Raw genomic sequence first — 72,089 nt, 5'->3', positions numbered from 1 at the left:
TATTGTATGCATTGGAATTTAGGTTTAGAAAATATAGAATTTTACTCTTTTAAAATATTGAAAAATAATGTTCCAATTCTATAATAGATTTGGCTGGGTGTTAAATAGAGTAACTCTAATGTAAAGGCAAGCAAGCTGAACTTTTGATAGACGTAGTTGTTTTCATCTTTATATTTGTTTTTATCGACTGTATTATTTTTACAGAGGTTATAACGCCAAATCATTTACAAACAATTACAGACAAATTATTTATATATATTGTTACATTCACTAAGAAATAGTTAGATATTGTGTATATCGTAAAATTAATTGATTGTTCATTCTGTTAGGAATATAAAAAATCAGACAAAAAGAATGAACAATACACATTAAAAATATATTGTTAAAATTAATTAGAGTCATATGCTGAGAGTTCTTTTTATTGTCCAAAGAGTGTGGACAGCCATGTTTTTTTTATTACATTTTCACCCCAAACAAGGCACATTGCCACTTTGGTGTAGAAGCTACTATCAGGGAAAACATCTACTGGGTACTATGTGGGGATTAGGGCAGCGAGATGTGGCACTTGAACTTATGCATGACAGTACAGTTGGGGAAGCAGTGCCCTGGAATGGAATTCCAAAGTTTAGCAGTTCTGGGGAAGAAACTATTGGAGTAGAAAGATCTTTTACATCTAGGGATCTCTACAGTGTGGGGTGGGATTTTGCAGCTTGTCGGGTCTGTCGATGGTGTTCACGTCGTGGGGGCACAAGTGCTTGCAGTTCTTCAGCACATTCACCATTAAAATACTTGTAGAACAGGCAGAGGGATGCAACGTTTCGACGTAGCTTAGATGCCAGTTTAGGGACTATCAGATTTGCGACTCTCTTTTGAACCCTGTCAAGGAGCGAGAGACTAGTAGCCGATGCACCAGCCAAAATATGACAGCAATACTCCATACATGGGCGAATGGTGGCCTTATAGAGGTGCAGGATACTTTCGGGTGTTAGCAGTTTTCTAGCACGGTAGAGAGAGGCCACCTTCCTCGCAGCGGCCCTGGCAATGCCCTCGATGTAATTGTTCCAACTCATGTTTCCTGTGAACGTTAGGCCAAGGAGCTTGAGAGACGTACTCTCAGATAAAGAGTCGTTGGCCATTGCTATAGGTGGTAGAGAAGGTTTCTTGTAATTATTGAATGAAACCAGTTTTGTCTTGGCGGCATTGAACGTGACCATCCATTTTTGTCCCCATTCCACTACTGATTGGAGGTCATCCTCTAGTGTTTCTGCCATTACTTTAGATATATGTTCATTTGTTTTCCTGTCGTGCCTGCTATAGAGTGTGGTGTCATCAGCATATATACCCATCTCAGAGGCAATTTTGTCGGGGAGGTCATTTATGAATATCAGGAACAGCAGACGTCCAAGGATAGATCCCTGGGGCACTCCCGCATTTATATCATATTGTTTAGATGTACGACCGTCGAGAACAACCTGGATTTTTCTCTTATCTAAGAAGGATTTTATTATGTTAAGTATTCTACCAGTGATACCGTAAGATCTAATCTTCCTGAGGAGACCCTCATGCCATACCCTGTCAAAAGCCTTAGATATATCTAGAGCTACCGCTCTGCCCTCTCCAGCTTTGTCCAGTGAATGGTATATGCGTTCAGAGATTACAGTGAGGATGTCTGCCGTGGAACGGGCTTGTCTAAATCCATATTGTTGGTCGGTCAGAAGTTTAGTATATGTAAGGTGCTGGACTAGAGCATGGTTAATTAAGGTCTAAAATATTTTGGCAAAAAGTGGGAGGAGGCTAATAGAGCGATAATTTAATGGGTCAGTTCTTTCGCCAGAATTTTTGAATACTGGTACACCACAAGCAGTTTTCCAACAGCCCGGAAAGCAAGATTCATTAAGGCATTTGTTGTAGAGTTTGGAGAGAACTGTAGCTACTTTGGCCGAGCACTTTTTTAATAGCACAGCTGGGATGAGGTCGGGTCCACTTGCTTTGGAAGTGTCAAGGATTTTTATGATATCATGCACCTGAGCAGGGGTGATTATCAGATCGTCTAGCGTGGCGTCTGTCCGCATAGGAAATTGAGGTAGGGGGTTGTTTAGAGGGTCCAGTGTGGAGTTTGAGGCAAAACGACTGGCAAGCATGTTAGCCTTCTCGGTTGCTGAGCAAAGAACCTCGTGATTGTTGGTTATTGGTCACGTTTGGAAACACACAATTCTGACGTCATAACAAAGGGGGATTCTCAATATAAAAGGTAAGAATTAGTTAGCAGAAAAGTCAGTAAGAGAGAGAAAGAGAGAGTTGAGAGTCAGTCAGTTGGCAGTCAATGGTAAGCTGAACCTTTGAAAGCTATTGATAGAAGATTAACCATGTAGATCCAAATGTGAATTCCTGACGTCATCAGCATTCGGCCGCTCTCATGAATAAAGAATCCTCATTTTCTTTTTGTTAATGTTGTCATGTATCATCTTTCGACACTCACAATATAATTGGTATTATCCTTATCTTAAATGATCATTGTGTACCATTTCGCGGATTATGCATCTCCCCTCCTCTTTGTTTAGAACTTGTATTTCTCTAATCAGTATATGTATGAAGTCCCAAGAATCCCCGAACTGTAATATGTATAAATGTCTATCCTCCTCTTATCATTGTTATATATGTGCCTCCGCCGTTTCTCTTTAATATGTACCCCTATCTAACAGCTAGAGTTTGATAAAAATATCGCTCGAAAGAAAAAACAACTATCAAAATAAATAAAAGGGAAAAACAATATGAGTAGACTCCCTAAAAGAAAATAATGATAAATGGGGCTTAACTCCGTAAATATCTCTATTGTAAACTTGTCATTTTCTTTTTTTTACTAAGAGTTTGGTTATCTTTTCATGTTAACAATATATGCTGAAACCTCTCCAAACTACCATTTTCTTTCAGCGACAGACACCTGATTGCTAAACAAATCTATCTATCCATATGATATGTATTTTATACAAAGCACAAGCGTATAGACCGTGTGTAAGTCGAGAGGAGAAGATAATTGTTATTTCCATTTAAAATGATATTTTGATATAAAAAGTCAATTAAATACGGACTGGCGCGTAGAATCCTAGAGTCCTTCCACGTAAATTTATTTTTTTTAATTAATTCATCATGATCGGATAATAAAGCTAAACTCAGAATGGGCACGTCACATGGGAACCTCGTCCGGGAAATGAGATTTTATTAAATGAATAAATAAAAATCAAAAGGATCCTTAATTTTCTCGGAAAAGTAAAATTATACGGACGCCATTTACCGGGAACTTTCAAAAATATTTTTCAACATATAGACAGCGAGACTATTCGAGGGTCAATTCTGGAAAAGCTAGAAATCATGAAAAAGTATCTTGCTGGAAATCGGAGATAAGCTAAAATTAGACACCAAAAAACATTGAGAAAAGGAAAAAATAATCCGATTAATATCTGAGCACACGGTGAACGAGTAAATCTTCAATCCAGAGGTGCTAAACCGACTTCCGGGCGAAACGATCAATCTCACAACGGAGTAAATAGAATTAGAAAATACAAGCTAAAGACGAGGCTAGAACTTGAGAAGGCCAAGATAGAGCAAGAGATAACTCTAAGGGAACTTAGTCTGTCGAAACGGGTACGAGAACCGAACCAGTGTATGATCGACTTAACGAAACATGTCCAATTAGTTCCGAAATTCGTGGAAGCAAATATAGACGAGTATTTTCCGCAGTTCGAAAATACGGCAACCAACATAAATTGTCCGAAAGACCAGTGGGCGCTACTTGTACAGATCGCACTCGTCGGAAAATCACAAAAAGCTTTTACCACACATTCAGCGGAACAAAATAAAGACTACGATGTAGTTAAAAAGACAATATTGAAGAGCTTCGAACTTGTACATGGGGCATACAAGCAAAGGTTCAGAGCGAAAGGAAGATTGATGTTCAGTCGTTCAAGGAGTTTGTCAACGAGTAGGAAATTTCGATGAACAAATGGTTCAGGGCAAAAAGAGGGGAAGACGACGCTGAAAAAAAACAGCTTACATTGGTGGAAGAGATATTAAATTGGTTATCAGAGGAAATGCGGAAAATCAACTTTCGTAGCGAATTAGCAATATAAGTCGATGAATATATAACAACCCGTAAGAGAGGCAAGAAAAGAACCATTTAAACAGATCGGGCAAATAATCCGAGAGAACCGACTGTAAAGAGAAACAGTAAAGTGGGAGGTTGTACGACACTGACAAAGAAGCTGAACTGCACTATATGCTATAGATGCGGACAGCTTGGGCATATAGCTATTAACTGCAGGTTAGATCGTGGAACTGAGATGAAAGAAAAACAGGAGTTATGTCGTCGGCGCATCACTATATGATTTACCAAACGTTCACAAGGAAAGGAAAACTTATAGATAAAACAGGAAATTGCACCCTCGTGACCATATTTAGAGACATAAGCGTTGCACAATCCTTGATTCTGAAAGGAAAAGTATCATGCAATCGGACGGTAGACTTCGTAACAATACAAGCAGTGGGAGGAAAACCGATGGGAATTCCCCTGAAAGAAGTGAAACACATAACAGGGAAAATAAGAAAATAATAGTCGGAGCAGTAAAGCCATTTTTATAAAGAATATAGATATTTTATTGGGAAATGAAGCTCAGATTCAACTATCTTAGATAGATGCGGGAGGCGGGTATACATATAATCTGCGAAGTAAGAAACAAAATATACATGAAAAGATTCCGGTGCTAAATAGACCATGTAAGGAGCTGAAAAAAGCACAGAGGTGTAAAAAAAACTTTAAAAGTTATAAAGGCAAATGGGTAAACCGACACATAGGAGACGCACTCATCAATATTACATGGAAGATGGAATATTGAAGAAGAGCTATCAGGCGGTGAAGCTTAAAGAACAATGAGATAACCTAGTAAAGTCACCTCAACCAGTAACGAAGTATGTCGAAAGCTGAGGAAAAAACTTAAACAATAGCAGGACAATGGCAGAAAACTACCTGAGCAAGTCCTAGAATAAGATGCGACGCCTCAATGATAAAAGGTTTTAGGTCAGTCAAATCGATGGGGGCGAAAAAGTTATGGTTTTCCTTCTAACGAGAAAGTCCCCATTCTCCGCCAAATTCCAAGGCACTTATACAATAACGAAGAAGATTGATGACCTGAATTATAAAGTGAATATCGCAAATAGACGGGATAAGATAAAATTAGGCCATATATATCGGATCATGGGATATGTGGAACCAACAACCGAATTGAATTATCCGTGGGGTAAGTCGAAGCAGTCCGGAACAAAGACACACTGGTGCATGACAGCCTTATGATCAAGGACATCCCAATAAAATTATGTAACTTCGAAATGGTAGCAAACTTAGAAGAAAACTGGGTCTCATATCAGAAAGGGAATGAAATGTGTTATTCGATGTCATAAGGCAATTCTCAGGAATATTCTCGGATATTAATAGAAGAACAACTGCAACATTTCACACCATCAAATTAGCAAAGGATCAACCCATTAAGCAATACCCATATCACGTGAACCCCAGAAAAAGGCCGGTAATACGTAGGGAAATCGAATAAAGGTTAGAAAACAGAATAATCGAACCCAGCCAATGCCGTGGGTATCTCTTGCGTATTGGTGGACAAGCCAGACGGGCCGGTTCGATTCTGCACAGATGACAGAAAACTGAACGACGTCACCAAAGAAGACTCCTATCTAATCACACGAATGGAAGATTGCATAGATCAAATTGGAAAGGCGAAATTTATTACTAAGTGCGATCTTCTGAAAGGATACTGGTCAGTGCCTCTGAGAGACCAAGCTAAAGTTAAATCCGCATTTGTCGTTCCGGGCGGAACATATCACTATAATGCTATGCTCTTTAGAATGAAAAATTCCCAAACAACCTTTAAGCGTCTAATGAATAAGTGTTTAGCTGGCACCCCAATTGTTGGTGTTTATATAGATGTTATTATCATCTGTAATGAAACGTGGGAAGCACATCTGAAGAGTATAAGACAAATCTTTAATCGGTTTTAGAAAGCAAACCTAACTATCAACCTGGAGAAAAGTGAATTTGGGAAAACAGAAGTGCATAACTTGGGGCACATTGTAGGATGGGGACACGTTAATCCTAGTAAAGTATAAACAAAAATATGAGGGAATATCCAAGGCCAGGAAACGTAAAGGGAGTGGAGAATTCTTAGGAATGGCGGGATATTATCGAAAATTCTGTCGAAATGTTAACCCCATTGACGACACTTTTAAAGAAAGGAATACGATTCCAATGGACACCGGAATGTCAGAAATCTTTGCAGTTGATAAAAGACGTGTAGACTACCGAACCTATGCTATTATCACCAGACTTCGAGAAACCGTTTAGCCTACACACGGATGCTAGCGAAAATGGAATCGGCGCCGTATTATCTCAATATGACCAAGATGGACAGTGCGCCCCGTCAGTTATTTCTTTAAGAAACTAAATAAATATAAAAAAGCCTATGCAACAAGAGAAAAAGAAACATTGAGCGCATATGCTGACAGTATCAAATTTTGCAATTTACATAACAGCAGGAAAAAGTCCCACACAAGTACATACTGGTCATAATCCAATAGTTTTCTTGGACAGAATGAGGAACAAGCACATACTGTTACAGAACTGGTGTCTCAGTCTACAAGAATAACTCTTGGAGATAAACTACACGAGAGGAAACGAGAACCATGTAGCAGATTTCCTATCTAGATGCCATGTAAGCGATTCGAGGAAATTGAAAAATCCCCGGGGTGGTCAACAAAAAGTAAACATTGAATCGAGTGGGAGGTTTTGAACTCACGAGACTGGAGTAAAAAAAAGAATATTATTTTTATTTTTCTTTATATTGGTGAGGATGCTGCGATATTGAAATATGTCAATGTCATATTAAAAAAAATAAATAAATTGAATGGTTAAAAGTCTGAGACGCGAAGGAATTAAAACCACCAAGTGAACCCTTACCATGACAATAACGGCGACAGCAACGAAAACAAAAAAAGAAAGAAACAAAAACGTTTATATATTTAAAATTCAGAAAAATGATATCAGCGTTTCTTTCGAAGAATTAACTGTTAAGAATGTGAAAGTGAGGTGCAGAAGGGATTCCAGGGAGAGAAGACGTCTAACTAAGCAACTCCGCTGATAAACTCAACACCACGAGAAATATGAAAAGAAAAAATAGGTTGGTTTATCTTTTACGCTTTTCATTTATCAATTATAAAAATATATATTATATTGGCTCATTTTAAGAGAACTATTAAATAACGAAAACTCAGAACTCTTGCTAGAGTTTGATAAAAAAATATCGCCCGAATGAAAAAAAAACTCACAAAATAAATAAAAGGGTAAAGCAACAACAGTAGCCCCCCATAAACATAAAAGGAAATAATGATGAATGGGGCACATCTCTGTAAAATATCTCTGTTGTAAACTTGCCTTTTCTTTTTTTCACTGAGAGTTTTGTATGTGAGATATATATCTATACATATACGTATACAAAAAAGGAGAAAGGAATGAAGAAAAGAGAATAAAGACGTATGACCTTATATATGTATTATCGACGTGAAATGTGTATATATTACCTATTTGTGCTTTGCTTCTGTTCTTAAAAATAACAAAAATGAATATATATATATATATATATTGATTATATTTTCATGTTAAAAATATATGCTGACAATTCTCTGACCTACCAATTCTTACAGCGACACACAACCAATTACTAAATCAATCTATCTATTGATGTGATATATATTTCATACAACACACAAACCTATGGACTGTGTTTAAGGTGAGAAGGGCAGATAATTGTTATTCCCATTTAAAATGCTCTTTTTGATAGAGGTGCGTTGGATCCTAGCGTTCTTCCACGCAAATTGAAGAGATTATCTTTTTTTAAATTAATACATCATGATCGGATTATAAAGCTCACCTCATCAGGTGCACGTCACACTAAGTATAAAATACTTTATATTATAGATAAATGTGTTGCTTATCTTTGTAATCATATATGTTGGTGTATCCCTTATTAAATACCTAAGTAATATTGGTTGTAAGTCAGTATAAACAATAATACCTAATAGCAATATTTTTATTAAACTTGAATGCAATTTTGATGATAATTATTATTAAAATAGAATTGATCCAGTACCTACATTTGCATTATGCATCACTGTCCGAAGTGTATTTTTTCCAAATTCAGTTTTTTTTTAAATGTGTTTTAGGGTTCTTTAACAAAAGTGCGGAATTTAAAAATAATAAATGAATACATATTATATAAGATTACTCCGAGGAAATGTACGCATTTTAGATGTTTGTATTTCTTAATATAATTGTAATTAATTAGATATTTTACGAACACGGATTACTTTAAAGATGACATTTTGAATCAAAACACCAACGCGGTTTGTTGAACTACACAAAAAGAAAAACAAAAAAAATCACTATTCGGTCAAACATAATTCTATACTCTTTCACTATTTGCTTGTTCTTTTAAATGTCTATTTCAATAAATTCACCTAATTACTTTTGCGGAAATTTCAAACTTTTTCATCACTTAACGTTACACAAATATGGCCAATATATTTCAATTCGTTGTATCGCAATTTACTCCGGAGTAAAACATAAACTGATCAGAACACAAAAAATAAGAAATTAAATAAAAGAGGGATGAGTTGGAAGAAAAAAATGGTTAAAAATTCAATTTCTTGATTGATGCAATCAGAAAACATTAGATTTTACCATTTTGATACAGGAAGAGAACATCTAAAATATGAGTTAAGTAATTGATTTAATCTAAGTGCATGAAATATAATTAAAGCATTTCCGTAACAGTTATATGCAAATAATTATATATATATATATATATATATATATATTATGTGTGTGCGTGTGCGCGGGTGCGTGTGTGTGCGCGCATGTGTGTGTGTTTGGGTGGGGGTGTTTTGTTTTGCATGTATGTGCATGATTGATTTTGTGTATTCAAAGTAAGATGCCAATGCAGTTTCTGCCTGAGTTACATCTGTTCTCTTCGTTTTAAAGTGATTTCACTTTGAACTTTATTTGCTACATTCAAGATGTTTTGCTTCTTTTCTTTTTTTAAATTTGGTTAATGACGGTATGATTATTCGACGAAGAAAGCGAAACTTTATCGATTAATATTAAACCATAATTTACATATTTGTTTTGTATATCAATAAAAAAGAAGGAAATAAGCTGGAAATGCTATAAGCTGGAAATGCTATAATTTTTCACAACAGTTTGCTTAAATGCTAACTAAAGGCAAAAATATGTTATCTGTTTCTGTCTCTGTCTTCTCTAACTTTATATACATGTATATATACATATGTATATATATATATAAAGACATAACAATAATTTCTACAATATTCATCATATATTTATATAAAGTGGCCCCATAATTTTCCAGACTAATTGATATAGGCACTTTTATTGACATTACATAGATGAAATTCCCTCGAAATAATATCATCCGCCTCCAATGCACTTGTTGCAAGAACTTATCCAACCTCCATTAAAATTCTCTTATGTGAGCATTTCAATAACCGTCGTATAAGCCTCTTTTTGTCCTCAATTGTCTCAGAACGACATCCCTTAAGATTGTCAATAAGCTTAAGGAATAACCAAAAGTCACAATTACACAGATTTGGACTACAGAAAAATATGAGTAACTATCTTAATCCCCTACTTTGTCAAAATTACTGTTACAAGAATAGAGTTGTAGACTGGTTGATGCTCCTTGTGCAAATGCCTTTGACCCGATTTGAACAATGCTGGCCGTTTTCCGATAGAACATCTTCCTGAACACCCTTAAACCTCAACATAGTGTTCTATTTTGACTGTCTGTCTAGTGGACACTCAAGACATGTAAATTATGACGATGCTTTCAAAAAAAGGTATCATAATAATTTATATTTATTTTTTTTTTGCTGGCTATGTGGGGGTCGTGTAGCACCAACGCTCTTCCACTGGGAACTCTGTCTATTCGTCTCTGCCATAACAGCATTCATCGCAAGTTACCTGTGCATCATTTACTGCAGGATCTAAATGTATTATCTCAGTCATCTCTCTTCTTTCATGGCAACGTTTTTCTATTTGATCTTATCTGAGCACCTTTAGCACAAACTTCTCGCAAATCTTCCGCTTCTTTGGTTCCTCGCAAATAATTGTGTGTATAGTTCTCACATTGACATTTAATTGTGCATATATTGTCTCTATAGACACACGAAGGTCCTTATCCATGTCATTATTTATTTGGCCAAAAAACCTCTGATATTCTGACTTCTTTTATCTTCCACACATGTCATCATCCCTCACAGACTTCCACACTTCGTTGCACATCATATGACACAAAAGCTGATATTCGGTAAATGCAAGATGGCCCAAAAGCCAAAGAAGTTCATACGTTTCTGCGGCAACTTTTTTCCATGGTTAAAAATGAATTTAATTACATATAGTTCTTCTAATATGTTCTGACATACGGACTGTAGTTTTAACGTTTAACAGATGTGATAATCAGGCTGGGATAGGGTGTATTCCAATTCTAACTGTACGAGAAGCGGAGCAAATACACCGAGCTGGCCAGAGAGTTAACAATTTATAGAAGATGAAAATGGTAAGGAAATACCACTAATAAAAGTGACGCTAAGAACAATACCGAAAAGCTTTGAAAGGAGAAAGTGGGGATCAGGATTAGAGCGATGTTTGATAAGAATGGAAATCGCCAAAAATTGGAATATTTTTTGCGTAAGGGTGTCATCAAAAACTGAAAGAACACCAAAGCAATCAAGGAGGATGGAAAGACAGAGGAGAGAAAACACTACCGAGACTTCCGCTAAGGAAGTGCAACGAGGACTTGGACCTTTGAGAGGCTTGTTACCACCCGAATTCCAATGAAACCAATAGCCACCGCCAACGAGAAATCAATGGTAAGCAGCTGCTATGATAATGCAAATCTCTCTGCAATTACTATCGACAAAGGTAGAGAGTATTGAAAATCTGTGGAGAGTTATTATGATTAGATTCCAGAGAATGTCACAAGGTATTTTCAGGGAGAAATCTTCGATTATGGCTTGTATGATGTCTCCTAGTAAGTAAATAATAATGATAACGATTTCACAAACAAGTTTTTGTAAGTTGCATAAGCAAGAACTGGAGGCAAAAAAAAAGATATGGACCTACTTATTATTCTCCATTATACTACCTAGTTTTTATAATAAATAACAGCCAGAGAAATGGACGGGTCAGCATGAATTTTACTGGCGATTATATAATAAAGGGATTATTAGAAAGAAAAATTTCGCAGAACAGTGCGATACTTATTGTAAAAAGAGAGAAAAAAAAGAGAGCGAATAGAAAAAAATGAAAATCGTGAAAATAAATATATAAAAACAAACACACACACACACGCACGCACACACCCACACACACACACACACACACACACACACACACACACACATATATATATATATATATAAAGAGAGAAGAGGAGAAAGAGAGAGAAAGAGAAAGAAAAAGTGAATACTCATAAAATCACTTGGATATAGCTAGCAAAAACAACGATAACAACAGCAAAAAGATATTCGATTTAGAGAATTCCCATTGACAGTTGAAAATAACTGCAAATATGGTTTTCCTAATCTTTTTATTATTTATTACGGAAGGGGGGTGTTCTTTTCTATTTTTCATTAAATCTAAATTACTTTACAGATACAGTTTTTTTCTCTCTACCTTACTCTACTAACATTTTTATGTTCCTTATTTTATTCTGCGTAATTTAATAGAAATATTTTAAGCTAAATTAAATATTGAACGGTCTCTAAATCTATTACTCTTGATTTTTACGGATTTCATTATGCCTTGTACAGGCGCGCAATTATCCCTCTTTTTTATATTTCCTTTGTAGGTTTTGACTTATTGATAGAATTCCTGAAGGTAAGATAGAGTATTATACTGATTTGAATAGCAACAATAATACTTCTCAGAAAATCAATTACAACTATCTCTGTTCTTTAGAGATTGCATAAACTTCTTTTCATGAGGATATTTATATTTTCCTTGCATTTATTTTTGTGTTTGGTGTCGGAACCTGCATCGTAAGTGGATTCTTATAAAGCGTCTTTGAAAGATCAGCAAGAAACTTTGCCATCTTATTTTAACTCATGCTTCTCGTCTGTCTCTTTTCGTCCAAATAAAAAAGTCCTATACTTTACTTTCCTAGCCTTACGGGTAAATACTACTACTTTAAAAACAAGCTACTAGCGATTTCTATTCAGTTTTTTGTATAGGAATATAATAAAAACTGGCATTCCGAATAATTCGTTTTCACGTGCATACCATGCGTTTTCCCTGGAAAGATATTTCATGAGGACCGATTGTGTTCAAAGACTAATTCTCAGCAAGTGATTTTCTTTGATTCTCGTAAAAACATTTTCGATTGGATTTATTTATATACACAGACTATATCCATGGAGAAGTAGAAACATACCGTATGTTGCTCTGGTTGTAAAAGTATTCTTTAGATAAGCTCCGCCAATTACAGGAAATTGCTTTTACACAAGTATATTCGGTATATATGCGCTGTCTGCACATGCTCGCAACAAATGATTTAGTTGATTCTTGTATATGCCAGATTTTGGTTAGACGTATGATAAAAGTAAAGAAAATGATCAGAGTCTAGATTAAAGACAGATAACCAGATATGTGGGTAGACATATGAGTAGATCGTAAGATATGTATCTGCTTGATTATGTGTATAGTGTTTAAAAGACATGAACTGCTAGATAGATCAGAAATTCGAAAGCTAGAGACATAGATATAGATAAATATATATAGATAGAGAGATAGATAGATGAGTTATTAATTAGAACCAATTATGAAGATTTATTGATGCGCCACTTTTTCTCGGTTGTTAACATTATGCCGTGGAATGCGATCAAATGACGATTAATGTTAAACTAATAACAATAGACGAACACAACAATTGACACAAGTAGTAACTAATATTTTCATCAACTGCCTAAAGAAGAATTAGACACAATATAAGTTTGATTATTTTTAATCGCTAAATAGTTGTACGCCTGTGTTAAGCATCCTTTAGTTTTGCAACTGAGGATTTGATTTTAGTATATACGCAGTTCACTAGTGGTTGGTGCTGTACAATTTTATGTCTAATCCTCAAACAAATCCAGGTTAGAAAGAAAGTAACGTGTTTGTTTTATTTCGTCACTTTGCAATCTCCTAAGTTGTACACATTTCTAGACTTTTTGATAAATTTATTTAATATGTTGATTTACCTCTCAGGTAAAGTAATTAGTAGAAATATAATGTTTAAATTTATTAGCCGTCAAAATTCGATAGTAGGGAGGAGGAACTGAGACACTGTATGCTCTATAAATTCCAAAGATATGACTCAGCGACCAAAATTGCAAGGCCTATTCCAACTCTATATTGAATCAATTTTTTTAATGATCGAAAATGTAAACGGTGGTGGGGGACTTTAACCTGGGAGACCGGCGATGTTCAAAAAGGCAAACATCAATTGATTAAAACTCAGGCTTCTTTAAACGGACTATAGAGGTTAATGCAAAGTTTCCAAGCGCAGAAAAAACTGAACAATTCAGTCAGTACACAAAATACCAGAACCAGTTCATACTTCCACGAGTGAATAAAGGAATAAAAACTTAGATACTGGGTTCCCCACGATGTGACACATGATCAACGAAATCAAATATTAACTGTTTGCATATATTTACTTTTTAGGAATCATTGTTCGAAGAGTTGTGACCAGAGATTAAAAATGGGTAGTTAACAAGAATACCTAAAGCATGGACAATTATTAGGTCAAAACAAATCTTAACAGCCTGTTTAAAAACAAAGACCTCCAAGGAAAGTTATGCTCCCTCTATAGTTGTACATGTCACAACCGATTCATTATAAATTACTACAATATAATTATACAATCATAAAAGTAAAATATTGTTTGCAGCTGGAGGATTTTTGAACTGCTCTATTAAAAATCGCCCATCATTACTCAATTGGAAGCGTGTAGTGTTTTAGCATGATTACGCTATCCCTCGCACAGTAAATGTCAACCTGGAAAAGGTCATGCTTTTAAATTAAGACGTTTTAGGTGATCTGCGTGGTTTTACATGAGACATTATTCATTGGATGTTGCTCTATCTTTCAACTATCTTTTCTTGTCCTTACAGAAGCCCTTAGGCATTAAAATTCATGAACTGATGACAAACGAAATATTTACCGCAAATTTATTCTTTGAACGAAACATGTACATAACTCAGGGGAAGTTGTTAGAAAAAGATCTAGAAGGATTGCATACTTTCCGGTAGTATCTGGCACATAGATGGGTTCGTGAACAATCTAGGTTAAGTGATAAACAATGAATAAATTATGACACAACCTCCGCTCATCACCTGTCTTGTTTGAGGAGGTAAGCCATTTCACATTGTGGACATTGAAGTCAACACACATGTAAATGTTAGCCGAAAGATGAGAAAACAGGATGTGGTCAATTTTCTGAGTAATACGCTTACAACTAGGAACTCCGCTGTAGTGGGGATGATAGAGGGCAACTATAAATGCGGTGGTGTAAGCAAGTGAAACCAGAAAGCATATATTACGTAAACCAAGGTCTTCTTTGAAGGTATCCTTACCACACGGAAAGAGATCTTTAATGTAGGCGCTTATTCCATGCCCATGGCGATCTAGGGGGTCAGATTTATATGTTGTTAGAGGATCTTTTAATTATGAACTCATTTAAGGAAGTACCCCCCTTATGCAAGTTTCGCTTAGGAACAAAATGTCCGGGTTGTCTCCTGTAATTGGGTTTCAACATCTAGAAAGTTGGAACGTAGACCTCTGATGTTCGAGAAGGAGACATGGTAGATGGGGTCTACGTTGGAGGTGGATGTTCTAGATAAGGTAAGAGGATGTTTTAAGTAAATAAATATTAAAAATTAAAAATGAAGTATTTCCATATTTCATCTGTACGTCGCTGTTTAAACACTTTTTTATCTTGCTTTTGACTCTTGTCTGAAATTAGAGATACTTGAACTTACAATATTTTAATTAAATCAAAAACATAACAGAAACAATTAAACTGGAGGCACTATTCAATAATGAAAATTCTATAATATTATCTACAGATAATTCTCTCTCTCTCTCTCTCTCTATATATATATATATATATATATATATATATAATAGTACATATATATATATATATATATATATATATATATATATATATATATATATATATATATATATATATATATACATTGCGTTCTGAAATATTCTGACTAATTATAAAATCCGCTGACAGGGCGGTTAAAGAATTTTATTTTACTTCTATTTACGTGTTTTTGTCATCGACAGAGAGGAAAGACGCTAGCCTGCGAATGCAGCGGTAACTTTGTCGATTAAGTATTAATCTCCTGGCCAGCAATACTAATCTTTTTCCTCACTAATAACACTAACCAATACATTTTAGTGCACAAACTTCTAAAGCTGATTTAGACTACTATGGGGATGGTGATTCCGAAACTATATCACTTTGTTCTGATTGAATCAAATTGTTTAGATATTTGATATTTTACACCTTTAGGTGTTCTGCCTCTCTGTTTTGAACCTAATATCTCCCAACTCGTAACAAAAAAAAACAAAAAAAATATTCCTGGTATGCCTTTTTTCAGTTGATTTTTACTTCATTCTAGACACCTGGAGTCACAACCCGCGTATTTCTTCTTTATCCGCCCCCACCATCGGCATCATCGGTATGTTTTACTCATTTCTTCTTCGAGACAATGTGTTTACTTTTTCATGCAACGTGACATTGCACGTTCCATTTCTTTACAGAATTATTCAATCTTTCCATTCATTTATTTCCCTCGTGTTATTACCACTATTTGTTGTTATTATTTTTACTTTATCATACCGGTTGTTTTTCTCTTTCAGTTTAGGCTGGGGAAGTAGGGGCAGTATGAGAAGAGTACGAAGTCGTAGTAAGTCTGGACCGGCGCTTAGTCCTGCCGCCACAAACAGGCTCTGCCAGCAGCGACCTAATTGCACTCTGAGTACTATTTAGAAATCCAGTACATATTGTTGTTAACGTTCAAGCCTAATTCGAAGATGTGAGATTGCCTGATGAAACCATACAAAAGACCAAAAACATCGCTGAAATCTTCATTGAGTTGTGTCCTCAATCGTTGAACTCACCACCATTGCATTTTGATGATACTTTAAATGTTTCTGTTGCCATAACTTGGATCGGCAGCATAAGTTGTACAGGGGCACCTCTAAGACTTTGAACGTTGTGTTACTTTCATACAGAAGGTTTCTATCGCTCTTGGGATTTGTACACAACTGGCCAAGCAGTCGATGGTCTGAAACAAATAAAGAAACTAGTTTTCAGCATACGAACATAGGCCATGGCCTCATTTCTAGATCGACAATTTAATCGCTTCACCCGGTCTGTATGTATCTATCTATACTCTTACAATTGCGTGTTTCTTTTGTGTGTATTGATATTCCTATTAAACCCCCTCTTTTCTATTTATTTAAAAAGAAAATACAATATTCTTATATATGGGTTGTGGAATTGCATTCACTAGCAAAAGATCTAGCTAATTTGCATATTATTGTAAACATTCATTTTAATTAATTCCCTATTAGTTGCTTCGGTTTTCTATTGGGATAATAATCTTTAGTTAACTATTACGTATAATTATATTCATGCAGATATTCTACATGATTTATACTTGCATAATATTTGCGTTAAATGATTATAGTGAACACAAAATTGTTTCCATATATATTTATGTATACGTATATATGTTTGTTTAACAAATGTTGCCTACCAAACTCCACCTAGAGTTTTTGGACTATAGACATGACACTTACTATATAAGGTATTTTAATCCATGCCAATCATCATATTTCCCAAGTGTATGTTGAACGCCGGTATAACGAATGCATATCGTAGTAGCTACTGGTTCATGTTTTACTTTTTAGCCTTACAGTAAACATGTTTTCATAGCCCAGGCTTTCACGGCAGAGGCAAAATAAATCGTGAGCTGAACGTTTCGGTTTTGATTCTCGCTGGTGGCGCATGAGTCTTTTTGTTATAGTTTTTTTTTAATCACTACTACATATTGCAAACAATATATATATATATATATATATATATATATATATATATATAAGGGAAAATGTATGTCTGTCTTTTTTTCTATAATAGGTAAGAAACACTATTATACAGAAAGGCATTACATTACATATTCACACTATTTAATATATAAATATGCACATAATTTATGAGCAGTACACGTAGCTATAGCAAAGCCGGGAGGACCTTCTAATATATCTATAAATGTGAATGTGTCTGTCTGTCTGTGTACATTTCCCTACGCAATAATTCTGTTAATTTTCAGTTTACAGACTCGAAATTTGATATACAGGGTACTGAGATTTGGGAAAATCTATTTAATCGATTTTCGGCCAAGTACGTGTCTGTAATAGGGTCAAAGTTCAACGATTTGAACTTTGAGAACTCTATCAAACTTCTCTGACAATTGAAATTAAAGATATAGGTTCCTTGGACATGGATCTAAATAATCACTCGATTTGAGCACAAAACAATACATTTTAAGCGGTCATAACAGGGATCAAAGTTAAATAAATTGACCTTTCTTTTTTTTTTGCATAGACCTCCAACCATCCGGGCAACTCCGGCCACCCATGCTAGAATATCTATAAAAGTGACGTGTCTATGTGTCTATCTGTCAGTCTGTGCGTATGCGTACATTTCCCTACGCAATAACTCTGTTAATTTTTAGTCTACAGACACGAAATTTGATATACAGGGTACTGACATTTGGGAAAATCTATGTAATTCGTTTTCGGCCAGAAATGTGGCATTAAGGGGGCTAAATTAAACGATTTGACCTTTGAGAACTCTACCAAACTCCTTCGACTATTTTGAGTCCAAACCCTTGGAATTTTAGATATAGGTTCCTTGGACAGTGATCTAACTTAATAACTCGATTTGAGCCCAAAAACTAAATGTTAAGGGTTCATAATAGGGGTCACAGTTTAAAAAAAATGACCTCTGCGGTCTCTACCAAATGACTCAGACACTGAAATTTCCCATAAAGGGTATTCAGAGATAGGGCAAGCTTTTTAATCGATTTGGGTCGAAAATTTTTCGTTACCAATATATAAATGTACGTATGTACGTATGTATGTTTGCATGTCTACCTAAAACTTTCGACAGAGGCGACGGATTTTACCAAGATAAGTATCGTTTTTAAGTTCGACTTTTCATACGACAAATAACGAAAAATTTGCTAAAAACATTAATATCTTCACCTTCACGTAGGCACTTTTGTACAGGGGGTCGCTTTTTTCGCCGATATTTTTTAAAGATATCCTATCCTTTCGGTTATCTAGTCTTTATTTATGCATAAGTTACTTCACGTTTGGAGGTGGTCGTAACCACAAAGACGTTATGTATGCCCCCGTTCTTTTCCTCCTTCGCGGTAGGGGTTCGAGCCTTCCTTCCTACTCCCACCTTTTTTTTTTGTTTTTTGTTTTGCTCAACAAACACACCCAAACACCCGGGCAACGCCGGACTTAAATGCTATTATATCTATAAAAGTGAAAATGTCGGCCTGTCTTTTCTCTATGGTAGTTAAGGAAGACTATTATACAGAAAGGCATAATTTACATATTCACATATTTTAATATATACATATGCACATAACATTATCAACAGAACATACGGCGCGAGCAAAGCCGGGCGAAACTGCTAGTATATCTATAAAAGTTAAAATAACTGTCTGTCTGCCTGTCTGTTTGTCTGTGTACATTTCTCTACACAATAACTTTGTCAATTTTCAGTCTACAGACTCGAAATCTCATATACAGGGTATGGAGATTTGGGAAAATCTTTGTAATCAGATTTTGGCCAGAAATTTTGCTTTTAAGGGGAAAAAGTTTAACGATTTGACCTTTGAGAACTCTACCAAACTCTTCCGACAATTTTGGGTATACACATTTGAAACTTTAGATATATGTTTCTTGGACATGCATCTAACTTAATAACTTGATCTGAGCCCAAACAATAAATGGCAAGGGGCCATAATAGGTGTCAAAGTTTTTTTTTTTTTAATATTACCTCTGGGGTCTCTACCAAATTACTTAGACAATTTTTGGTCTAAATATTTGAAATTTTACATAAAGGGTATTCAGGGATATGGCAAGCTTTTTAATTGGTGTTGGTAAAAAATTTCAGCTACAAATATATAAATGCATGTTTTGATGTTTGCATGTCTCCCTAAAAATTTCGACAGAGGCGACAGATTTTCACAAGAACAGTATCGTTTTGAAGCTTGGCCCTTCAGTTAATAAATACCGAAAAATTACTAAAACCATTAATTTCTTCACCCTCAACTGGGCACTTTTCTACAGTGAGGGATCGCTTTTTTCGCCGATATTTTCGAAAGTCATCTTTTCTTTTGGAGTGTCTAGTCTTAATTGAAACCTACGTTTCTTCCGGTTTAGTGGTGGTCGTAACAGAAAAGACGGCAGGTTTTCTCGCCGTCCTTTTCCTCCTTCGCGAACCGGGTGCGAGCCTGCCTTCCTTTTACCACTGTTTTTATTTATTTATTTTTTTTTAGCTTAACGCATATCTCCAAACACCCAGGCAACGACTTGCACTAATGCTTGTATATATATATATATATATATATATATATATATATATATATATATATATATATATATATATATATATATATATATATATATAACTGCCATCGGTGTCCAGTCCTTACTGCCTACGTGTGCTCAGCTTTTCAAATATTACTCAGTGGAACTAAGGGGTTGTGGACCCAATAAGTTTGTAAGAGTCTGGTGATAGTCTGCTTAATTTGTAAAGGTTTTCCAGGAAAAGGCTTTTGTATAAGTGCTAACAAGATTGATACGGTTATTAACATAAATAGCACATGTCAGACTAAACTTAATAGTATAATATCTCTTACTACCCACGCGAAATACAATGTACACTAATAATTGACGACAATTTATCTTAGTGTTTCGCCTGCGCTGGCTCATTTTTGCGCAAAGTTTGTTTTACATGTTTGCAATTACTGTGAGAAGAGCTCTTAAGCGTCAGTTTGGCCTGTTGGTAGTAGTATATAGTGTAGAATTTATGACCTATCCACAAGCAACAAATCATACTCCTGTGTGTACATAGGCGGTTTTGCTGTGTGGTACAACAGTTTGAGGATACAATCAATGTCTTCAGAAATTGGGGGTGTTCTACTTTGCATCACTTATAAGCACTCGTTTGAATAAATATGCGTTATAATGAGGAAGAATCAGCAATTGGATCATTGTCAGTCGGGTACTTAACAGCGAGATTGCGAAAACAACTTGCTAAGTTTGTATCCTGGTTGTGCAGCGGAATTTTTAGAACTCCACCATAGAAGACAAATGGCAGAGGACATCACAGAAATCTCCTGTGTTGAATGCTTTGAACAAATACTTTCATCCAGGGATTGGCATATACGGTGACTTAAAGCCTCTGCTGATAAGGATACTTAGAGGTCGAAATTCTAGTGGTAACTAGTCTTTCCAGTTCTTCAATTTTTTCCGCCTAAAAGCAAGCAGTACGCTCCGTGGCTTTTTGAATATTGGTTTTGCTTAATGAAACAATTCAAATCTCGCTTTTATTTTTGTGCAGCATCGAAAATTTTGATTGGAAAACAATTTCGAGATCTTTCTTGAGTTTGTCGGCTTCGGCCTAAAGGGTTTCGACTTTGGTACAAAAATCATTTATTGTCGAGCCCCATAATTACAATTCCTGAATCCAACTAGTCCCGAATTAATTTGTTGCGTTCTTTAGTGTTTAGTTCGTTCTTTTTAGTGACACATTAATAACTACCTCACCACCAAATTTATTTTTTACCAGTTACCGATCTTGCGACTTTATTCGTCTTTGTCATCCTCGGCTTTCCTATTCTCTTCCACTTGTGAAAATTTATAATCGATAAATCCGACACCAAATGGAGTTACAGTTTCACTTTTCCATTTCTGATTTTCACCGTAACATATTTCCTTATATTCTCTGTTAGTGAAAACCCATTTTTGCAGTCTTTACATAGTTCTTTTTTGCTACTTTTGCTCTGCAATATGAGGCGTTGTGCTCTGCTCGCTTGCATAGGCCACACGTTATTTTCCTTTGGTACTGACATGCATTGTACCCATGAAGTCCTCCACATTTGCTACAAGGGGTCATAGGAGTTTGTATCTCCTGATAATTTTGTGAAAGGTTCTATTATCCTCTTGGCTTGTAATTGCTGGCGGGCGGCTGTCCTTTATTTATGGTGTTTATCTTTTTTATATGAACGATACCTGCTTCCTCTATGTTCTGGGAATCTTACTTCACTTCCACAAACAGCTGACAACTTTCATCCAGTTTCTGAAACGTCAAGTAAGGTTCTAATTCCAATTTATTGAGAGCACGACGTCTTCTATTTGCGTCTACTGTGGTTAGCAATCCTTGTGTGCATGTTGGGCATTTGAAATTGTCCGCTGTTAATGCCGATAATCGGTCATAGTGTTTATTAACTATAGACGCAAAAGTCGTTGAGTCCTGACTTTCCTCATGTGTAAGATTAATGCACTTCCATCTTTTATGAAAAAGGCTTGTCTCTAGAAAGTATGATTATATGAACAGTTTTATTGCCTCGTCAAAAGACAATCCCTTGTTTTTTACTTGGCAAAATATAATCCCCGACATTGTCATGTTCTATATATATTCAAGCAGCCGCCAATAGCGTAATGGTTAGAAGCCTTGACTGCCGTATAAACGGTCGGGTTTCAATCCTGGCTTGAGGTAGTTGCCTGTCTAGCCGCACTGATGAGCTGTGAAACAGCGAAACAGTACTGTATGTGGATGACTATAGTGCTCCTCACCTTGAGTTGAGCATATTGAGAAGTGAAAAACGAATTACCATTAGCATGTAAGCGACGCTCTTTGTGTAAACAAATCGAGCGGAGGTATTTCGGACGATATCAAAACATCGTTAAACTCACTACTCGTTCAAGCAGCCGCCAATAGCGTAATGGTTAGAAGCCTTGACTGCCGTATAAACGGTCGGGTTTCAATCCTGGCTTGAGGTAGTTGCCTGTCTAGCCGCACTGATGAGCTGTGAAACAGCGAAACAGTACTGTATGTGGATGACTATAGTGCTCCTCACCTTGAGTTGAGCATATTGAGAAGTGAAAAACGAATTACCATTAGCATGTAAGCGACGCTCTTTGTGTAAACAAATCGAGCGGAGGTATTTCGGACGATATCAAAACATCGTTAAACTCACTACTCGTTCAAGCAGCCGCCAATAGCGTAATGGTTAGAAGCCTTGACTGCCGTATAAACGGTCGGGTTTCAATCCTGGCTTGAGGTAGTTGCCTGTCTAGCCGCACTGATGAGCTGTGAAACAGCGAAACAGTACTGTATGTGGATGACTATAGTGCTCCTCACCTTGAGTTGAGCATATTGAGAAGTGAAAAACGAATTACCATTAGCATGTAAGCGACGCTCTTTGTGTAAACAAATCGAGCGGAGGTATTTCGGACGATATCAAAACATCGTTAAACTCACTACTCGTTCAAGCAGCCGCCAATAGCGTAATGGTTAGAAGCCTTGACTGCCGTATAAACGGTCGGGTTTCAATCCTGGCTTGAGGTAGTTGCCTGACTAGCCGCACTGATGAGCTGTGAAACAGCGAAACAGTACTGTATGTGGATGACTATATATATATATATATATATATATATATATATATATATATATGTGTGTGTGTGTATATATGAAATAATTATACATAAGGACGTACATACAGCAGTGTTTCATGTTTACGCAATATTTATTCATATAATCATTATTAATTTAGACCTACATAGGTAATAGAATAATTTCAAAATTTTCTTCTGATTCTGATACGATTACCGATTTCGTTCTAAATTTCCGATTCTTTACATCTAGCGAATAAATATTTATTAACGTATGAAAAACAACGTTTATAAGTTTTTTAAATCCAACAACGGAGCTGAAATCGATCTCTTACTTCTAAAACAACACAAACATTTTGATAAATCTCTGTGTGGCGTACTGGAAAAATGTTTTTTTTTTGTTCATAAAATGAATAAAGTTTATTTTTAGAAAGATATTTATAATTGTTTCTAGATAATATACATCAAATTACGTTGGAAAAAAGTGTATTCTTTTGAAAAATTCCACCTCTATTCTAATACACATTAAAAAACACGATTCTCCATTTTAAGGCGATTATACGTAAACATCTTTACTCATATCGTAGAATAAACACTAAACAATAAGTTTCGTATATATGTGTAACTCTGTCTGACTGATGAGCTCAAACGAGGGCGATACTCGAGTCTGGATTCCGATTCGTTGGCTGTCATAGCTCTTGTGGGCTGCGTCGTTTTTTGGCTGTAGAATTTCGGAAGATGGTGATACCCGCCTTTGGCATTATTGGTAGTGATGTATCCCTTGATTTGCATTTTTATTTCGTTCGTTGAGTTGTAGCTGATATTTTTTGTACGGTCGTCCAGGATCGTTTGAAGTATTTCACGGTATTCGGATTCGTTTAATTCTACAAATATATCTGTTTGGTCGGCGTTTTAATCGTGATGTTGGGTGGTTGTGAAGTAATAGAGCGGCCTTTTTAAGACTGGGGGTTTATATTGAGTTGGACTTTTGTTTGCCAAGTCGGTTTTTAATGGAGGCAACTTAAAGAAGATCGCATAAACCAGAGTGGGTCGTGATTTTTTTTGTCCGTTTCGAGTTGGATAATGTTTTGATATAATAATTCGGTTTTAGCTTTTTCTTTTGGCTGTAAAATGAATTGAAGAAGTGACAGTTTAGTCCGAGGTTAAAAATTCTTTTTCGTCCTCGGTGAGTTAGTGGTCTGATATTGATGTAGTTTTGCGTATGTTCCTTTTGTATAAGAAATTATTTTTTTAATGAATATTGATTCTATGGGAGTATTTGAAGTTGCTGACAATATTGTTTAGTCTGTGCTGGATTTTTGTGTTTTCTTCCTCAGTGATACATGTCTTCAGTTGTTTTATTTAGTCCATGCATTTCTCTGGTATGTTTCCGAATTTTCATGGGAGACGGTAATTTGATCTTTGATTAAGTTTATTCGAAGCTCTCTGGTTGTAGTATCTTGTAGCGCCACTTAGTCATATAAGCTGAATTGCGTATATTTAGGCAGCATTGTTTCAATTAAACAGACACTGTTAAAGACAAGATAAAGCTTCTGTTTTGTAATATATATATATATATTCTTTTTTATTATCTTTTTTGTATATACGTCGAAGGTGTAGATGCATCGTCCAAGTATTTTTCCTTCTCAAAGCGCATGAGTTTTTTAAAATTTATATATATATATATATATATATATATATATATATATATATATATATATATATATATTTGTTTTTCAGGTCATGTCATATGCTACTGGTACCATGTAACCCAGTACTACCTGCCGTGTCGTGTCACCGGCGACTAAACTGGTTCCCCCACCAGACTTGTTTGGTGAGGAGGGCAGCTAGTCTCCCTGAAGGATTAAAAACAAGACCTTCCAAAGGGCGAATGAACTCTTTTTCTGGGTCAACGGCCAACTAGCACCGTGTATATTTGTGGGTGTATATATGTGTATGGGGTGGAGAGGGCTCCCGTAAGCCGTGGTGAATGCAACCTTTCTAGGAGAAGCAAATCTCTGATTTAAAAAATCATAAAGCGGAAGACCATTACCCGCATTAAGCTGGTCTGCAGTTTAATTTGTTGCTGGCTATCTTGCTCTTGCTTGTTGCTGGATCTCAACATTTTGAACCGAGAGAGAGACTTAGCTGTCGTACAAAGCTAAGACTCTGTAACATCATCTTTGTATAGATACTCCCTCAGGTATTCGGACTCATGGATTTTAAATGTCTGAGGGAGTGGCACTCGTCTGACAAGACGTTGCAATCATCATATATATATATATATATATATATATATATATATATATATACATACCCGTCAGAAATTGCGTTGCTGTCACTGAGGTGTTCATATTTGGGCCTGTGAATCAGATATTTACATAAACACATGCATTTGACGACCTACCTGTTTTTCTGTTATCGTTTCTGTGGAGTATATTCAATCAATATTCGGGAGAGCGATTCTGTTTAAAGAGAGAAACCGGTACGCTTTATATTTTTTATAAATAAAGACACCTTTATCTCTCCCAGGTATTCGTTATTAGGAGACGAGTGATCGACAATCTTTGCTTTGGCGGTTAGTTCTCAGACCTCCAACGTCTGAGACTCCCCCCCTTCCCTCGGGAGGAGACGCTTTTCAGATAATCTTCTTTTGTTGACGTCCTCAATCAAACTTAACTATTTTGCCAGATAGCGAGAACACGTGACAGATAGACACGTACTTCCGATGAGCTGGTCAGATTTCTTCCAGTGCAACGTGTTCAGATTACACATCGACATGTTTTTGACAAATTTACCAAAACATAGCTTCACATCTCATCCTTTCTTTACTTCGCTAGTGTGATAGAAAAGTTGGATCGAGATAGATAATAATATAAACATATAGATAGATAGATAGATAGATAGCATGCTACTCCCATGAAGTAAATAAAGGATTCCGCTCGAAATTCCGTCCTAATTCCTGAATTCGACAGAAACACTCCTGAGTTCGACAAGATACATCTAAAGAAGGTCGGAAGTTACATCGAGCGAAACGTTGTGAAAATCACATTCAAGATGAGAACAGTTGTCCGATGAAAAATAATACAACAAGTACATATCCTCATCTACAAAATTCATAAACATCAAGAAAATGAATGTTTTATAACTAGATTTTTCATATTGATATTTGTTTGAAAATTCTTCTTTTATTTAATATACTTGCATATTAATTTATATATTAGAATAGTATTAGCTGCTTTCACTGTTGATTTTAACTTAACACTATTATTTATTGAAATTTAGAAGAACATTTATTGAACTTCATGAAAAACCTAAAAAGCATTGCTTTGTAAAATATGTAACAATAAATACCAGTAAAAATATGTTGTCTTATAATATGTTTAAAAATACACTCTTTCATGAGAAATAATTCCGTATTCGTTATGCGTACAGATCTAATTAATAGAAATATTGATTTTGAACAGAAAAAGAAGAACATATTATTAAAAAGCAAAGCATGGAAACATTATCGATTACGTAGAGAAATGCGAGCATGACATGCAATATGTTGAAAATTAATCTTAGAAAAGTAAAAAGACTGGTTGCTAAAACTAGAAAAAGAGAGAAACAAAACAAGATATTATAGTAAAACATATAATAAATTTATAGCTTAAAATATTGAGATAGTTTTTTTTTAAATTAATTTCAAATTAGATAATCAATTCTTTATGCTGCAATATTTTGAGTTATACATTGATTATGTTTTTACTAGAATATTTTGTCTGTTTAGTTTTCAGGACTTACAATTTGCCCTCTTATTTTCTAAGTTTAATATTAACCATATTACTTTCCATTCCCGTATTTTGATGTAGTATATATATATATATATATATATATATATATATATATATATATATATATATATATATATATATATATATATGAAGATTTTTTTTATGGGTACATAATTTTATAATACTTCTAAAGAACACCGAACGTAGTGACATAATTAATTACTGAGGTGTGTTTGTGTTTTTTTTTAGTTTAAACATAAAACATTAAAACAAACTTTCAAAAAGACCAAAATACACTTCTAAAATATATTTCTCTTAAGTCTACATTAGATAAAGAGGATAAATAAGGGGTGGGGTAAAAAAAATCCTATCTCGACGTCTGTCAGCCAACCCTTTCTCAACGTATATCTTGAAAAGGCTTGACTGAACGACGTCTAGATAGGGGGTTTTCTTGCGCCCCCTTATTTATCCTCTTCATCTAATGTAGGCAAAGGACAAATGTATTTTAGAATTTTATTTTGGTCTTTTTGGAAGTTTCTTTTAATGGTTTATGTTTAAACTACAAAAAAAGCCTCAGTAATTTATGATGGTAGTACGTTCGGTGTTCTTTAAAAGTAATGTATATATATATATATATATTATATATATATATGTGTTTGTGCATACACATTTGAAAAAAAATCTGCTTTTGTGAAATAAATTTCTCTATTTTTTAATGAATTCCAAACAGGTAGTTTGAATGTGGACACAAGGGAAGTATTCACTTTTCTGCGTTTCTTTGTTTTTCAAAATTGCAGTGTCATTATTCTGTCTTTCTATTAATATTTATAGCTTTTAGTGAGTGTAATCGAACAAATTCATCAACAATAATATAGGCGTCTGTAAAATGCACCGTATTTTGCTTATTAAAATGAAGATTGTTCCAATTAAATAAAAGTATGGAACGTGTGATAAACTACTTGCCTGTTATATTTATATATTTATACAAATTCGTAATAAGTTACTAAATAAAGGAAAGTGCTACTTAAATATACCTAATATATGCGTGCATGTGTCTGTGAATTCATTGAATGTTTATAGAGATACATTACAATAGAAGGAAAGTTGATTTTCCAATCGATAAACATGATTCTATAAATATAAACGTCATCATCAGTTGTCAAAATAGTTCATTGTAAAGTGACGTTTTGTAAAATTTGATAGCTTTTTTATCGGGGAAATGTTTGCCTGGCGACATATTTATTGTATCTCCTAAAATAAAATTGTTGAAAGCGAAGTGCAAACAAAATTTGGTTGGATTTCAAATATATATATATATATATATATATATATATATATATATATATATATATATATATATATATATATATATTTAATCTCTTTTTCTGTTCGTGATTTTCTCCTCATCATTTATTCCTCATCATTTATTCCTCATCATTTATTCCTCATCATTTATTAGCCGTGGTATAATTTTTATTAGATTTTTTTCATTCCTTTTTCTCATTTATTGCTGTTTTTCTTTGTATGTTTATGTCCATTGTACTGTCTAACAATGCACGTTTTAGTCTTTCTATCGTGCGATTTGCTTACTATCTTTCTCTACTCCTTATTTCCCTTTACTGTTCTTTTGATTTCATGTAAATATACTAACTTTAAGTATTTAAATAATCCTATGTGTTATTTTCTTCGTTTTGTCATTTGAGGTTACATACGGCATACAGATTATGATGGCAAAGATATTTTATGCTGTCTAAAATTCATATTATTTACGAAGTAAAAACATTTTCCAAAAGGAGAAGTGATTAAAAATTTTCTTCTCGACCAAGTATTTCGGGCGGCCTTTGATTTAAGAAAAAAATCAGCAACTTTTCACGATATTTAGTTCTTTTAAAAACTTAGTAACTATTGAAATCCAGCCTCACATACATACACACACACACATATATATGTATATATATATATATATGTGTGTGTGTGTGTGTGTACATATATGTGCATATATATGTACACACACACATATATATAAATATATATATATATATACATATATAAACTGTGCAATGAAATAATTATAGGCATTCTAACGATTGACACGCGTGCGTTCTGTAAAGGCATATTACGTTAGCTCTAAAAGAAAGGGGAGAGTGATGGCCGGCTGAATAATATAAACACACACCAACAAAAACTACAAACGGATAAAATATGCTATTACACCTAGACGAATACTAATATAAAAAGCCAACCGGCGGATACTTATATGCGTTACTGCAACCAATTTCCAAAATTATTTCGATAATTCTAATACGATATAGTACCAAAAACAATGTAGGAGTACTTATTAAAAACTGTTTCCCATTCATTAACAACTTTTCAGTTTTTACTGTTTTTTTTTCGTTACATTTTTATTTGATATTGTAGATAATTTATTGGTAATCGTTGTTTACATGCATAATATATATATATGTGTGTGTGTGTGTGTGTGTGTGTGTGTGTGTACATATATATATATATATATACGCATTTAAAAAAAATTAAAATATGTATGCATTTTAATGTCTATCTATTTATTCCACATTGGTAAATTTCATGAGGACACAATATATATATATATATTATATATATATATATATATATATATATATATGTATATATTAATAAAAAAGAAAGTTATGATATAAAAGTATATGCTAATACAACAGAACTTCACGATACGCCATTAAAAACGTGTATATAAATAAACCACAGTATAGAATATACACGTACACAATCCAATAACATTTTTAATAACATCGTAACAAAGAGCCCGACAAACATAGTATTCCACATCGTAACCTGGAAAAAATATTCTAGGGCGATTATATTCCGGGGTGTTTCTGTATATATAAGTGTATTCATTTATTAACTAAAGTGATATATCAGTTAGGGGCGTAGCGAAAGTAAGACTTCTTTATACGACAGTGTTTCGAAACCTAACGCTTCTCACTCGTAGAGGGGAGAAGATTATAGGTACCATAATAGGGGTGTGACGTATAGCAATAATTACATTATCAGCGAAATCATTGTGCAGTGAATGATAAAATATTAATCTGTTTTGGGGTAGGAGAAATAAATTGATCTTCGTGATAAAGGAGGAGCCCAGATTTTATTACATAATGAATGAAGGTGTATGCAATATCTACCATGGTCTTTTAAATATATGTACTAAATGTGCGTGAATAAACTCTCGGGAGGAATATAGGGTACGTTAATTGAATGACAATGTCTGTTAATAACATGTTTTAATGCGTTATAGATATGGAACATGTTTACTTGAAATAGGGGGTTGGTGCTATGTCGGTATATCTTAGAAGGAGCATCTGAAATTATAACAGTATTTAGGTAAAATATAAATTCTGGAGAATTATAGTAAAATATTTAATGTGAGTGCATACTTCATAAAGGATACAATACGGAAATGTTTGTTAAGATGAATAAGATAGAGAATAAACATATGGTCGCATAAGGGTATGAAAAGGCAAACGAATAATAAATAAATACAAATACATAACAAGTGTAAAGTAATACTAAATAATAACGGTATGAGAAATATAAAGTAATAAATACAAGAGAAAACATGTATATTACAAAATTAATATGAAAATATTAAATACAAAAGTCTAATGAAAAACGAAAAAGAAAATAAAATAAACATATTCCAAAAAAGAAGATATACAATAAGAGAAATTTCTTAAAGGCAGGGCAGTGGAGATGTTTTGCAAATGTTTGTAGGTTCTTGTTTGAAGTGGTAAGCAGTATCCAAATATAATATATATATATATATATATATATATATATATATATATATATATATATATATATATATTGTGACATCTTTGACTCGGTCGTCGTCAATTTACCAGACCAGTGTACAGACTTGCAGCGCGCGGCTTTAAAGTATTTTTAGAAAGTCAGGCGTGCGCACACATCATCCAATCAAATAAACCATCCGTTTTGTTCGTGTATTGGGTGCGTGCGGACACGGATGCCACCTACGGGCAAAAGATTCTAGATATTAAAAAAATTGTGAATCAAGCTCCGATAGGAAAGGATTTTATCGAGGCTAGTCGATTGCCGAAAAAAAGGAGGAGCATAAATAAAACCGAGATTTATTTTTATTCTGTATAAACACTATTAAAAAGAAGAGAAATAGGAAAGCAACCGATTTAATTAATTAAGTTTATTAATTAAATGTAAAACGAATCATTCCGCCATGAGAACAAAAAAAAAACAAGTAGGGATATATATATATATATATATATATATATATATATATATATATATATATATCGAAAACTATTTAATATCTGAAACATATCCGGAACGCGGGTGCACATTTGTCGCAGTTCTTGTCTTTATCATACGTGGGCATATTATTCATTTAGGGTAATGGTTTCGACATTTTTAGACCGTAATGACTTCAACATATTCAAAGCAGGCATACTGCAACATTATTCGAGCATCGTAAATTAGAAATATTAAAGCAGGGCATCAGGGCACATTATTTGAAACAATCATTTTTCTTGGTTTAATCTCGATACGTTTATCAGCTGTTTGACAAACTTATAAGGTTGATTTTTTTCTTCTGAAAGGATGCTTGCAACTTGACTGTCTTTAAAATTAGTCTCCACCAACTCATGTGGTGACTCGGATTTCATTGCGTTGTATAATAAAGGATTTTAAGAAAATCTAATTTCTTTTTATAATTACTGCGATTTCTATTATCCATTACTCATTTTCTTTCGTTTTATTCTTATTCGTTACCTCGTTGATGTTTATAAAACCAAAATATCCCCCCAAAGAATATACGAATTATAATTGTGGTTACGGATTAGTTTTCTTTCATTGATCTCTGGTATGCAAGATATTTACTAAACTGTCATAAATGATTCCGATCGCAAATAAACGAGTACAGGGATCATTACCCGGCATAGAGTGGAGAATTTTATCACATAGGTTTTCAGAAGATGCTTGCAAAGATGTTCACAATTATTGGTCCTATAACTAGTATGATATTAAAGTTAAAATATAATTCGTGCACTTTATTCCAGTTGTTCTTCCCAATAATATTTAATCACACGAAGCCCATATTGAAATCTTGTTTGAGGTTGTGGTTGACTTCTTTATGAAAAACCTTTAGCCATACTCTCTCATTAAGTTTCTCTCTATTACTTTCATACACACATACACAGAATATGTCTATTAATCAAGCTCTCTTCATACATCCAGATATATACAGATAAACACACACATACACACACACACATATATGTGTGTTTTATTATTTCAATCTCGAGATTTTTTTTCATGAATCATTACAAATTGCAGCATTAACAATTGATTATATAATGTTATAACTTAATTTTTTTTAAATCCTAATGCTGCAATATTTTAAGTAATAAATTTATTATGACATTACTAGAATATCTTGTCCTTTTCTTTTAACAATTAGTCCTTTATTTTTCGATGTTTAAGCTTAAACATATCACTTTTCATCCTCGCAAATATGTCTTTTATGTTTTTATTACCGTTGTATCTGTTTGGTTACATATGTTTCGGATGTTGAACCATGTTTACGATTCATCAACCTCGTTACACCTTACCGTAATGATTGTTATAATTTGGAAGAAGGATTTTAGAGGAAATACTGGAAAATGGTTGGGTGGGGTAAGAGATAATAAGAGGGAGGGAGATGGGCATCGACGATAGTCAAGTAATGAAGGTTAAGATACATTAGATTTTAGTGTGTGGGGGATAGAAGATTCAGGTATGCGTGGGTGGAGATATATAGATATAGGGAGGAGGAAGGGAGAAGGGGGTAAAAAGGGGAGAATTGAGGAGGGGAGGAAGGGGAGGAAAAATTATGATTGTAAATTAACTGTTTGTGAGAGTATAGATGTGTTTAGGGATTCATTTTCATTTTCCCAAGTAGTTTTTTGTGTATATATTGGTTACATTTATGTATCAGAGATATAAATTTAAGTAGTAAGGGTTATTAGTAAGGCTAGGGTATTCAGACTTAGGTGGTGTTATATCCATATTTATATGGTTAGTAGGATGTCTAGGAGTTTAATCGTGGTTTGACCGATATAGGGTGACTGAAGGTTTAAATGTTAAAGATTATGAGGGTGGTGGTTAAGTTCTAATGAGTCAGGGGTTATTGTAGTTCCGTTAAGTTCATATATATAGGGGTGGGCTCATCACAGTATATTTTGGGCAGGGGTTATGTTAAACCTTATTTTCAATGGCAATTGTATTGCGGGAATAGGCACATATATACATACAAACACATACACTCATATAAATCCAGACATAGCTATGCTTGTGTACAGATGTTCACCCATGCATACATATAGATATACATATGCATATACACATTAATACACAAAAGCACGCATGCACACACGTGTATTTGTGTATATACACAGGACCCATGAGCATATATACCCATACACGCGCATATATAAAAACACATACATAAACACACACAAATATATACACATAGACGCAATCACGCCCCCCCACACACACATATATATATATATATATACATACAAAGATACATATACGTGTATAACGATAAGTAAGTAGGTTTGTTAAAGATAATAGTATTTCTAGCATATCTACAAAACGTACATATATACACATACCGATATCAATACAGGTTCTAATATACGTACATCCATATATATGTGCAGAGTTTTAGTAGTAATTATAAAGTGAGTGGAGGGGCTAGTTGGATTTATGGATAGACGTTTGTGTAGATGGTAAAAGGTAAGTGGAGGGATGAAAAGAGGGTGTAAGATAGATAGTTGGAAATATATAGATGGAAGACAGAGTATGGTGTAGGGCATGGGGGAGAGTATATCAGAGATTATATAGGACTATAGGATAAGTTGAATACTTAGAGAGACAGAGTATTAGGCGGGTACAGGGTACGTTTGATGAATAAAGAGGTGGGTTGGTTGGATAAACACTATTGGATTATTCAGAAGGATATTGAGTTATATTTCTAACAAGCTAAGTAAGCCTCCGGCTGGCTTTGGGTAGAATTGAAACCGATATCTTCAGACAATTCTCACCTGAAACCGTAGTGATTCAATGTCTCTATAAATGCGCCCCATGCCCCGAAGGGCGATCAAGGTTGAATTTTTTGGTCTTATGCATTCATGCTTATTACTGCCTTCCGTAGTTTTTGTCTCTACGGTTCCGGGCGAGAATAGTCTGAAAGCAACGGTTTCAATGCTACCCAAAGCCGTCTAGAAGCTTACATCGCCAAAACGTGGGTAGATGACAACAAATACGGAAGGTAGTAATTGCAGTGAATGCAGTCAGGAGATTTAGAGTTCCTATCCGTCGCGGTTACCATCTGACGAAGGCCAGAGAAATAGTTGGCCAAAACGTTGTGAAACAAGTAAGAAAAGATGAGGAAAATAGTCGGCAATAAATAAAATGAATAAATCATACTGATCTCAATAATGAATTCCAATTAAAAAATATAGGAATATTTTAGTTTTTGTGTATTTTTTTCAAAATTTAATTATTCATTATTTCTCTTTTTTTTTGTTTTTTTTTTCTGATGAGTATACACCCTCATCAATATTAATATATTAGATAGTTCCACTTAAACTTAATAGATCTGTAAAATGTACCGAAATCGAACGCGTTGCTTATTGTTGAACTTTAATACAATTATAAAACTTAGTTATTTAATAATGAGAAAATGAAAAAAAATTATAATTCTCTCAGTCATGAAGTATTTATACTCCACTTCAATAACTGAGAACAACAAATCTGGACCGAAGGCAAAGAATCTCTTATGGCGTTCGTAGTAATCTTTACTAGTGGAATATTGGTAAATTTGATTATTTAAGGAATAACTTATTGACAACTTGTTTTTGTTTGGCGTGAAGACGACCATATCAGAGTAAGTTGGATAGTAGGAACACGGAACACAGTGCTACAGACTAACAGATCTTAGAAAGAAGCTATGTTAATGGAATCTACGTTTATAATAGGCAGATAATTAGTAGGGAAAATTATTGGTAGTTGCTTCAGAGAGACGAGTGATTTTCGTGGAAGTCAGACCAGATTGGAGGATAGATTGTAGCTCAGACGTGCACTGGCCATGATAAAAAAGATAAAGCAGAAACATACTTCCAACGTCTCTTCTGTCGGTAAGAGACTACAAGGAAGGGAAAGGGGCATCCCGCACTAATCTACGAAGTCTATTTTAAACTTTGTCAAGGCAGGATCAAGTCCTTTAGCCACTCTAATGCAGATGTGATAAAACTACTCCATGATTGGACGAACATGGCTCTTATATAGGTAGAGAATTGCATCGGAGCGGTAAGAACGATTCCATCATTTTTCCAGCTGTCTTGGCAACAATTCTCCATCTGAAATCGGGAGTAAATGTAAGACCGAGAAGCATGTTAAAACATAGTGCCTCTCCAAGAGCCATTCATTTCAATTGATTTCAGATGGAGACCAGAGCGTTGATTATGTAAAGATAAATGCTTGGTTTAAGATACATTAAAATTAACCAACACCTCCTTTGAAGTGTTGCCATGAATGGTAGTGTTGTCAACATAAATGTCTATGAAATATATTAAGATGTGATTTGAGAGATTATAAGATAAGAAGAGAGTTAAGCCCGGAATTGATCCTTAAGGGACTCTTTCATATATATTGTGAGCTTCCGATGTCTCCCCATAAACCACTACTCTTTTCGACCAATAAGAGTAAAATGATTTTATAATTAGAAAGATATTTCAAACTATAGCTTAGCTGGAGATTTTGTGGAGTAGACCTTTATGTCATACTCTATCACACGCCGTTGATATGTCAAGAGTAATTGCATATAAAGGAAACCTCCGCCAGGAAATCTGCTTATCGTATGAGATATAAGTGGTAACACACCTGATGTAGATCTAGCAGAACCATATTGCATATAACTGAGGGAGTTATATTTGCTGAATTGGGTGGATAATCATCTATTGAATAAAAACTCAGGCAGCGTATTAATGATTCACAGGAGGCTGATTGGTCTGTATTTAGAAGGAGATGACCGATCACCTGAATTTTTAAATACGGAAAATAATGATGAGGTTTTACAGGGTGTTGGGAAGCAATTTTATTTTAGACAACGAGAGCTTTGTAAGAATTGGATCTTGTTCTGGTTGAAGCTTTTTAAATACTATAATAAGAGTGTCGTCATCGTAAGTCGCTTATCTTGGAATCGAGAATTTATATTAGTTTGGAAACATCACGTACATATATGTGTATGCATCATAGCGTGTTTAAAGACATAGGAGGAAATAGGGGATCGGCGGTCTAAATGTTACAAGAAAAGGTTGCCCCTTTCCCTGCAAATGAGAAAAACATTAGATAAGTGGAAAATGAGATTAGGATAAGCCGAGATTCGAACCTTGTAAGCAAGGTTAAGAATAGATTCAGAATGGGAATGTTAGAAGTTCGCTGTTGTTTTGGAAATAGTTAGATATTGTTAGTATCGTAAAAAGAATTGATTGTCCATTTTTTTATGAAAACTGAATATATATATATATATATATATATGTGTGTGTGTGTGTGTGTAGGTGTGTGTGTGTATTTGTATGTGTAATAATAAGGAATATAAGAACAGAATATTCCTTTCATTGTTTTGACTCTCGAGCATATATACGACATAGTTTGACACATCTAATTAGCTGGGAAGCACTCCACTCTATATAAAAGTATATAAGATATCAAGTGATACACACTCGAGAGTCAAAATCATAAAAAGAATATGATGATGTCGTAGAGCTAGTAATTATATATAAATATATATGTATATATATATGTATACATATATATGCCTATATATATATATATATATATATATATATATGCATAAACTTGTAACAAGTACGTCTGAAAAAAGACATGCTGCCTAAGTATACATAATATATGCATGTAAGTGCCCGTGCATGTGTTTAATATTTTAAAGAGACATTAAAATGAGGATGAAGTTGATTTACTAATCGATAAACGTGGGTCTATGAATATATTTAGATATAAACGTCACCATCACTTGTCAAAAGCGTTATTGTAAAATAATATCTTGTGAACTGACTTTTTTTTCGATGAAACGTTAGTTTGGTGACATATTTATTGTATCTCCTAAAATAAGCGAACGAATTTGGTTCAGTTTCAAGTATATGTCAAATACATCATTTTTTTCTGTTCGTGATTTTCTTTGCATTTATTAGTTACTTTCATTTTTTCAATTGTTTGTGATTATTTTGTGTAATTTGTGTTTACTTAGTCTGTATCGTTTGTTCTGTTATTTTGTGTCCAATTAATTTTTTTCTGTTGTGTGTTTTGCTGTCTCTTTTAGTATTTGAATCTCTCACCAGTTTTTTGTACAATGTAAACAAATGTTTAATTTCCTTGTCTCAAATTATTTGACTTCGTGTTTTTCACGTTCGATGCTACATCGCGATAACGATGACAAGATATGGTATTTAGATCCATAATTCATATTATTTATAGATAAAAAAAACTCAATTTTCAATTTAAGTCTAGATTTCCATTTTACTTCTTGACAACAACATGGACAGGAACATCCAATTCAAGAGTAATATTAAACTGTTTCACAAAAGCAAAACATCTAAGAACCCAGTAACCATAGAATGTGTTAATTATACGAACTAGCCTGATAAACAATATGAATTGATCCTGTAACTGTTAACGTGGATTGCGGTTGCCCATTTCTAAGCTAATATTTATATATATATATATATATATATATATATATATATATATATATATGTGTGTGTGTGTGTGTGTGTGTATAGATATATAAGCTGTACCCTGCCACGCGTTGCTGTGGCTCAAATTGGCGCAATGAAAAAAGTTCCAAAATGAGAACAAGCATGTTTCTTATAGGTTTTAATTTCCATTTTGCATGGGTACACAGTTTTTGTTGTTCCATTTTCTTAGCTGATATAGAGATTTTCTGGTTTGGTGTCTCTTGAATACATAACATAAATTGTCACTGTGAAAAAAACAGGCAGTGTGTAACTGTAAGGCCCACAATTGTAAAGATTGTTCCCTGTGCTTTGTTGATGGTTATTGCAAATGACAATAAAATTGGAAAGTGCAATTTCCTAAAGTGTAATGATGTATCCGGTGGAATCATAGGAATGCATGGAATGAAGATATATTCCTCTGTGTAAGGTCCTGTTAAGATTGTTGTTTCTATGATATTGTGTGTTAATTTTTTTTACTGCAAGCTATGTGCCATTGCAACGCTTGGATTGGTTTATATTTAACAACATGATAATTACTACACTAAATTTCAGTTGCAATACATGCGGTGTCATTCCTGGCAAATATAGCTGTTGGATAATTAACCACTTTATCTGCTTTCACAACAGTGTCGATGGATTTGTATTTGACTACCTCACTTGGAGTTTTACATTGAATAAGAGCGTTAAGTTCATGGGCATATTTGTATTGATCTGCAAGTATAGCTCATTCACACAGTCAGATGGAATTCTTATAATTTTAATATCTGCAAAAACCTTTTAAACTAACTATTCTTTTGATGAAATAAAATTACAGAAATTACAGAAGTTAAAAGTCAAATTTCGTCCCAATTTCCCACAAATGGTGCGAAAAATTTTGTGCGGATCGAACAGTCTTCAATTGGACATTTATATTTTGAGTTAAGTTTAATGTCTTCACATGGAACAAACAAGTAGAGTATTTGAGGCAAGCATTTATTTCATCTGCTGGTGTTGATTGAAGAATAACAGGTAACATTTGTCTGAAATCTCCTGCATGCAATATTACTGCATTCCCAAATGGTCTAACATTGCAACGCAAATCTTGCTAGGATTGACCAAGAACCTCAAGTGATTTTTTGCGTATCATTGTGCATTCATCCTAAACAATAAGTTTGCATTTCTGCAATATTTTTCCCCATATGGGATGTTTTGGAGATGTCGAACATGAGATTTTTGAAAAATTGAATGTTTAAAATAGAATGAATAATTCTTCTACTTGGCAGCAAGGTCGCAGGAATTCCTCATGCAGCAAGGGCTAAGGCTATGTCATTATGTTACCAAATGGCTGCCAAAATCAATTTAATTAGAAAGGTTTTACCAGTTACTTCTGGTGCTGTTCAAGGTAGAAGTAATTTTCAAATAACTTCTATTCTCACAGTCAGTAAATTAGGTGACTAAACTAGGATTTATCCATGTTTTGACAATGACTTATTCACTGTAATTAATTTAGGAGACTAAAATAGGATGCGGGATTAGAGATGGACAGATAAAGAGGAAGATATATAGATAGAAAAGAGAAAGTGAGAGGAAAATAGAGGAAGAGAAGGAGATAGAGAGATAAAGGGATTGATAGATAAACAGAGATAGGGGGAGAGTTAGAAACAGAGAGGGATGAGACAGAGGAAAGGAGAGAGAAAGAGGGAGTTAGAGAGAGAAAGGGGCTCAAAGAGAGATGGAGATGGTGATATAGAGAGAAAGATAGATTGAGAGAGGGAAAGGGAGAGATGGATAGAGAAAGATATTAAGAGAGGAAGAGAGAGAGGGAGAGAAACAGAAGGTGAACTACACTTCACCGTTTTTTCGTCGTTCAGTAGAGAATAAATCTTTCGAGACTGAGGCAATTTTAATGTTTTGTTATTATCCAGAGTACCCCTTTTTTTTTGGGGGGGGGGCTAGATTTTCCTTACATTAGAAACCGACCGGGTTATCTGTACTTTCACTTAACAAATTAATAAAAGAAAAATATATTGTAAAATTGGAATTTAACATGAAAATACTATTTTAAAAAATACCACGATAACATAGGTGCATAAGTGCTACTTTAGGTACTCCTTGGGCGTTGAGTTCCTTGGCGACCAGCATAATTATTTAATGGTCGCTCTTTTAGCCCTCCCCATAGTCAAGGCTAATGCATGCGCACGTAACATTTTTTATTAGCTGACTTTGGCTTAGTAACTAAACGATTTATTGATAATATCGTAACCATGCCGCAAGATTTAAATTGGTTCATTATTGTTGTAATGAAAAGAAAGTTTCATTCAACACAAAACCAAAAACACATATTAATGATAAATGATTTATTATTCTATTCATTGAAATTTACTAATTTTAAATAAAAAAGTAAAAAAAGAGTTAATAAGAAATAGTTGCTTATGTGCGCATAAAAAACTTGTTTTTTTGGGGTTTTTTTTAGGTTAGGTCCACCTTATAATCACCCCCACCTCCTCATCTTAAGAACATCTTTCGGAATAAACACCACTTTATGAGGGGGGTGCTATTTGCAAAATTTAACTGATATTTGTTGTCAGCATACCCACCCGAAAATTCTATTATAAAAACGAGGGGTTCAGTGCCCGTGGCAGAGAAGTAGATTCATTTATCAATAAAAGTTGCGGAGAAGTAAATTTATTTATCAATAAAAGTCGTCATTTTAAAAAGAAAATTGTGGAGGTGGACCGAAATGTAAATATTTACCCAAAAAATTACCCCGAAATTTATTACAAAAACGTTTTGTTTTCGCACTATTCAACAATTTGTTAATCCGTGCATGTAAATTAAAAATATTTGTAAAAGTGAGAATTATTAGTAAATGACTTAGTTTTTTTAATTTATTGATTTACTTGTTTACATTAGGACCACCTCCACAAATGTTAAGAACGGCTTTCAGAATAAATACACTCAACCTCTCCATGTTAACAACGGATTTTGGAATAGACACCATTTGGGGGGGATATTTAAAAAAAAGTCGATAAAAGTCGTCATTTCAAAAGAAATTTAAAATACAATATTTGTAAAAGTGAGAAATTATTAATAAATGTTTAGTAACATTTTTCGGTGCTAATGCAGAGAGTGATCCGCGCTATTTTTTAAATCGTATTTCCGCGTTTAATTAAAGTTTTATGATATGTTTTTTTTTTATTCAATTGCAAGGTTAAAGTACAGAATAGGTACAAAACACCTCTTCATGATAAGAATGGCTTTTTAAATAACAACGTTATTAATTCAGCATGGATCAGTCTCTGCATGAGTACCCATTTTTCTTTTATTATTCATAAAAAGTAAAACTTTTTTCAAAATGAATAAAGAAATAAATGTTTGTAAATGTGACAAATGATCGTTTAGTTACGGCAACGTCAGTAAATAAAATATGTTACGTGTGGGGTGGGGTGGGTCACTAAGGGAGCGACTATTATTTTTTTCTGCTGGTCGCCATGGAACTCAACGCCCAAGGAGTACAAAAATGTGATTTTTTGTCAAATAAATAAATTTCAAGCAATTTTTGCAATAAATAATAGATAGCAACTTCGTTAATTTTACGACTCGCCCCAGCATATTATAAACAGTAAAAACCCTAACTTCCACATGTTAAAACGGCTTTCGGAATATACAACCCCAACCTCCTTATATTAAGAACAGCTTTCGAGGTTTATGGAAGGGCGTTTTTTTTAACATGTGGAGGTTAGGGTTCTTATAACACGTTGAGGCATGTCGTAAAAATGAAACAGTTTAGAAAATGTTGAAACAAACTTTTTTATGTAAACAATGCCGTGAAAAGAAAATAAACAATTAAAACGTAATGCTTCATGAGTGAAAAGCCTTTACATAAATTTTAAAATTAAAAAATAAATGAATTTAAATTTTTAAAATACGGGATTATTTTTTTGTGTGCTAATGAAGAAAGTGATCCGCGCTATTTTTTTTAAAATCGTATTTCCACGTTTAATTAAAGTGTTATGATATTTTTTTATTCAATTGTAAGGTTTAAGTACAGAATAGGTACAAAACACCCCCTTCCTCATATTTAGAATGGCTTTTTAAATAACAACGTTAATGTTTCAGCATGGATCACTCTCTGCATGAGTAAGTTTATTCGCAGTAATGGCTTACGAAAATATATTTATTTTATTTAATGTTTTAATAATTCGCGAGGTAAATTTATTTTAGCAATATAAAAATATACCTCAACTTTAAAGATGGGTAGGTGACAGTACAGTACTCATGCAGAGAGTGATCTGTGTTGTAATAATAACGTTAATATATTAAAAGTCATTCTTAACATGGGGAGGGGAGGCTGTATTTTAATTTTACAATTGAATAAAAAACATATAATAAAACTAATTAAACCTTGAAATACGATTAAAAAAAAATAACGCGGACAAAAAAAAACTGTACTGAACCAACCAATCTTATATCGCAAAAAAAAACTCCAAAAGCAAGCGACAAACTTTTTTGGGCCTTATATAATAAAGAAAAAATGTGTAAATTAATAAAATTGGAAGATAAACAAATGAATTATTTTTTTTGTTTTATTTGTTTACTTATCGAGTTAACAGAAAATGAAATATTTCGTCAATTCGTGGCTGTGAAATCAATCGAACCGGAAGTTCAGTTTTATCAACAAAGCAGATTCGCACTAACGGTTAAAAAAATATATTTATTTTATTTAATATTTTAATAATTCGCGAGGTAAATTTATTTTAATAACATAAAAACATACCATGACTCTAAAGATGGGTTGTCTGAAAATTTCAAATAAATTGGTAACGTAAAAATATGCTTTTATTCGCTTGTAACGAACCAAATTTACATTTATATATATATATATATATATATATATATATATATATATATATATATATATATATGTATATATATATGTATATATATATATATATAACATGAACATTAAAATTAAATTTACCAAAATGGTCCAAGATGTTAAAACTAAAGTATATTATAAATATTAAAGAATTAATATTTATAAAGTAATCTCAACGAGTCGTAAGTGTTCGATAAAACCAAATAGGAGATAGAGCTTATAATAAGAACAAACAGTTAATAACCCATGTAAAACCCACTTCGAAAAAGAGTTAAAAACATATTTAATCTAAAAAGGAAACATTTGATAAGTGGATAGTTTTTTATCTGCGGAGTGTCGAAGATTAAGTACTATCCACTTATCAAATGTTCCCGTTTCAGATTAAATATGTTTTTAACTCTTTTTCAAAGTGGTGTTTTACGTGTTTTATTAACCTTTTGCTTATAAATATATATATATATATATATATATATATATATTATTTGGGGGAGGCAGTAGAGTGTTTAATAATAAGGACACTCTTTAAATAAGAGCGTATTTATATTTTGTTTACAGAAGATTTTTAGATTGGACAAGTCATTTTCAACTAGATCATTAGGATCGTTTTAGTTACCCATACTAAACTCTCTTCAGACAGTACTCAACTCAATCGCAGGACAGGAGTATTATCTGAAGAGAGCTGTATATGGTTATCTAAAACATTCCTAATGATCGGGTTTGAAACCGACGGTACTAATGACTTGCCCCATCTAAATACATTCTGTAAACAATATATATACGCAACTTTCGGTCCTTATTCACTATGAAACGACCGAACATATTTTCTTTAAAATTTACAGAATTTAGTGTATAAGTCTAGTAGTAATCATTGTTAAGTTTTGTCTCTGAATACGTCCGATAATTACAGGTAATTAAAGACTTTTAAAAAATGTATCTTTTGTCGATAAAAAAGGTGCCGTTAAAATTATTCTGTGTGTAAGTCTGTAGCTTTTTTTGTTGTATGGCGTCGTCTTTATGTTCAAACGCCACAGATAATGCCTTCTTTTTTATTATTTACTTCAAAGTAGAAAGTACTTTAAGACTTAAAAAATAGCGTGTTTTTAGCAGTGCAAATGTAAAATACGTTTCTATTTTTGAAGGCGTATTGAACAATAAACTTGCCCTGAAAAAATTGCAAAAAAATATACAAACATATTTAGTGACGAAGTGATTACGGGCTTCGTATATGTCGGTTTAACAAAACATTGACCTCAAAACAAAGCACGCGTCATACGCTCAGCAACATAAGATAAGGAATTTTTCGACACACTAATTGTAGAACTATACAGTAAAGCCACATAAATTCTTGCAACGAATAGGTAGGCAATGTTGATCCCGGCACCCAACACTTCGTCTAAGTAGTTGGTTTTGAGCTGGAAGAATAGCGGCTAAGGGGACATATCACAGAATGTGGATAGTTGCTGGCATGTACCATGTACTATTTGGGGGTTATGTTGATGTGTAATGTGACAATATAACCGAAATTTACAAAAACATTTGGGATTAAAAAAAATGAAAAAAGAAAAGAGATAGCTTCGAATGTGGGGGTATCAAAACCAAAGCAACATATGATGAAAGTAAAAAATAAAATCGATAAATCCCATAATTTATTATACCATACCTGTTCAGACTGAAACACTTATCACAATATTCTGTGGATCTAAATTTAAAAAAAAATTGCTAAACTGTGTTACATATTTCCATTTTGTAGAGGTCAGGCGGGAACGAACACCCCATAATTTATTTATACCATATTTCTTCACACAAAAACATAATTATCAAAGTATACTTACGCAGATAGATATAAAAATTCTTTATTAAAGTGTGTGCCTATTTCCGGTCTATGGAGGCAAGGCGCCAACACAGGTTCCCCAACTTTATTATACCATCCCTATTTAAGTTAAAACCTACTTATCATAGTATTCTTATATACATCTATATCAAAAACACTTGTAAACATTTTTTTAAAATTATTTTATTTCCATACTTTGTGGACTAGCCGCGTACGCAGACCCCACAATTTTAATGAATCATGATTATGCCAGATCAAGCACACCCATTCCTATGTCTCGATACATCTTCTATAATTATATGTGATCAGTTTCCTATAATAGTCAAGTATATTGGAGACGTTCAGCTTTATATTATATTTACATATATATATATATATATATATATATATATATATATATATATATATATATATAGAGAGAGAGAGAGAGAGAGAGAGAGAAATCCATAGATTGATAGATAGATAGATAGATAGATAGATAGATACAAAGCACACTGTTTAATATATATGTATGTATATATATATATATATATAAATATATATATATACCTATATAAATATATATATATATATATATATATACCTATATATATATATATATTGTTGTTTTTTTTCAAACGATGAATACGGTTAATATTGGCTTTGCCCCGTAGCTCGTATTTAGTAAGAAAGTCGCCCATAATTTGCTTGGGCCTATTTATAACATTTTTATTTATTCATTATTTTTAAAACAGCAATCTACGCCCACGCGTGGTTCGAGTTAACTAACTCTCATCAGTGTAGCTAGACTGTTTTTAGGGATCGAACTCCAGACTGTATTTACCACAGTCCGGAGCCTAAACCGTTAGGCCACGAACCCTAGATGACTTTACTGTTTATTTTAATCGCTTATAAATTTACATTTGTTTTTGTGTTTTTTTGTTTGTTTTTTTTTGTCAAACGATGATGTCGTTTAATATTGGCTTCGCCTCGAAGCTCGGATTTATTTAGAAAATCGCCCATAATTTGTTTGGACGTATATATAACATTGTTATTTATTTAATATTTTTAAAACAGTAATCTACGTACAGACATGTTTTGAGTTAATTATCTCTCATCAGCTTTGCTCGACTGTTTTTAGCGATCGAACTCCAGACTGAGTTTACCACAGTCCGGTGCCTTAACAGTCTGGAGTTCGATCCCTAAAACAGTCGAGCTACGCTGATGAGAGTTAGTTAACTCGAAACACGCATGTACGAAGATTAATGTTTTAAAAATAATAAATATATATATATATATATATATATATATATATATATATATCAGCAGTTAAGGCCGGCTTTGCTTAGGCTCTATGTACTGTTCATAACTTTACGTGCATATATATGCATATATATATATATACATATAGATATATGAATATATATATATATATATATTAAACAGTTCAACTCATATCCAGGTAACCTACATGTAAAATTCCAATTATTTAGACCTAGCATTTGAGGAGGAGTTCGGGTGAGTTTGCAAACGTCAACCTTTTCAGCTTGGATTTCTTGGCAGCAAATTTTTCGCCCAAAACCTATTAAAAAGAGGGCTGCATATCTGAATAATTTTTATGCGAAATTACAAATGTTTAGAACCAAAATTGAATAGTTAGATATAGACAGCAAACGTCATCTCTTTTTAACGTTGACTTCTTGGTAGCAACCATATTTAAAAAAAATGTCGTCCATTTCTGAAGACACTTTCTGTAAAATTTCAAATGTTTTCACTAAAGATTGGCTGAGTAATTTGATAGAGACAGCAGGGGTCATTTTTTTAAAAATTTGACTCCAATTTTGACCTCTTAATATTTCACGTTTTGGGATCAAATCAAATTAACAAGTGTTATCCATGCCCAAATAACCTGCTTCTTAAATTTCAAAAGTTTAGACACAAAATTGGCTGAGATGTTTGGTAGAACTTCAAAGGTAAAATCGTTGGACTTTGAGCCCGTGAAAGCTACATTTCTTAAAACCGATTAAAACGATTTCTCAAAATCTCAATACCCTTTATGTCAAATCACAAGTCTGTAGAATGAACATTTACAGAGTAGTTTGGAGGGGAAATGATATATATATATATATATATATATATATATATATATATATATATATATGTGGGGGGGTGTATCTCTGTGTGTGTATAGAAGATTCATAAAAAAATGTGTGTTTTAGTAAAAATTATTCGAATTCTAACGAAAGAAATGTGTCCCTTTAAGTAAGGAATATACCTTACTGAAATGAACCTATTCCGATACCTAAAGGAAATTGGTTCGGTGGTAGTCGTGAAAATGACATGGACCAACCACAACAAAAACTATGAACATATATAATATGGCAATGCACATCAACGCATGTACATATTTAAAGCCTACCGGCCGCTACTAATCAACACCACGACAAGGATTTTTAATTCTTTTTTTTTTGCATCAACAAGGATTAGAAATAACGAAGGATTATTTATTAAAATTATTTTAAAGCAGCCTCGCATTGATAAAGGCAACATGAAAGCCAGTCAATCTTTATTGTTTTTGTTTTTTGACTCGCATTATTAGTGAATTGAGCGATGCTCTTTGTGTAAACACATCGAGCTTAGGCATTTTGGACGATGTCTAAACATCGTTAAGTGACTATCCGCACAGTAGAAATCGAATAGCGTAGTGGTAAGAAGCATTTACTGTCGTTTCGGCGGTCGGGTATCGATCCTGGTTTATGTTTTTCGCCAATATTCACTATCTGAAATCCATGAAAATTTGAAAAAAATAATTCCGAAACGCACTAACAATTAATTTAAAAAAAAATCAACAACTGTTCGTAAATGTTTCATTTGAAGGCCTATTAAACTTGATGCAAGTATGTATGTGTTTGCGTGTGTGTGTGCGTGCGTGTAATTCCATCAACACTGGCGTAATATTTTTGGATATATTTTATAAAAATTCCAAAAATATACACCGCTATCCTTTGTTTCAAATATACGGACATTGAACTTATTGGTATTTTATATTTGACTTTCTTAAGTAACGTTTTATATCCGTTGCTTTCAGAGACATATTAACAAAGGCTGAAAAAATTAAAAATTTCTATTTGTTGTAGGTAATTATTTTTATGTTATTAATGCTTTAATCTGTTAACGAGTCCATAATAATAGTACAACAGATAAAATAATTTGTTTAGTTTAATATTATTCTTGACAGTTCTTATTTTTTTTTAATTTTTGGGTCCCCCGATTTATCGAAAAGGTACCTATGCTTCAGGTGGCGTCCGTCAGTACGTTCGTCCGTGCGCCCATTATTCCAGAAGATTGCCAGATTATCGTCAATTAGTCTTTCCTGAAATTTTGCCACAAATTGTATTTCATTAAATAGATGTGCACAGTAAAAAAAAAAATCCGAAAATTATCGTAGCGTCCCCAGCGGCTAAAAAGTGCCCCCAAATAAACAAACATGACACGTTTTGGGCACATAACTTGAGATTCATGTATAAGATTTTTCTTAAACTTGGCCAAAATGTAAAGCCTATTGTTTTTAATAGAAAAGTGTGTATAGGTGTCTCTGGTAGCATTCTGGTTCGCGTTGCCATAGACTTTGAGTGCAAAAAAGCCCATTTTGTGGCTCTTTTTTGATATTTCTCAACAAAACCTGTATATGTCTGACTAAATAGTGTTTTTTCACGGTGGTCAACTGAAATATACATGCGTTAAAGCCTGGATCTGCACCATTATTCATTTACACTGGGATTCGGCGTGCCCAGGGTCTTAAAAGAGGTAAATAAAATGCCCCAAAATGACCCAAAATTACACCTTTTTATCCATAAAGTTTGATCAATCCATGAGATTTTTCTAAAACTTGCCAACATGTGGAGGGCATTGTTTTAATACAAATTTAGTATAGATGACTTTTAGAGCTAAAATTATGTATTTTTGGACCTCTTTTTTCATATTACTCAAAAACATAATATTCGTGTCTATATAGTGTTTTTACGGTGCCTCATTCCAAAATTGTCTAAAGGCTGTTCCCATGAGCTCTGAAAGGGTCACAAATGCACCCAAATTGCTAATAAAATGACACTATTTACCCCATATCTTTTGCTTTATCTATTAGACTTTTCTGAACCTTGAAAAAATGTGAATGAAACGTTGGCCCTTAACACTTCATCACATTCATCATTTCTTCCTTAGTGCCGTGATGTCATCTCACATGCAGCACCAGAGGGGGACCACGCACGCGCGGCTTATTTTAATTTGTATATAGTTATATTTATATATTATATTATATAATTTTACGATTTGAAGATTTATAAATGTATTTATTGCCTTGATAGGATCAATGAAAGCATTTTACCATGTATTAAAGGTACACAATTTTCAAGGAGTGAGATCGGAGCTGCGCCGTTCTTTTAATCATGTTCTCCTCCGATAAAAGTTTCGATAATATAACTCTTGCCAGGACCCTTTAAAATCCAAATCTGGACGATTTAACACTTGAGTGACGTATCCAGAGTGCTTACCACGGTTATGGTCTTTGCTGTGGTTTCAAGTAAGGGCCGCATTATGCAACCTCACATCTTCGGACTCGGATTGAATCACACACTACAGTGTGTAATTTTATGGCCCTTTAGGCCTTGGTCATAGCGTAGTATCTGTAAACTGTGGCAAGCGGGGTCAAGGGTCAAAACATTATAATTGATTTGAGCGACGGGTAGTCGCTGAATCAGTTATTATGATTAAAAGAATAAACAATTAAATTGGGAAGAAATGAGTGGCATGTGAATCGCAAAAGGAATGCGAAAATAGAAAATAGATGTAAACATTCTTTTAGATATGGATAAACTAATAACTAGATGGAAACATTAGGTTCGTCTGAGATACGTAATTAGGTGACGTAAGAGAACACATGATGTAGTTAGTTTTGGAGAAATTCAGAGAGTTGAGAATTGAATATGAGAGCGGACATACGTCATGATAGGGGTGGGCAGACAGCTAGGGAGCGAGCTGTAAGAATAGAACATGTAGACGAATTGCAGATCATGTGAAAACCATTTGAGACAACTGAAATAAATTTATATTACAAAAATATAAAGAGTTGTTTTATGGTTTCACAAATAAGAACAGGTGTCTCAATTGGATGGTGCTGATCGCTTTATGGTCCATACGGAGCAGCAGGAAGTTAAAAGAACTCTTCAAGAAAAACGTATGAAACATATATTATTATTCTTATATATATGAACTGTAAAAATATCCAGTGTGATAAGTCTGATACAACATGGCTCGGGTTACACGTCAATATCATGTCCTCCTGGCTAAACAACATACATACGATTTATACGTTTATTATACGTCTGTTAAAAGAACAATATCTCAAATCCACTAGATAACACATGACATGTTTTAATATAACATCCCTTCAAATATAAATCAATATACAACAAGTGTGCATGGATGTAATAGAAGACTGTGGTAATCTCTTGGTGCAATAAGTTGGCCGCAAGAAGACGCTGGATGTTGCAGGATAACTCGGCGATGGCGCAAAAGTTCGAAAAGACCAAGGTTTTGCTTAAGAAGCAGTTCTACAAATCTGTACCCTTCTCGCACTGGCCTCCTTCTTTCTTGGCCTGAACTCGTTGGACTACTTCGTTTGGAACATCACTAATGTGACCTACTACTACACCAAAGCCAACCTGATCGCAGCAATCCGTCGAGTATTCGCTGGGCTCCCGCCAGCGATTGTAGAAATGAGATGCTCCCTGTCCCTGACCGGTATCGAGGCGTTAGTTGAGGTTGTAAGGCGGTTACATTAAATAGATGGTGTCTGAATTGATTTTTAAATAAAAAACAACTATATATTATTGATTTTTTTTTCAATAAAAGTTTTAAAATAAAGTTGTAGTGTTGTCTTATTTAAAGCAACAATTTTATCGTTCTTCTCTGCATATTTTACGCATTGTGAACAACGGTCGATGTAAAGAGTACACTTGTATTGATCTTTAAATATTCTTCCTGCAACTAAGGTAAATATTTGTAAATTTAAAACAGAGATCAGCTTACATAGCAGAGGTTAGTAAAATGTAAATCTGGATTCCTCATTTCATTACATGATCCAGTGCGCCATAGGCATAAACATGTAATTTACTTATTATAAATTACTCAAAGTTCATTATATGAAGGATTAACAGGAAGCAATCAAAAGCAATTATGCAACAAAAATCATTTTGTAAATACAGAAAATAAATTCTATAATAGAAGGCAATAGAGTAAATTATGAAACTTTTATCATGTATTCAAAGAATACGACGAATACATACATATATATATATATGTGTGTGTGTGTGTGGGTGTGTGTGTGTGTGTTAACAAAATGTAAATAAAAGGGCAAATAACTCCTGTCTTACAATAAGAGAAAACGCACAGAGAGCGAAAAAAAATAATCGATAATAAAAAATAAATAAAAATTCAAACAATCTTAGATTTATAAGCGATAAAAATTGTGCATAAAATGTACTAAACGTCAGTAGTTCCGTGTTAACACGCCATACTACTTATCGAGTCGTTATAGGTTCTATCCTTGCCAATAAATGTCTGACAATACTGATGAGGAGTAAACCGCGAAACATGAATGCATATAGATGACTTACTTTGATGCACGTAGTAATTATTAATTAATAATTAATATTTAAATAAAAAATAAAAAAGTAAAAACGTCCTAAGATTTGGGCAAAGAAAAATGTAAACAAAAGGGCAAATAAATCCTCTCTCACCATAAGAGAAAACGTTCAGGAGCGAAATAAAGGAATTAAGCGCTAATAAAAAAATAAATAAAAATTCAAACAATCTTATATATATATATATATATATATATATATATATATATATATATATATATATATATATATATATATATATAAGATTGAATTTATTGCACAGCCTGAAGTGCTGTTATATTGCGTATAATATTTTGTAAAGAGTGTGAAATAGTTTATTTTACACTATGCAACCATCTATGCCAATTTTGTAATAAATACCATTTTCAAACATTTTTGAAAATCTTATGAATAAGTTACTGTGCCTCAAATAATTACAAGTTCAATTTACCATATTAGATATCTGGTAAAATTTGGATATCAATATTGATTTCCATCTTTCCATATCTCTGTCTGCCTGTCTCTCTCTCTCTATCTATCTCTCTCTGTCTCTCTCTGTCTGTCCGGCTGTCTGTCTGTCACTCTCTCTCTCTCTATATATATATATATAAATATATTGATATTAAGCAATTTTATACAGATAAAATTTGAAATACATTTTACTTCCTGATTTTTCTGCTCCTACTTGTAGATCTCGCATTTTGTGTTATGCGTTTTCCTTGACTACATATGTAATACTCGTTCAAAACCTAATTTTTTATCTATCTACGTAATTTTATTTTTCGTTTAAATTATACACGTACTCGCATTTTCTCTTGAAATAAGATTGCCCACTGTGTCTGAAAACACCCCCACAGGCGTACGGTTATGACATCCACCAGCTATCTATCTATTCAACTATCTTTTCATTTCTATCTCTTTCTCTCTCACTAAACCAGTCTCTCTTTGCCTGCCTCTCTCTTTCTTTCTCTCTCTCTATATATATATGTGTTGTGTGTGTGCGTGTGCGTGCGCGCGTGTTTGTATGTATCTGTGTGCATGTAACTCGAAACTGTGCGCATCTATTGATATTTGACTAACAATCTTACTTCGAAGTGACAATCCCATCCAAAGTTCAGTCCAGTAAGAATATTGTGATTGCATTGCTTTCTCTTTGATTGGATCTGACGTCAAACATTTCAGCGAACATCTCTAGCATGAGATTCTCAAATTTTCAGGTGTGAAGTAACAAAATCAAAAGGAGGTAATTGCATTTTAGACTGTACAATTGTTCGGTTTTCACCGGTAAAAACGCGCGAATCTTTAAATTGCTTTCGCAACGGAATGCAGCGTTGAACTAGATAGATGTTGACAGTTATTGCTGTGGCAGAACATTCAAGGCCTTAGAACTATGACAACTGAATCAGTTTTTTTCAAAGTTATGTTTTTTTCAGAGGAAATGCCTATATAATCGAACGACCAAGATACATATACAGGTAAATAGAGAAGTATTGGCCACGTAATCAGAGAAATTATATGAAACAGAAAATGCAAGCGTACACCATCATTAAGAAAAAAATACTTTATAAGATGAGAAATAAAAAAAATATTGAAACGTTCATAGTTACTGTTTATACCAGCACGTTTGTCAAAGTCAAGTAAATATCTGACGAAGAGATCTTTCTCGAAATATTATATTACACGGACATACAACCAAACCGAATTCCCATGTGACCACTGTGCAAATATAAATATACTGTGTCTATGAAATATGAATATGTACACATGTATTTATAAGCTGTATTAATAAATTTCTCACCTGCTTCAGCTTGTATCTTACGTTACTTCTGCATTGTACCACCTTCTACAATTCTATTTAACTACATACTATACAATGCTTCAAGCAAACTACACCCACCTCTTATATATATATATATATATATATATATATATATATATATATATATATATGTTTATCTACTTATGATAAAACCCCGATTGTTATATTTTTTGTTGTATATACTATTTTAGGATACAATTAAAAGAACCTTAATTTCATGAATTAACTCATAAAATAATAAAATAAAATTTAGCACAAAATAAGTGAAAAACAGTAACGTTTAAGCATCCATCTATCAGGCGCATTATTACTCGGAATGACGGGATCGATACTTAAAAAATGTAAAATTAAACGATTCCAAAAAATGTAAGTGGTGAAGCATATCGTGCTCAAAATATATTTTTAAAAAAGAGTCAAATTAATATTTATTATCAAGTAGTCGGTTCTTTACTCTGAGTATGTCAGACGCAATGCCGAAAGTATATTCGGTGAGTCAATAATTTTTTCTTGCAAGCGCAACAACCATTAATTTCTCCGACTTTGCACACGGCACTTTACCTCTGATTGTCAGAATAAAAAACAATACAATTCTATTCATTGCGAATACCAAAAACGAGGACGTGCTAATTCAAAGCAGCCAATACTGCGCTGGGGTTATTGTGCGAAAATACGACTCGATGGTTGCCAATGGAAATAACAACACATGAATAAACTATGAGGTGTTATGATATGTATTTCATTCAGCAACAACTAAATAAGTAAAAATTAAATAAAAAAAATCATAGATATCTTTTTATTGAACCTGGCTTTACAACATGTGCAAAGCGGGCATGCTAACTGATCTAAAACTCCGTTCACGTAATAAAAGGAATGATTTTTACCTTGAGTGTTTAATTACATAGAGTTGTCTTTAGATATAACAAATCCATTTGTAAATAGAAAAAAAACAACCTAAAAATGCTGTAACATAAATTTTAAAAAAAAATGGATTATCTTATGTTGAATGCTGTAAGGGGCATACTAAAATCTTAAATAATTTAAGGACATATGCAGGCGCAGCGTTCTAGCAATACAAATATAAATATGTTAATTAGTTCACAGTGTAAGATGCCGTACACAACCTGTGCTTCTTAGTAATGATTTGTATCTATCTTTTAAAAATTGGTGTTAAAATGCTTGTCATAACTAGTCACAAATGTAAGTGCTGATGTAATAACGCCGTTCTGGTTCTTGATATCTATATATATATATATATATATATATATATATATATATATATATATATGCATCTATATATATAGATATATATACACACATATATATACATATATATATGCACATATATATATGTATACATATGTGCGTATATATATCTATATCTATATATATATATATATACATATGTATAGATCATACGCACACACATAAGTATATATATATATATATATATGTATATATATGGATATACATATATATTTCATACGCACACACACACACACACATATATATATATATATATATATATGTATATATATATATATATATATATATATATATATATATATATATATATATATATTACAAAGAATGCGTTTTAAAAAGATATTTAAGGTATTAAATACCGGTCGTCGCATACATTGTTTATCGGAACAGTTCTTACAAATAAATTCCTGTTTAACTGAAAATACTCAACTTGAGTCAATTGATAACACTTGATACAGAATTTATGATTTCATACCATAGTAAAGAAGCAAGAGAAATGAGTTTTCGAGTCGACTCAGCATTGGCAAATCGTGTTATTTCTTGACGCCCCACAAATTACGTAATACCTGTTTCAGACACGTTCTTTTTTATTTTTGCAAGTAGTCCTACACTACATACTCCTGCCTGTTAATACGGGGTTACAGTAAACAAACGCTCACTATTTGTCCATATGTGGAACTTGTGTTTGGGTGGATATATTTATATAAAACTTCATCTTCTAATGGCATATTCTAACACCATGATGAATGTCGCCACACCATATTGCCTTCACACACGCAGACCACGTTTATCTGCACGTATTGAGAGTAACACCAAAACGATATATTAGTCTCTGATAAAGGTGGACACTAACTCAATCTTTATAACACAATAAAAGGAAGCTAAAATATCTAAAAGAATGCATACGGTAAAGTATAAGGTAAACACTGTGAAAGCTGGTATATTTTGTAAATATATATGTCGGTGTCGTTACTTAATCTTTTGAGACGTCTTACTAATTACTCAACGGGCACAAGCGTTATGACCCAGTGATGAATGATTAAATATTCTTATCTCAATTCTGCATTATTTTTTTCATTATATGTATCCCCTGGTCTAGGGATTGTTCAAACTTAACCATTTGGTGTTAACTATAATTTCCAACAAAAAACAAAATTTGATACAGACATTTAGATACATTTAATTATACGGATTTCCTACAGAAACTCAGTCTGAATAAAGATTGTAATAACATATATGTCGATCTCTTACAACAATGTTCATAATAGCGTAAGGCTGTTCGGCTAATTTATGGTTTGAACTTTTATTTCTGTTATATTATTTATAACTGAAATAGAGAGTGTTATGCTTAAAGGCTTACTCTTTCACGGCATGTATATTATTTTGCATTCATATAAAACAGATGCCTCTGTAGATTATTCATCATTGTTGTATTCGAATTACTCGTGATTATTAACAGATTTTCATTGTTCCCATGTTTTGTTTTAAAATCAATAAAAACAAAAATGAGGAAAAATCGCCTCTTATTTTTCTTGTTTCAGAATATTTTGGTCAGCGATATGAAATACTGAGGGGAAAAATAACTTTAAAATAAAAATCTTTTTTTTTTGTCAAGACATTCACTACTTCCAGGCTGTCCAATCGTTGGAAACCATAAAAAACTCTTCATTATTTCCGCCTTGTTTTATTACATGGTAATTACACTATCTATTAAATGTTCATGGTAAATTGGTTACTAGCTTTCATGTATCAAGTTTGACACGCAGATCTCATGTGTTTTTTGCACCATTTCTATTTCAGTTATATAGAAATATTTATAACTTATGTTAGTACCTCATATAATGCCTTAACATGCCAAATGTGAAAGGGGTAGTCTCTACAGATCGATGTGAGCATTGTCTGAAGACAGCGGTTTCAATCCTACACAACAGCATGTCAGAGGATTCGTTGACAAAAAATGTGGTGACACATCAACAACTATAAAAGAGAGTACTTACTGGGGATGCAGCTGCATGTTTGAGCATTCTTCTCCTGTCGCAGTTAATCACCCAAAGGAAGCAAGGGGATGAGCTGAACAAGACGGATTGAAACTACAACAATTACGAAATTTATGATAAAATTTAGTAAAAGTGTGAATACACAAAACGTGATGTCTCATGTTTAATGGTTTCAAAAAATAGAAATAATAAAATAATAGGAAATAAATGTAGATCCTCAATAAGAGGCAGGAACGCATAAGACTGACAAAATACAGACTTACAGAAACCGACCTCACCAATGCGACCTTACTGAGATGAAGAATGACTGCATTAATGCGCAGTATCAACACCCAGTATGTAGCATGTTATATATTGAGCCGATTCATTGAAGATATAATCAGCCTAATTAAAAACTATTATCGATCATGCGTCTAAGAATTCCACTCACTTCGTGGAAATAATCGAATTGTAAAAGCCACGTCTGAAAAAAAAACGGATGTTACTGTGATTCAGTCTTAATATGATAACAGTTGTCCAACAAATCCTAATAATTCTAATAAACATTTCTCATCAAAAAAATTAAGAAAAAGGAAGTGCGTGAAAATGTATTTATTAGGTAGAATATTAAGACTTTTAGATTAACATTTCGTGAGTAAGATGCACAGCGAGCTCTGAACTCCTGTGCATTAGGTTCGTACAATGCGCCATATTTATTTTACGCTTATATGATAAAGCAAGAGCATTATCATACTGAGATTAATGTGAAAATTAAGAAAAATAACAGTTGTTATGTGTTTCACAAAAATTGTATAAAAACATCAGAATGAAAAAGTTATAAGGCAGTTATATAATTCTCAGATAGGCAGTGTAATCGATATATATATATATATATATATATATATATATATATATACAAAGAAGTTCGTTTCTTGCGATTAATATGGTAAGTGGTAAGGCCCATACTATATTTAGCTCATGTTGTAAACTATCGAGCTTTTCGATGTGATAATTGATGCACTGGAACACATAACTTGGACCATTCATTTAAAAGAACAAACCGATGCCAACGGAAGTTATCATGTGATAACTTCAAATCGCCCCTCTTTATTTTCTTATTAGCTAAATTAAACATTTTAATAAAGGATAATTTTGAAGATGTATTTTGCAATTTATTTTTGTAAACAACTAAAGTACATTGCCAATATATATATATATATAATTATCTAGCCTATCTAATCCACAGAATGAATGCCAACAGGAAAAAAAATCTTGAAGAAGGTCACAAATTTCTAAACATTTCGCTTAGAGAATATTTTCATTTCTTATTTGAATGTTAGAAATATGTTTCGGTATTAATCTCATGAAATGATTACTTTATTTTTTATTTAAAAACTCTAAAAGAAATTAATAATGAAAACAGTTTCTACTTAACATAGACGTTGGCAATTTTAGCATTATTTATCTATTCTTTTTAAATGCAATAAGCAAGATTTAATTTTTGCTGTCAATGTGTACTCGGTACAGATATTTTGTTACTAATCACAGAAATACGAACTAAAAACTTCCTCAGCAGAGGAAGAGGCTTATTTTATAAAACAGATAAGCATAATCAACAATAGTTCTTCTAGAGAAACCAAAAGCTCTTACCCCATAAAATTATCTCTGAATAGCTGCTGCGATCTTTGTATTTTTTCGTCTGAATCTCCAAAGCTTTTCGTTTTGAAGTCTTGAATATTTAAAATATTTCAGCGGTCATCTCAGCATCTCGCTTCAAAATAAGTTGTGGTATTAACTATGTCGCTATTTATTTTAAAGATTTCTCCAAAATAATAATGCAGTTTAAAATATTAAGATTCACTATATGTAATCGCATTTTGTTTTAAAGTCAACGATTTATGAAATAAATCAAATAAATAAAACAATGTGTAATAAATGAGCAATAAAACAATGCATTTTGTGTTTGATCATTTTTAATGATTGTCGGTAAGATCAAACGTTGGATCAAAATGACACACATTTAGATAAAATGTACCATTCGATATCTTTTTTATAAATAATAAAATGTCGTTGGTTGCTTTTGTTTTACGGCCCATCAACCCTTTTCAGATTATTTAATGCCGAATCGAAAGATTTTGAAGATATTTTTTTAATAGAATATATTTGTTGTTTTCAAGTCGGTTTCTATTTAATTCATAGTTGGGAGCCTACCAGGTATTACCACTCTGGGTCAGAGTTAACCTGGGAGCAATGACAATTAAAAGCCCCCCCCCAAAAAAAAAGTCCGCAAGCTGGGGCCTCACCACTAGATATAGTTTAAGGTCATATCCATTACTAAATGATAAAAGGGATAGTTTGTAAAAATTAAAAAAAAAAACAATATACGTTAAAATCTAATAAACTTTGATACCGTTCAAATCGTTGTTGCGTAACATAACTTTAACGTCGTACACTATGTGTTGTCATGTGAGCTCTCGGTGAGTAGTTTGCTCGGAATTACTTTAGATTATAAATTTAATTAATGCTTGGTTGCATGGATTAAATGAATTAGGCTCATTAGTAATTTGATTTCGGTGAACAATAATTAGCAAACGTACTTCCGAGTGTCAAATTGACTTAAACACACTGGTTTCCAATTTTGAAAACCGAAATGAAACTTAACAAGGTATTCATATCAACAAATGCTGTAAGCAATGATTCCATCTTGTAGTATTTTAGAAGAATGAAGAATGATCATCACGTAAACGTTTATACTAAATAGATGTAAATATATATATATATTGACTTAATTTATTTAAGTATTTATAACTCAAAGTGACATTAACCCGATTGACACCCTTCGTTAATAAATAATTGCCATTTTTTTTAAGAATAACATAGAGTTCCTTTTTTAATCGGTTTTATTGCTTTTTACACTTCATCCGCTAGCTTATTTCTGTTTTGATCATCAACGGCAAAGCCGGAGAATGACGGGATATATCTCATCCAAGTAAAACATCACTTATAGCAATTCATCGCCCTGCAATAAAATACAGAAAACGCATGATCGCCGTTGTCTTTTTGTGTAAAATCGTGCATGTGCAAACATAGGTGCATATGAATAATAAAAGAAGTAAGGAAACGTGATGACAAAAAAACATTATTAAGTTTATGAAAGGAATAAATTCAAAGATTATGTTGATAGTATTCCTGTGTTTTTTAATGTATTCGCATTCAACATAATTTATGCACCGACAGAAAATCTTGGCCGATTCTCTTGTATCGATTCAAACATATGTTTAGAGTTGTATGTCTCGGTTTCTAATAGTTTTCACATATTATGTATTGTATTTAAATAGAAAATGTTTGGATACCATGTAATTGTAATTGCCTTCGCTTATTTTCAATAGTCTATTATAGGAAAAAATGCCAACTACGACTGATATGGTCGCACTTTGTAACAAAGTAAATAGTTTTATTATTTTCTTTAGAATAAACATATAAAATGTATTTACATCATTGGTTTACGTTTCGGTATCTATTTTGTTACTTGAATATTTCGTTTTAATTATTAATTTTATTAAAAAAAAATTATGTTTGCTTCCCCCAATATCAACACGTTTCTAAAATACATATTTAATATTTTTTCCTGAGATATAATTTATTTGATGCCTTCCCCTCCGAACCTGTTGTTGCAACTTCGGTGACGAGCGACATTTTAAAAAGCGATTAATAATTAGTAAAAAAGACATTATTTAAAACTGCTTACACATTTCACATGATAACACAGTGAATGACGTTAGCTAATTTCGAATTATATCGACATCATTTTTATTTTGATCGATTCTAGTGCATTGGATGATTTAAACAAATGACAGAAATATAAATCCGCCGACATAATTCCTAATTAAAAACAAGAACAGGTTGCTAGTTATTAAAGCCTGGTTATCCATAAGTTGCATGTTGTTGGAGTTTTTAAATATAATTTGTCAACTCAAAAACATAACAAAGATCATATCTTTAAATAAAGTTTTATTTAGGTATTAAAACTTAATTTGATCATCGAAACTAGCGCAAGTAGTGTACAATTAGTTCCAAATATAATATGTGGACAACTTCTGCGGGTGGTAAAATTATTTTACCATATAATGTAGATGCGCCAAACATAAAATATTTCGCTGCTCAGTGTCACATAAACCAACTAAACTGCAGCTGCTAAGACAATGAGCTGCGTTGATATCATCTGCTAGAATCTACTACCAAGTCTGTGTGGTGAAATGTATACATTTTTCTATTTATCTCTCTCCTTCTCTTTGTCTCTCTCTCTCTCTCTCTATATATATATATATATATATATTTCTCTCTACAACATATATGCAACACATAGATGTTAGCAAAGCAAGAGTGTTTCGTGTGAGACTGGGATTAGTAATTCAGTATCTCTTTTCAGGCTTATTTTTGTAGCATGTTCAAATAAAACACGATGCAAATCTGGTCTCTCTCACTTATTGGTCACTTCCCAGCCAAATAGGATCGAGATAACTCGGTGACGCCCTGTGATGAAAATTCCAAGGGTCAGGTCTCAGTCACAAAGGCACCAATATAACTCACTGGTACATCAGTGATGTCGGTTTTGGACATCTAAGAAAGTTAACTAGCGTGGTATCGGTCGTTTACACAATGACGGAGTTCATGCGCAATTCGTGTATTCCCTGCTTCAACAATGACTCTTAGGAAAAGGAACAAAAATAAAAGAAAAGAAAATAATAAAGAAACAATGTGAACAATTCAAAATCTCCAGGAACATCCGTGTCGCGAGGTACGGTTCGCGGACGCTTGGTTGGTCATCATACTCCTCTGTTTGCTGCCTCCTGTAAGAATTTTTTTTTCAATTGGTATAATCCGTTCATGAGTTTGTCACGAATTTCGCACAAACAAATAATTGACTACAGTCGCCAGTCTTTGAATTTCTGTTTCTTACGATTCAGTATTAATTATTCAATAAATTCTGAATACAACATTTTTTTTAATTAGGAAAAAGGAAAAAATAGGCGATGTCGTTTTTTAACAAACAGCATGCATAGGCAGTGACTTAAACTGAACCTTTTTTCGACAAGTGATTGACTCCTTTCCTCTCTCTCTCTCTCTCTCTCTCTCTCTCTCTATATATATATATATATATATATATCTATATATATATATATATATTTATATATATATATATATATATATATATATATATATATATATATATATATATATATATATCGGTCCGTTAACGAAGGATGTCTTGGATAAAATTGAGAAATATTGAGATAAATAAATATATAAAAAATGTTATCCACGTCAAAATTGTCGAGAAAATAATACTGTACATCATATTGTTCGATATTGATGTTTCCTCTTAACCTAAACATATTACGTTGGCCATTTTAATACAATGATTGTATGTCAAAATTTGATTAACAACCGCTGTAAACTGACCCCAACTGATTTTATACCGCATTACCATTTCCAATTCCCTCTTTTACTTCTTTTATTTGTAGGTGACGATTTACTTTTTTCATATGCTATTAAGACCTTAGCAAGGAGGACGTCTTTGCTGCAAGGCTAACAGTTTAAATATAAAACAATAGCTATTATGTTGCGCATACACATTCCTAATGCCGTCGTTCGACTATTACCTGTAAAATTCAATTTTTTTTTTAAATTTTCACACTTTTGCACTGATTTTCCTCGGCTAAAACCCAAATATAGTGTTTCGTATACGCTATATATTAAGTTCCATTGTGTAAATCAAAAACGGACAGAATAGTTAAGCAGACAATATATTTAAACAAATATATATGCGCTTACACACACACAGGCGTATATATATATATGTATATATATATATATATATATAAAATTGGTTGTGTTTAATATAATTTTTACGCAAATATTAAGCAAGTATAAATCATGGAGAATATCTGCATTAAAATGATTACACATAATAGTTAACGAAAGTTTATAGTTTCCATAAGAAAATCAGAAAAAACATAATAGGAAATTAATTAAAATCAAGGTTAAAAATATGCAAACTAGCTAGACCTTTTGCAGATGATTACAATTCGACAGCCCATATATAACAAAGTTGTATTTTATTTTTAATATATAGAAAAAAAGGGGTTAATATGAATATCAATACACAAAAGACTCAAATTCATAGGACTATAGATGTTGTTTATGTGTACATTATGAACAAGGTGACGTCTATTTAAAAGTTCGTCGATCAAACAGAAACTGACATTAAAACATTTCGCTATCGGTCTGACATGCATTTAATGACATTAAAAGAAAGCTATTTTATGTGCAGGTATACGAAAATAACGATCGAAAGAAAATTGGTAGTGCCACGACTTCGTTACCACGGGTCATCCCCGTTGTAATAGTATATAGCGTGTTGTCGATGTTGTCTGACATCGTCCAATTCTTCATGTGTTAGCGGCCACCCGCGGCCGTCCGATTTTGATCTGATGTTCGATATGTCTGCCCTCCAAACCAGACCTATTATGTTCAAGAGCGAAGTTGGTGAACAATGGTGTTTATAGATGCTTAAAGCAACCGTTAATTGAGGGACGAATAACAGTGGAGAGGCGAGCCGTCGTAGAGTCACGAAATATTTACTTTAAGACATTTATTATTCCATTAGCTTGGCCCGCAATTAGGAAACTTTACAACGAACATTAACGAAAAGTACTGGTTGAATGTCACTTCTGGATAAAAAATCCACATGTACTTATGTATACACTTACATCTATATATATATAAAAGCGAAAATGTGTGTGTGTGTATGCCTCGCTAAAACTTTCGACAGGGGCGACGGATTTTCACGAGTTCGCTATCATTTTGAAGATCGACATCTTGGACAACAAATATAGAAATATTGGGCAAACTCATTCATTTCTTGAACCTTAACGGTTCTCCTTTTTTTACAGGGAGGGGTGAAAAAATGGTATCTTCATGACAAGATGGCTTTACGGATGCGTCAATACGCGCAAAAGACGTTGTACATTGAATTCGTTTTAAATGTTATAAAAACCGACCTACCTTGATCCACTTGTCTATAGCGTGATGTGTTAAGTGACAGCGTCGCTTTATAAGGATTTCAGGTTCAATCCCAGTTATCAGATATATTTTTTCTATATTTTTAAACATTTAATTTTGAAACGAAGTTATTTATACCTTTTTTTTTTCGTTTTTCGCTGTGTTCTTTCTTCATTTTTCCTATTTTGGGGTTTTTGTTTATTCGATTGTTTTAAACAAGTTTTACGTCCGTTCGCTGTTTTATTTGGGGTTTTTTTCCGATTGAAAAAAAAAGTTTAAACAGGGTTATTAATTCGCTTATTTTTGCCCCCCACCTACATACACACCTCCAAAGAACCGGGCAACACCATCCTTTTTGGGGGGAGGGGGTTTGTTTTTCAGATTTTTATAAACAGGTTTTATTTTCGTTGGCTGTCTTTTTTGTTTGGGTTTTCCGATTTTTTAAGAAGTTATTTACCCCCCCCCACACACACACACATGTCCAAACACCCGGGCAACGCCGGGTACCCCCGCTAGTAAATATATAAAACACAAATAAATGAATCGCGCAACTAAGAATTACTGTATTAACATGGAATGCATTGGTTTAAAAATCCGTAATCAACAAAACTGTCCTATCATTTTACTTTTTTGTGCAGTACTCTTCTGTAGGTGATGATGTTTTTCGTTGAAATGCGTTAGAATTTTTACCAATTTCAACATGACATATAAGTAGGTTATAACGTTGGGGTCTGTTTGTTGTTCTCTATCCATGATGTTGACACTATCTGTGACTGCGGTTCGTGACACCAAATGTGCTTCTCCATAATTCTTCAACTATTATAGATATTATTTTGATTTTCTTCATCATCCAAATCAGTTTTTACTCTCTGACAAGCTCTGTGCATTTGCTCCGTTTCTCCTTTTCTTTCATAATCACCCTGTGGTCAGCTGGGACAGCAAAATTTACGATGTGACATTATTATTATTATTATTATTATTATTATTATTATTATTATTATTATTATTAATAATAATAATAATAATAATAATAATAATAATAATAATAATTATAATAATACACTCAGAAGGTGTTCTCACTGAAGTCATTACCAACAATCACATTTTCGTATAATTTACATGGAACTGAAATAGATATTCATTTACACTTACGCTAATACTGATTATATTCTTGTTCGTCGTTAATTTTCTCACAGCATCATATAGACTCTAAATATTTATCTACGTTTTCTATCTTAGGAAAGATCTGCACGGCGTCAATGAAAGGATAAACATCGAATAAGGTTCCTGCTATATGACAATAGGTATAATTTTTTTAGCGACACGGTGTTTCCCCTTCATCATCCACTGTTATATAGATTAGTCTTTATTCGTTATATTTTCATGGTAACAGTCGAGAAATAGATTTTTCTTTTTAGCTAATTAATTTAATATGAGAGAACTTTAAAGAGAACACTAAACGCAGTTTTGTCGGGGTTCTCGAATAGATCACTAACTTTATATAAGTTAACCTATACTACTTTATATCATTTTAATAGAACGTCACAATAGCAAATATTACTCATTGATTCACCCGTTTTGCTTAGGTGATATGTATTTAAATGTGAAATAATGCGCCAGCAAAGGAAGTCGTTTGTAATATTTCTATATGTAATAAAATATTATTCTAATAGGCTATTCAAATCTATTATAACTTCTCTTACTTTATTATCTTTTACTGTTAAGAAATGTGTGAAAAACACCAACGGAAGTGAGACTGATCTGTGCCGAATAAAAATATATCGAACAGATGTAAAACAACATATTAAAGGAGATGATACATTTCACTGACTAAAACATAATATGAGACTAATCACTTGCAATTTGCTGCTATGTTGAACATGGCAAAAGATTTCTGAATATGTTTAATGTTTACTAAGTAGTAATAAGCGTGCATTTAATGTTAATAAATTCAATACAAAGAAACTTTTTGAAACAAATGTTGATTAATTCGGTTAAAGACTTACACTATTCGGCCTTTATGCGTTTCTGTTGGACTCGGTAATGTCCCGGCAATAATTTAGCCGAACAACAAATTTAATCTATTCTGAAATGTGTTTTGCATTTCCGCCATCTATATATTTTATAAGATTCGGATAAGTGTTAATGATTGAACAGCTTAGAATATTCAGCCTAAAAACACAAAATCAATCAAAATTTGTGAAACGTGTAAACAACACCGTGGTCTTATTTGAATAAATATTGACGTAAAAAATGTTAATGCATGCACACATTTCTAAAAGAGTTTCGGTATATCGGTAAACATTACACTTTTTTAGCAGACGGAAATATACAAGCAAAATAAATAAATAAATAAAATAAAATAAATAAAAATATTTTTACATGGTCATCAACACTTATCCAGGTCAGGAGATCACTCGAGGACAAGGATTAAAGAGTATACAATTGGACAATAAAGTAACCGTTAGTAATGGAAATTCGGTAAATCTGATAACTTATATGGAACGGCTCATCAAAATGTGTTTATGTTAGACTTGAAGACAACCATATTGTAGTAAGCTGAAAAGCAGGAAAACAGAAGACAATTCCATAGGCGTGAATTTCTAAGAAAGAAGCTTTGTTCATGTAATCTATGTTTAGGTTTAGGAACAGATAAAGAGTGGGGAAATTATTGATAGTGTTTTCAGCTAGACGGGTGTTTCTTATGAAGGTTTGGCGAGGTGGGGACCGTATTTAAGATCAAATGAATTTTCTATCTCATCAGTAAGGCTGCAGCGACAGCATTTTCTTTTCATCATTTTGACTCTCGAGTGTGTATCCGTTGATATCTTATATGCTTCTATATAAAGTGATGTGGTTCTCGGTCGATTAACTGTGTCTAACTGCATCGGATATATACTTGGGAATCAAAACAACTATAAGATTATTCTGTTGTCATAGCGTTACTCATCCCATATGTTTCTAATTTTTTAGATGATTAATATCGTGCGAAAAATTATCGTCTTCCTCTATTTATGCATCCATAGTAATGTTATTTATCAGTAGTGTTCTTTTATTTACTAGTAATCCTTTATTAAATAAAATAATTATTCGATATATATCCTCTTGAAGATATAATGAATTTATAATATGAAATCTAAGGTTGTGTGTTTAGGTTTTATTTTCCGATAGTCGGAATTCTAGATAGATATTTCCATTGTTGAAAAGAAAAGAATTTATTTAAATTAAAATTTTGGAACATCTACTGGAGTGTAATACTTTAATATGTACGAAGATAATTACGTCTAATATTTTTAAAGAAATTGGACTAGTAATCTGGACAAACCTGATTTTAAAAATCTTCATGGATCTTTTGTTAAAAATTATATCGTCAAATGTATGATTAAATTAGAAAGTCTATTTAAAAAAAAAAAAAAAAATCCATAGTTGACAAAATAAATGAAAAGAGCACAACGTAAAAGTTAAATGCGCCATAACAAAAAAAACTGAGAAAGTATATTTACTAGCGTACTAGATATTTAATGAATGGAAACATATTTTGCCTAAATCATAAATAAGACAACAGCATAAACATAGTAAAGAATGAATGCACAATGATTCAATATGCGATTAAGTATTTAAGGAGATTTTGTATTTTTTACATTCATAATGTTGTAACAATTCCAAAATGCACATTATTTACGCATTTGGAAATGGTTATATAGTTTCATAACCATCACAGTTTCTTAGTTTTAGCATTTTCGCATAATAAATGCAAAAAAAACGCTAATAAATACAAAACACGCTAATAAATACAAAAAAGCGCTAATAAATACAAAAAACGCTAATAAATACAAAAAAACGCTAATAAATACAAAAAAAACACAATTTTATGTGCATTTGTCAGCAGTAAAATGCGTCACTTATGTCTGTCTTAGTATATCGCTCGCTGACACTGACGTCGACAATCGAATGAAAAGTTCAAGTCATACCTGTATGCTTTTTTATGACTTGCCACAGATGTTGACCCATCATATCGTTCATCTTGCTGAGCGTAGAATGTAGACAAGGTAATGTCTTGAAATAGAAACTACTATAGTAGAAAAGAACAAAAAATACTAGATAAAGTGTTACGAGATTATTCATATGTGTTATCGATCTTATTGGACTTTTATTTTTCACTATATTAAAACAATATTTAAAAAGATATGCCGTTGGAACTTGCGCACACTGATTTTATTAGAAAATCCTCATCATCTTAATAAGTAATAACATTGAAGATTGTTGCATAAGCTAGATTTATTATTGGTATTTAATTAATTATTAATAGTTGTGTTATTTCTGTTGGACTTTTTCACGTTTTGGTAGTTAATTGTAGAAGTGTACAAAATATATTGTTATCTAATAATTGCATCGTTTAATTTTTACAACAAACGCAGCATTTTTCTATATATTTATGAGAACTGTTGTACGATAAATAGTATGATGAATAACAATTGAAATTTGTCGTTCTCAATTGCATGTCAAATAAATTCTTTGCAAATTAAAGTAGTCATAGACGGGTATACTAATGGTCTTTCTTAAACCTAATTGTAGTATGTTATGGTATTTATTTTAATATTATAAGCAATCAAATTTAGACACTTTTTATAATATTTATGTATTTATAATTGCTTATTAATTAATGAAGCATGATTTAATTGGAGTAATACATTTAACGGAAATAACAAGGTCTGTTCAATCAAAATGGTTCACATGACTAAATTTGAAATGAACGTTCTCTGTGCTGTTTTAAGATAAATACAAATAGCGTAATAGTTGTTATAAATAAAATACATTGAATTATTAAATATAAATTCATACATCATTTTTTTCACAACAGATATAGATAGCCAAAGTTAGGATTCTTGATTTTTATTATCACCAGAAGTAATAACATTCAATATAGTTACTTTAATAGGATTTAAAAAATGGCATCCAATTATTTATTCACATTAACTTTTTAGTGCCTGTTGGGTTACTTAGCGTCGTTCTATTTTAAAGGACACATCTATATAAATTGTCACACAGAATGCTTATTGTGCGACTTTATTTTTTGCATGAAAAATAGAAGTTCACTATATATTTCTATGAGAACTGTTATATAATAATTTAAATTATGAGGACATTTTTCCGTTATAAAAGTTATTTTATCAGCGCAACTATTTTTCACCTGTGGCAAGTCACATTGTTACAGAGACATACGAAAGGGCCATATTCATAGTGTCCTCATAACAAAGGAGTTATACAGCAAAATATGTCTATACATTATTAGAGTCACTGAAATGAAGAAAGCCCAGGAAAATCATTTTGACGGGAAGACGTTAGATTAAATAGTCTTCTGATATTCGCGGATCTCTACACTGAAAATATGCGACTTTGTTAATTGCAGAGCGGATCACGTGTATTTACGCAGAAGAGATATATCATAAGAATGCGACGGAGGAGAGACTGGAGCTAAGCAGTTAATCATTAACATAGTGAATAAACAGGTTTTATTTAAATCTTCATTCGGTTGGTGCGCTAGTAAGCATGTGATAATGATATTTATGTATGGATAGATGGTGGCTTTATATAGACTAAAGAAAACAAACTTACACTCTTTGTTAGTGGTGTTCAGGAATGCGCTACGCCGTTGCATGTAATGTTATTTGTTGCATTTTATTTACAATAAGAATATTCACACTTTTCCTTAAAGTGGCATAAAAACGCCAATTTTAATAGAATAAATATAAAGTAGCTAGGTGGAATTAAGCGCATATATGCCAGTATCCAATTTATTCATAATTAATTAGCAAATTACATGTATTACACAAAATTAAAGTCGACCGATGGGAATCTATTATGTTACCGAGTGAACGATTGATTTAATTGCGTATTTCAAAGTTCCTTCCCTACTTTAATTTATGATTGTGTGCGGAAAATTTCACTCATAAACTGAATTATTATATAACAGTTCTCATAGAAAAATATAGTGAACTTCTATTTTTCATGTAAAAAGTAAAGCGCACGACTAGCATTCTGTGTGTCAGTTATTTATATATATATATATATATATATATATATATATATATGTGTGTGTGTGTGTGTGTGTGTGTGTGTGTGTGTGTAATTTTAAAACCGTAGAAGACCTACTTCCTAATATACGTATATATACTGCCGCCACGGACATTCGGTTGTCTGATTAATATGTATAAGAAAAAGTAAAATTTATGAAGAAGCACCTGGTCGGTAGGTAAATTTGAAATATCATTCAAATTATAAATATTCAACATCTTTTTCAGATATGCGACGATCCAAGCACTTAGTTTAAGCATATATTTTTCACGTGTGGGTGTGAAGAACATATCTTTAGAAGATTCGTATACAACAATCCCGCCAATCATATCACTATACTTTATGTAAACAAGAACTTATATACATATATATATATGTATACATATATATATATATATACACATATATATATAATATTCGCAAACTTATGAAATGACTGTGCATATCACATTAATCATTATTAACGATTAAAATACAAATCGATTATTGAATTCATTAATCATCGTGACATGGTTTTCAAAAACTGTGTGCCAAAACTTTCTGATAAGTATATTTTCACAGTTAATAAGCATTTATGCCCCAAACGATCAGACAAATTAATGCGATTATTTCATTTTTACAAAAGTTAGTGGTTTATCAGTAAATATCACAAATTATAATAATATACTTCGTTGATGAGGCAAACACACACACATACACGCACACATATACATACACTCTATGTCACGTGTCGCCTTGTGCTTTTACACAAACGTATACAATGTCAAATATATAAAGAATAGTATCAAGTGATTCCGATCGTCTTTCCAAAAACGTATCAGCTTTTATTTTTATTCACGTGTAAAAATGTCTCTGCACAGCAAACACGACTCGATATTCGGCAGTTTGGCGTTCGAAAAACTATTTCAAGTTCGCGGGAAAAGCGAGATTATGCTAATCCGCATGCATTTGAGTCCACAAACGTCGAAACAAGCGTGTGTTGAGTACACGAGATTTTACCGGGTTTACAAATTTTATAAGCTGCTTAACCACTTGCATCAATTCGGGAGGCAACCGCCTCGCAGCCCAGAAGCTTCGCATATATCGCATAATGTACGCATGCAAAGCTCGGCGCTACTTAGGTAGATGTCTTTGAAACGCTAAGATATATCCAAACATAGCTAGTGCATCAGTTGTACAAACACTGCAGAGTATACCATATAAAAATACAACATTTGAGAATGTATATACTAGAAGATAAATCAACATACTGGCAAACATCTTTGTAAAGTATTCTGGAAAGAAGAATTAAACAGCACAAAAGCTTATATATATAAACATATAAATAAAAGTACCGCACGAATGCAATAAGGTGTCAACATAGTTACAAATCTGTAGACGCGTCCATCTGTAAAACATACCGCACAGTTTACTTGAAAAGCTTGCTGTTGTCTGACCCTAACTAACCCCTACGTTGTATATTTTTTATCATACGGGGATAATCAATCAAACTTCTTCTCTGTTTCATCCCTGGTCAATCGAGATACACGAGTATATCGACTTCCAAATAAGCCGGCAAATAAAGCACACTATATGCTGAAGTGTTGTAGACTGAAAATGTAAATTTAAGATCACCTCTTTAAATGTGATTTCATTATTTATCTCCAACTATGACACGCGTAACACTTATTAATTTATCTCGTTAGGTCAGTTCCATATTATTAATGAAATAAACACTATTCAAAGAAATGTAAATAAACTTATGTGTGTTATTGGATTTTCTGTGCATAAAAATTTGTTAACTCTATGTAGAAGAATATGAGCTTTATGAAAATTATTTGTTTATTAAAGATATTTGTCATTCCACAAAATGTATACCTGTGTTCGCTAGTTGCATATAATTAAAACATTTAAAATAACTACATTTATATCATAAGTGATGGAATTAAACTGTAATTCTAAAGATAGATACACCAGTGACCTCACCTAATCCTGCTAAAATATCAATTGGGATCCCAATACTTTTCACATATGAAAAATTACCCTGAGAATAGGAATCATAATTCGTATGTTTCTGCTTGTAGTCAACACGCGCGGATAAATATTAGGTCAAGTGAATATCAATATATTAATACGATAGCGGGTGTGCAATTTTCTGTGTCACGCTTACACCTGGGGAGTTTCATTGTTGTGCACTTCGATTTCTTGTAAAAAATTAATCGCACCAAGAAATCTTCATAAGTTTTAATTTCGATTTCGATTATAACTGATAACAATAATCTATTGTTTTTTCATAAATAATTTCTTGTAAGACCAATTCATCAAGAATTCTTCATAATATAGTTTCGGTTTCGATTATAGCTGATGCCACTTAAGACATCTATTTTTTTATAAATATTTTATCAAATATTCTTTATAAGGTCTGGTCCCGGTTTCGATTATTGTTGAAGGAACTCAAGTTATATATATATATATATATATATATATATATATATATATATATATATATATATATATATTTCGGTTTCGATTCAAGCTAATGTACTCGTGTTATATTAATTTTTTAAATATATTTTTGACATCGCAACTTTATAATATATAAAATCGATAGAACATTAAATCTATAATAATTTATACGAAATTTGCAAGAATTAAACTATCAAATGTAAGCGTACTCTTATAAGCGGGCGTTGCCGGGCTTTCGTGTTAGCTTATAAATACTTTTGCAGTTTTAACAAAAAAGCTACAATAATAGCAGAACATCTCAATATACACTGAACATCTACAGAATGCCAACATCAATGTATTACATATGAATGAGTCCGCTGTGGAATTTCTACAGGCCCCGCTAGACTTTACTTTAATATGCCACCGCTTAGAATAGACATACGACAGTCAATAGTTGAGATTCGATTTCCAAAATATAATATAAACAGAATATCATAAAATTTCTCACAGTATCCAAAATACTCTATGAAAACATTACATATTTTCTCAACAAAAATTAGATGTTCTTAGTAAAAAAAGTACAGTTACTCGATGAAAGGTTCCGATTTATCAAC

This window comes from Euprymna scolopes, chromosome 31, assembly GCF_053919585.1.
Source record: "Euprymna scolopes isolate OS-2025 chromosome 31, ASM5391958v1, whole genome shotgun sequence".
Taxonomy (NCBI): Eukaryota; Metazoa; Mollusca; class Cephalopoda; order Sepiida; family Sepiolidae; genus Euprymna; species Euprymna scolopes.
This window is presented reverse-complemented; position numbering follows the sequence as displayed.